Here is a 71,708-nt window from a genome sequence, read left to right on the forward strand (position 1 = left end):
AAACTCCAAGGAAAAGGGGCATAGCTCCATTGCCCATTTGACGATGCGCGCGTTCGCATCCTTGCTGCTAATGATGTCTCGCAGAGGGTACTCAGTCATGACCACCACACGATATCCGTCAAAGTAGTGTTTCAACTTTCGGGATGTTATCAGTATGGCATAGATCAACTTATGAATCTGTGGCTACCTGGTCTTGGACTCATTGAGTACCTCATTGAGTACTTCTAGGGTGAAAGCTACAGCGGTATCCATACGCTTGCGGATTTATCTATGTGCGTTAAATATACCAACATTGAGCATAGCATGTCATACTCTAAGCGAACATCATTCCTTTCTGCACTTATACAAATGCCCGATAATTACCCTATGCATCCACCAAATATTATATGTTGGAATTAAGTCCTGCGAGTACGAAATGTACTCATGGTGCAGCCGTTAAGTTGTTTTGTAGGTATGCGTAGTAGGCCGTGTCGAGCCATCACTTGACCACCGATGCATAGTAGCACCTAGAATGGGCGTAACTCCAAGCATGCTACAAGTTAACTCCGTATTCCTTGATGGAGAGACTTTGAGTATGAGCATCAATTGGGTAGAGTGACCGGGTCCACTAGGTGGACCAACATATAGAACTTGTGTAAGGAAGTTTGATTAATTTGTATATAACCGTATCAACTGAGTTCTAATTACTGGTTCGATGTTGGGTTAATAAATGGAATACTATGTGCCACTCAACCTGATCCTGAAGAGGAGTTCCTCGGTGCGCTCCTGGGGGCCTCAAAGTTGTTAATTCGACAACCCCTGTCGGCTTTGATATCGGTTCCTGATAGGATGGATATTGGTGGCGTGACAAAATCTACGCCGTTGTTTTAAGTCGGTTTGATCTGAGGGTCCAGAATTGATGTTGCCCTTATATATAGCAGCCCCTACCCCCCTCCCTAAAGCCATCCTAAAACCCTAATTCATATCCTCCTCATTAGGATCAGAGCTAGCTATCAAGAGAAGATTAGTCCTCCATAGGATCTAGTCTTGTAACTAGAAATAGTGAGATAGAGAGTGAAGGAAGGGTTTGGAGGAAGTTCTGACCTATCGGTGCTCTCTCTATGGCCTGTACCTTGGCAGATCCAAGTTCTACTTGAGCTTGCTTATGAGACATCTCTAGTAATCAACTTTTGATTCAAGTAAGCATCGTGTTTATATTGTTCTTTAGGTTCATGACTCTTTTGAGTACTTTAATCTATTGATCATAGGTTAAAGTAGTATTCATAGTGTAAGCATAGTGCTTAGACTCAGTTGCCCATGGATGTACCCTATATTTTGGATCAGTGGTAGCTCGTGAGGGTGACTCTTATATCCTCATTGAATCCTTTCTAGTCCACCTCCTGTTTGTAGGCTGAGCAGGACCTCATTACTATAGGAAACATACTCTGCCTGTGTTTTCCTTAGTAATATCCTCAGAATTGAACAATATAAGACATAGCTTACCGAAGTCAGAACTAGAGGGCCTTAGTAGTCCTCTTTACGCTCTTGTTTAGCTTAAGTCTTATTGCTACTCCTGGTTAAGTTAGATTGTAGTTAATCTCACATGTTTCCCTATGGATATGATACTTGGAATACTTTCAGGTGAAAGCTACAGCGGTATCCGTGCGCTTGTAGATTTATCTATGTGCGTTAATAAATACCAACAGCTAAGTACAAGCCGGTCATGCCACGTGTGACCATCGATGGTGTTCGGGCTGCATTTGAGCAACTTAAGGTTGTGCCGCCTAAAGAGAAGAAGAAGAAGAAGAGAGCGCCACCAGCATCCCATGAGAATAATGAGAAGCACCAACGGATGACTGTTGCAATCCTCCACAACAAGATCCAAGACCTTACCTTGGCCAACCATGCTTTGCAGCATAGGATTGACCAAGAGCACATCTATCGCAAAGATCTAGAATATGAGCTCGTTATTCTCCATCGTTATATTGTCAATAAGGACAAATATAAGAAGTGAGAGTTAGATGATTGATTGATAAGGCACGCTTAGGTAGATTGTTAGATCATTTGATTAGGTTAGATTGTTTTAGCTAGTTAGAGTTTGCTTAGGTTGAGATTGTAATAAAGTGCCTTATATGATATCAATGGAATTGTGCTGCTATTATCTGCTCTCTATTTTTAGATATGTGTTTGTCTCCACATGTTGTGTATAAAGGTAACAAGAAACTAAGTGTGGGGGAAGGACACCGCGACAACAAAATGAGACCCGATCATGAAAATTACGAATTTCAGAAAGCAATAACACAAGGACCACGTATGACAAAGCAAGACTCGAGCGAGCCCATAGTAGGCCGCCCAACTACCTACATGGGCTGGCCAGCCCAGCCCAGCCTAGCACCACCTCATGTCGTGCTTTGTCCATGGGCAGGTTTGTGTCCCGTATGCTTTATTTTCACCTATCTTGCTTTCTGTCTCAAACCGAATAAAAAATCCTTTGATAAATAACTTTTAAAATAGGAGGAAAGATTATTCCAGTCATGACTTGAAGGATAGATTCACATAACACTTTTACTAGAAGTCTTGCTACTGTTGGTAACTTATTATTAGGGACCCCATGTTACTTAAGTTGTTGTGGAACGAGATATAGTAGAATAATGAGAACCTGATTCTTGATGTGTCGTTATTGGAGAATTTTCTTTTAAAAAATTAAAAGAATAGCTACACCTCTCCTTTGTGGTAAAGCAATGTACCACTAGAGTTATATATGATAGACTAGGAAAACCTTCTACATTTACTTGTATTGAGTTTGGTCAAACCTTGTGACCCTTGTTGAGAAACTTATCATGCTCTCAAGATCAAGATCACATACACTACACATATATCTGCTGCTTCTACACTGGGAGTATGCAAAAGCATGTTTTCCATCCACCCAAAAATGTTCTACTCGTACACTAGGATTAGACACAAAATATGTTTTTTAGGATTTCACCGAATAAATGCTCTAAGTTCTTGTAAATGTCTCTCTCAAAAATTTTGCTACAGAAAAGAAGCATGGGCTATGTAAAAGTTATTTACAAAAAGAAAAAAAAAGAGTTGAGAAAAAATGGAGAAGTGTCCGAGATATTAAAAACAATGGGTACTTAGATGTCCGCCTGAAAAAAAAAGAGAAATGAATAAGATAGCCCATGATTTCATGCAAAAGTATTTTCAAATTTTAACAAGACAGATATGTTTCAATGAGCATAGTAGAATTAGGTTAGCCACCATATATTCATCCATGCACATGCACATCTTGATCTAAGAGTATGATATTTTTCTCATTAGATCCTTGTTTTGACTTTATAATATATGCAATGCAAGTATGTTCTCATATTTATTCCTATCTGAGCTCCACATAGACTTTTAGAAGTAGGTAAAAAGAAGGCAAAGTTATCTATGCCTTGGTGAGGATCAAAAAATACCACATATATTGAGTGATTTGAGAGTGCCACAAAAAGAAGAAGGTAAGCTATGTTTTGTTTTCAAAAATTCTAAAATGTTTCTCCAGCTGACTTGACTGAAGGAAGAAGGTGATATGTTTCAAGCTGTTTCATTCTTCAACCATCCAAAGTTTCATGGTAGACACTTTGAATCCTGCAGTGCATGCATGATGAGGAATAGTTTATGTTGATGTCTTGCCCCAAGGTTATGTCTAAAGTGATTCATCCTTTATCAAGGACGAGTAAAAGCCTAAGTGTGAGGAGCTTGTTGACGGTAGTTAATGTCAACTATAAACCGTCAATATACCCTGCATAAATAGTTAAAATGGATCACCAATATAGTTATAGTATTTAAAACTAATGAGTTCCATGAGTTTTGGTGGTTTCATGACTGCAGCAGGATTTAATCAGAAAACCATCAAGGAGGTCCTATTCATCAGAGCAAATCACGTTATTTTGCGACAAAACCGACTTGGGAAGACTCTAGAACAATCTAGAAGACAACTCACCGAGACCCATGCCTATGTATTAGAGTGTGGGACCGGACGGCCCCACCTGTAGGACGACTGGCCTGTGGGGCCCACCTGGCAGCTTCTCCTTCATATGTTAGTTTTCCACTGTCTTAAAGATCAAATCTACACTATTGTTTAAGGTTGGTTCAATTCGACATTCTAGATTTGACGTTGCCATGGATTTATGGGCCCACATGGTGCCTGGTGTCCCCTATAAATACCCATACCTCGTCCAGCAGGGCATCCTGAAATCCAAAACCCTAATTCATATCCTCATCATGAGGATTAGAGCCTGCAATCAAGAGAAGATTAGTCCTCCCAAGATAGGATCTAGTCTTTGGAATTAGAAATAGAGAGATAGAGAGTGAGGGAAGAGTTTGGAGGAAGTGTTGGCCTGTTGGTGCTCTCTCTACGGCTTGTACCCTAGCGGATTCAAGCTCTATTTGAGCTTGCTTCTAAGATTTCTCTGTTAATCAACTTCTAATTCAAGTAAGTATGTTGTTTATATTGTTCTTTAGGTTTATGGCTCTTTTCAAGTACTTTAATCCTTATCGCTCTTGGGTTAGAGTAGTATTCGTAGTGTAAGCGTGGTGCTTAGACTTAGTTACTCCATGGATGTTACCCTACATTCTGAATCGATGGTAGATCGCAAGGGTGACTATATAGCCTTGTTGAGTCCTTTGTAGACCATCTCCCATTTCTAGGCGAGCAGGACCTGGTTACTAGGAAAACATACTTTGCTTGTGTTTCTCCTTAGTAATATCCCCAGTTAAATAGTAGAAGACATAACTTACCAAAGTTAGAACTAGAAAACCCTAGTGATCCTCTCTACGCTCCTATTTATCTTAAGCTTTGTTGATACTCTGGGTTAAGTTAGACTTAGTTAAATTCACACATGTTTCCTTGAGTTCAGTATTTTGGAATACTTTCTGGTGAAGTGCTACATCGGTATCCATGCGCTTGCGGATTTTTCTGTGTGCGTTTAAATATACCAACAGCAACTCTCCAACACATAGAGCATGTCTACCTTGAGCATATGACTTGAAATAATTCTCTACGTATGAATTCAACCTTAGCTTCAAGTACTTCAACAATTGATTCAAAAACGATTGATCTGCCTTATGACTTCCCATAGCTTTAGTTGTTCAAGATTCAATGTAAGTATTCTCTTTTTCACCTTAGCCAAATGATCATTGTGGGTTCTGTGTGATGCATTACATGTGCACTTTCATTGGAGATGGCGCTACTCTGCCACGCATGACTAGGTTCGTATATTTGGTCAATTGATGACCTAGCTACTTAATTTGAGTATATTGCAATATGTGTTCCATACTCTGTGCTTCTCTCACTTTGTGTTGTAGGAAACAGAGCCATATACTTTGGACTTTACTTAGTGAAATATCGGCACTTCAAGAATAGCCTGATGGTTTCATTACCGAACAAATCGTGAATCCAAAAAGAGAGCATTGTGTTATCTAATAGAGAGGCAGCTCGGAATCATCTTTTAAAAATGGCAATAGTACTTGCCACATACTTTGTTGTAGTGCTTGATAAGATTTTTTTATTTTTTTCAAACAATCTCCGGTAGAGACACATCCTATATCAAAGTTGTAGTGTTTGACAAGATATAAAACATTGTGGTTGAAACTTTTTTTTCATCTGAATTCATTTAGTAGCCAAAATATTCAATATATAAGATTACAAAATGTTGATATAAAAATATTGCATCCAATATATTTTCACAAATGTGTGTGTGGTGTAGTTGTAGAGAGGTGTTATGGCTGAGTACTTGGTCGCAGGACTGATTCCTCAAAAATGCAAAATTTTTGGTTGACCAACTATGGAAATTGACCATTTGCTAAAGGAAAGCACGGCTACCCTATCCTAGATTTCACTTCAAACTCTAACACTGATTTTTTACAGAAACTAAGGAGGGGAGAGCTTCTCCGCCTGGATATATTGATTTATCATTAATAGCCTCATTTTTAGGGAAACAGGCAAAAACCCTGGTCGTGCGGTTAATTTTGGAAAACAGGACTAAAACTAATACAACAGCCCAAGCATAAGGGCTAGATTGTGGCATGTCCACAAAAACACCAAAAACGAGAGAAAGAAAATTACAACACCAAAGCACAGGAACTCTTCGACGATGCATCCAGGGAGGTGGATGACACCGCAATGTAATCATCATCTGCGAAGCAACAAGAGACAGACGTCGCAGATAGCAATGAAAACAGAGGGAAAAACCTCATTCCTACTTCCATTTCTATATTTTTGGTGGAAACGGGATCGGGTTTGAAAAATGCGGGTTCGAAAACGGAATCAGAATATGCGGGTGTACAGAAACGAACCAATAGAGTAAAAAATTCAATGGAAACGGTGAGAGCTGGGAACTTAAGTCAAAATACCACACATCTTTATACTCACGAATGGTTCACAGATGACAAATTTCTCTCTCTAGTTAGTAGAAAAGAATACTATTGGATTTTTATCCGCAATTTTATATTTTTTAAAAGAAGGAAAAGAATATACTAGTACTACTTTTTGCAAACAAGAATACTAGTAACATTGCTGCCTTATCCGTTCATATAATCGTATCCATCCCCTTTGGCCGTTCCTTCCTCTCTCTCTCTCCCCCCACCGTTTCTCTCTCTTCCTTCGCATCTCGTACGGCGGAGGCGGAGCACGTGCACGTCCAAGCGGAGAGCTCCGAGCACCGACGACCTGCCGGCACAGCTCGACGATCCACCCACGCACGCCTCCCTCCGACCCTCCATGCGGCCCGGCGAACCAAGCACTGGCGACCTGCCCGCGCGCGCCTCCCTCCGCGTTGGGGGCCGGCAGGGACTGGCGATGGCCTGCAGGGCAGCGGCTGTGGGCCTGCGGTGTGGATCCGTGGTCGCCAGGCTACGGACCTGGAGGCAAGGTCACCGGTCGGCGTGGATCGGCGGCGGGCGGCGGCCTGGAATGCATGCGGGAGGGCGGCGGGCGGTCGGCGTGCGACAGGGAGAGTGAGCGAGTGACTAAAGGGCTATCGTTGGGCCTTCGGATGGATGGATTGTTTATGGGCCCAAAATCTGGTAAAACTCCAGAAAAATCCTGTAAAATTCGGATCAAATACGGATGGAAAAACACCTTTTCTGTTTCCGTTCCAGTTCCAACAACCTCCATCCCGAATTCCGAACCATTTTTGGATTTTTCTAAAAAAACAGAAACGGGCAGGTTAAATGTGGAAAAACGGATGGTTCGTGTGGGGTATTAACCCATATACCCTTACAGCTAGGCTTAGGCCAGCCCGGACCAGGAGGTCTGGCCCACTAGAAGACGACGCACAGCCCGGCCAATCTACTCGGAGTCCCGCGCAAGGAATCAAGGCAGACTTGGAGATCAAGCAAGATCCTGGTCGGTTAGAATAGGAATCTTTATCCGGACACCTATGGCAATTGTAACTGGTTAGGAAAGTTTCCAGATCTGTAACCCTGCCCCCCAGACTATATAAGGCGGGCAGGGGACCCCTCTCAAAAAAACATCTCTCATTGACATACAGCAATACAATCAGACATGGGACGTAGGTATTACGCCTTCACGGCGGCCGAACCTGGATAAAACCTCGTGTCTATCTTGTGTCACCATCTCGTTCGTAGCTTGCGCACCTGTCTGCCGATAATCTACTACCTTAGTCATACCCCTAGGTAGACTGCCGACCATATTTCGTCGATAGTGGCGCGCCAGGTAGAGGGTGTGCGTACTGCTCCTCAGACGAACAAGATGGTCATCATCTCCGGTTCCATGGCTAAGCCGAACGGCCTCACGTTCACCATTGGCCAGATCACCTGGACCACTCGCTCCAATAACTTCATCGCCATGACCATGGAGGAGGCACGGATCCAATCTGTGTCGACCACTGCTTCACCAGCATCAGCTATGGCTCTGACCACGTTGGATCTGGCTCTGGCCACACCAGCGTTGTCTTCAGCCACGCTGACAACCCACCATTCGCTTCCTTGCTACAAAGGGAAGCAGATCGACAACACCGACCTGCTCAACTCTATCGATTGGGTCGGCACCAAGCTTGCTGAAACCCTAGCTCTGGTAGATTCGATTCAAAATCAACCTACCGAGCAGGTAACTACTACCCACAATAGATCTACCCGACCAGTTTGGGCCAGTCATCCTGCATGACTCGGTACGGATCTCGTGGTCACGTCTACTCCTGAAGGGCGCTCCGTTCGTCGCCAGCCAGCCCCTGCAACGGGTCTCTGGCTCTCCGAGTGCGAAGCCTTGATGGAGAATTACCAGGCTCAGCCCTACGGCCTATAAAACACTGTTTCCAACAATGCGTACAATATACAACGCTGCTCGGATCTGTGTTTTATACATCGACCTCGGCCAAAGCCACGCAACTTTATCAACATGGTTTGGATTGAGGAGTATCAAGAAGGATCAGTCCACACAGTTCAAGAGGGAGGCTCAAGCTCCCCGTCCAGCATCACATCTATTGGCTCCGTCCACACCGAGCTTCAGCATCGTGATAATTAAGAAGTTGAATATGATTTGGATATCCTAGACCACTCCTCGGGTTTCCCACGATTCCCATCCTTCCCACCAAGGCGAGGAGACTTGATCAATGTCGTCAGTAATGACGAGCCACCGGCAGTTGGCGAAATAGAACAAGAAAGGCTAGCACGCGAAGCACGCAACATTGACCGGTTTAATCGTAGACAAGCTAAAGCCAAGGCAGAAGAGGAGGCACGACGCATAAGGGTCCAGCCACGTGATCTCAACAATGCCTTTGATAGGATAGGGGAAAAGCAGGTCTTTAGGACTCCAAGTGCCAACGTGGCTGTTGCTATGACGATAATGCAACGACTACCCAATACCCTAGAAATCCAGGCAGTTCGTGATGATGTACAAGCTTACCTGACGGCTGCTATAGCCCAGACCATGGAGATTGCAAACCAAGCCTAAGCTCCATCCGTCTCAGTCGAATCAAGCCACAGCCGCCAGTACTCAAGTCGCTCACAGCCACCCAACCAACATGGCTCGCGCAACAATGACCCATCAGACAACCGTCAAGGTGGAAACGGTGGTCATGATGGTGGTCAGGACGACAACCGCCGTGACTACCAGGACGACAACTGCCTCGACTACCAGGACGACAACCGCTGAGTCAACCATGACAATCACCGTGATAACCGCGGTCGTAGGGCCAACCAAGGGGGCAATCGAGATCGTTGTGATGGCAATAACGATCTCCGCTATTACCTCGGAGAACATGATCTGCGCGATCGCATTAACCAAAGAGCTAACGATCATGCATCCCATGAAAGCTATCACCGTATGGAATATGATACCACCCGTGGCCCTTTAGGTTTGAAGTAGTTTACTCCTCACCTTTGCCAAGTCATATAGCCCAAAAACTTCAAGCTCAAAAAACTCCAGAAGTACGACGGCAAGGAGAACCCTGAGTTATGGGTCATGCTCTACGAAACCGCATGCAGATCAGCCATGGCTGACGAGCACGTCATGTCTAATTACTTCCCAGTCGTCGTTGGCCATGCAGGTCACCAATGGCTGGTCTGCTTGCTGGCGAACTACTTTGATTCTTGGCAAGAGCTCAAGCAAGCATTCATCGACAACTTCATTGCTACTTGCGAACAACCCGGCAACAAATATGATCTATAGCGGATTCGAGATCGCAAAGATGAGCCACTACGCGAGTACGTCTGACGCTTCTCGGAGATGCGCATCAAGGTCCTGTCAATCTCTGACAATGAGGCAATCGAAGCTTTCATCACTGGTCTCCATTTCCATGATTCCCTAAGGGACAAGCTCCTCCACAAAAGACCTGAATCGGTCACAGCAGCGCCTAGCCACTGCTAAAAAATATGCGGACGCCGATAATGCTAAAAAGATAATCATCAAAGAAGTAGCAAGGGTTCCACGCTCCGACCACCGCCCACACCACAACGACTACCGCGGCAACCGTGGTCGGAATGACAATTTTGATCGCCGCAACCAGCGCAACGATTCCCGTGACCACCATGACCAGTGTAATCAGCAGCGTAATCGTCGTGACGATTATAGGGGCAAGCATGCTCGGGAAGATGACGGCGAGGTCAACACCGTTAAAAAAGGTGGCAGATGTCGCAACTATGAAGAAGACTATGCCAAAGCATTGAAAGGACCCTGCCAGCTCCATCCCAAGTCAAACCATACCATGGAGAATTGTCGTGTTCTCAAATCCATCTACACGCGTCAACAGGCTCCGGATACATCCGACAAGCCTAACGATGATGAAGACGTGGATCCCCGTCACAAGTACATCAAGCCAACCGACCGCATCCACACCATCATTGGGGGCAGAGTGTCCATCGAGACTAAACGAGAACGCAAGCTGCTCACCCGCGCTTGCTTGAACGTGGCCAATGCCGACAACCTCATCGCCGATCCGTGACTCCCTCCTTGGTCTCACCACGAGATCTCCTTCAGCAGAAATGACCAATGGGCTGCAATACCTGAGCTAGGGCGTTTTCCTCTAGTTCTCGATCCTTGTATCAACAAGGTTCAGTTTGATAGAGTGCTGATTGACGGTGGCAGTTCCATTGATATACTATTCAAGAACAGTTTGCCAGCCCTGAAGATAACCCAGGCTGATCTCAAGACATACGAGGCACAGTTCTAGGGTGTTCTCCTTGGACAGAGCTCCACACCTCTCATGCAGATCACGCTACCTATGCAATTTGGTACCCCAGACCACTTCCGCACCGACTACGTCAACTTCGTGGTTGCCGACTTCGAAGGCACCTACCATGCTATCCTTGGCCGACCAGCACTCACCAAGTTCATGGCCATACCTCACTATAGGTATTTGGTGCTCAAGATGCCTACTGAGAAGGGGATTCTAACTCTCAGGGGCAACATATACGTAGCTTACACCTGTGAGGATGACAGCTTCAAAATAGCAGAGGCTCACGACCTCTCTATTCGCATGGTTGAGACCACGCTCGATGCCAAGAAGACCCCAGCCGATCACCTAGAGATCCCAGAGCTCGAGGCCCCATGCAAGAACATCAAGTCCAAAGAGCACAAAGAGATCCAGCTGGTCGACGGTGATTCCAACAAAACAGCCCTTATCGGGGCCAACCTGGATCCTAAATAGGAAGACGTGCTCGTCAGGTTCTTGAGAAGCAATGTGAGTGTGTTCGCATGGAAACCTGCTGACATGCTCGGTGTACCTCGGAACTTGACTGAGCACTCCTTAAATGTCGATGGCAAGGCCAAACCCATCAAGCAGAAGCTATGACGGTTCACTCACGACAAAAAGGAGGCTATTAGGGTAGAAGTTACATGGCTTTTAGCAGCCGGATTTATCAAAGAAGTGTATCATCCGGAGTGGTTAGCCAACCCGGTTCTTGTACGCAAAAAGAATAAGGAATGGAGAATGTGCGTTGATTACACTGATCTCAACAAACACTGCCCTAAAGACCCCTTTGGCTTACCTCGCATAGACGAGGTCGTAGATTCAACTGCCGGTTGTGAGCTACTTTCCTTTATTGATTGCTACTCTGGTTATCACCAGATCGCTCTCAAAAAGGATGACCAGATCAAGACATCCTTCATCATGCCCTTCGATGCCTACTGCTACATGACCATGTCGTTTGGGCTCAAGAACGCTGGGGCTACCTACCAATGCGCCATACAGGCCTGCCTCAAAGATGAGATAAAGGACGACCTCGTCGAGGCTTATGTTGACAATGTAGTTGTTAAAACCAAGGAAGCATACACCCTTGTCAACAATCTAGAATATACCTTTGTAGCCCTTAACACATTCCAATGGAAATTAAACCCAAAGAAGTGCATCTTTGGTGTTCCATCTGGTATACTGCTCGGCAACATCGTTAGTCATGACAGGCATACTGCCCTAACCCAAGAGAAAGTAAAAGCTATCTTGGACATGAAGCCGCCCAAAAAGGTGAAGGATGTTCAGAAGCTTACCGGATGCATGGTTGCCCTCAGTCAGTTTCATATCCAGATTAGGCGAAAAAGGACTACCATTTTTCCTAGCTGCTCAAAGCATCTGAGAAGTTTGAGTGGTCGGAGGAAGCAGACGCTGCCTTTACACAGCTAAAACAATTCCTTACATCACCTCTGGTCCTCACTGCTCCTAGAGAAGATGAAACCCTCCTGCTTTACATTGTGGCAACTAATTGAGTGGTCTCCACTACCATGGTGGTCGAGCGCGACGAGCCTGGCCACATCTACAAGGTACAGCGACCAATTTATTTCGTCAGTGAGGTGCTCAATGAATCCAAGACTAGGTACCCACATATTCAGAAACTGATCTATGCCATACTAATTATATCTCGAAAGTTGAAACACTACTTCGACAGATATCGTGTGGTGGTCATGATCGAGTACCCTTTGGGAGACATCATTCACAACAAGGATGCAAACATGGTGCACATCATCAAATGGGCAATGGAGCTATGCCCTTTCTCCTTGGAATTTGCAAGTCGTACTACAATCAAGTCTCAGGCACTTGTTGATTTCATCGTCGAGTGGACAGACTTAAGCACACCTACCACTCAGGGGCCCGTCGAGTATTGGAAGATGTACTTCGACTGGCTCTCTCAACATCGACTGGCGCAGGAGTAGGAGTCCTTTTCGTATCACCATCCAGGGAGCAGCTCCAATATGTCCTCAGGATCTATTTCCCGGCGTCTATTAACAGTCGCCGAGTATGAAGCATGCCTACATGGTCTGCGCATTGTGGTCGAGCTCGGTGTCAAGCGTCTCTATGTTTATGGAGACTCAGCTTTGGTCATCAACCAACTCAACAAGGACTGGGATATGACCAGTGAAAAGATGGACGCATACTGCAAAGCGATCAGAAAGTTGGAAGGCAAGTTCTATGGCATCGAGTACACACATGTGGTTCAAGACAAAAATCAAGCAGCAGATGCGCTAGTCAAAGTTAGGATCATCCTGAGCCAAAGTCCCACATGGTGTATTTGTTCAAGACCTGCTCACAGCCCTCCATCAAAGAAGAAGATCCCGCGGTCGACAAGCCTCCAGACCAGCCATTGGTGGCTACGGTTCCTGGTGTTGAACACAACCAAACCATCTCCGACCACTAAGAAGCCCGACTGGAGAGTACCTTTCATCAAGTACCTGACTAGATGGTAGTGGTTACACCGATCGGATAGAAAACGAATGCCTGATGCAGTCGTAGTAAGCAGTATCTGCTCGTCGATGGCAATTTGTGGCGCAAGAACATGAAGGAGGAAATCTTGATGAAGTGTATAACCTAGGAGGATGGTGAACATCTCCTAGACAAAATCCACTCTAGCTCCTACGGACAACCACGTGGCCTCAAGAATGCTGGTAGGCAAGGCTTTTCGAGTAGGGTTCTATTGGCCGTCAGCCAGTAGCCGATCCAGAGAAGCTAGTCCGCCATTGTGAAGGTTGTCGGTTTTTTGCCAAGAGAATCCACGTACCAGCACACGAGATTCAGACTACACTAGCCTCTTGGCCCTTCGCATGCTGGGGACTAGATATGATCGGGCCTTTCAATCCGGGCCCTAGAAAATTTACATGCGTCTTTATACTGATCGATAAGTTCTCCAAGTGCATAGAGTACATGCCCCTGGTCAAGGCATCTTCAGAAAAGGCTATCACGTTCCTCGACTAGGTCATCCACCGCTTCGGCATACCCAACAGCATCATCACTGATCTAGGGTACTACAGTTCACCAGGAATGTTTTTGGGACTTCTACTGATGAAAGGAGCATAGTAGTAAAATACGTCTCGGTGGCACACCCTAGAGCTAATGGACAGGTCGAGCGAGCAAATGGTATGATTCTGGACGCACTTAAGAAGAGGATGTACAGAGAGAATGACAAAGCTCCTGGAAGAAGGCTCAAAGAGTTACCAGTCATGGTCTGGGGTCTCAGAACCTAGCCCAGTCACAATACCGGCGTATCACCATACTTTATGGTTTATGGCACTGAGGTAGTGCTCCCAGCAGATATAGTCTTCAGATCGACATGGGTAGAGAACTTTGATGAAGACAAGGCCAATGAAGTGAGGGAGCTAGAAGTCAATAGTGTAGAAGAGAAGCGGCTCGATTCTTGTGTACGTATAGCCAAATACCTTGCTGTTTTGCGCAGGTACTACAACAAGAACGTCAAGGAGCGGTTCTTCATGGTCAGGGACCTGGTCCTAAAGTGGAAGACGAATCAGGCTGGTGTCCACAAACTCGCAACCCCATGGGAAGGACCCTTCATGATCAAGGAGGTTACATGCCCTACATCTTACAGGTTAGCTCACCTAGATGGCATAGGCATACCCAATTCCTGACACATCGACAAGCTTAGGCGTTTCTATGCTTAGCTACTAAGATATGTACTCCTCTTGTACTTTTAATTTATTTCAATAAAGCTATTATGATTTCTCTGACCACTCTAATGTGTCACTTCGAAGTCTATTGTTTTTCTAATTCTACCAGTTAAAACCAACCACCATTCCTTCTTGGGTTCTTGGAGCAGGCCCTATCTCTGGTTCCTCCCAATGCATGCATGGGATCCACTCTCTACGCTACTGGTCATCGGCAGGTGCTCTCTGGTTTAACTTGTTTGTTTCTACATGTGCACAAGCTACGCACCTCACACTCCGACCGCAAGGCAAACCTAGGGCCATACAAACCTTTCAGGATGACATGTCGACTAAACTGGTACAACTAAATAGAACGCCAACATGTTCTAACTTAGTTACATCAACACGATATCCGAGCTTCAAACACGTTTTCTACAAAACAAACAAGCTTATGTTAAAATATAGTTACGTTATTATAAGCTTGCCTGAAGAGGTCCAAGTTTACAATAACCCAACTACATCTTCTTCTACTGCTATAGCCTACACTATTGGCTAGGTCAGGGCACGCGGCACCTGCTGCTCGCTGAGCCTGACATCGTGCAAGGGTCTCGGGGACTTTAGCATTGATCGAGCTGAAGAAGATGGCCCCGCCGATGCCTGGCTGGTCAAGACCTGCAGGCTTCGCCGGTTGGCTTGAAAATGATGGCACTCCTAGCTGACTTGTTGACAGGTGTTCCTTGTACGGGTGGTGTCGCACCTCCACACAGGTTAATATCGCCAATTATTTTCACCGACAAGTCCATCTGGGTCATCCGTAGCTCCTCGGCCTTGTCTGGACTACCTCCTTCGGGTATCCAGCCTCTAGGCGCTTGAGATCGATTAGGGGGTAGTGAGCACGTACCATGCTTAGCACATGTGTGCCTGCATACTCCCCCGCCTCCTTCATGAACTCCTAGAACCACCCCCATGCCCTTTGGCATCTCTTGATCAACCCCAGCTACTGCGTCCTTGGCACATCTTCTGCTAGTGCTAGATCGATGAGGTTAAGGACTGGCAAAATGCCCTTTGCCACCTCCTAGGACCGGCTTTTCTAGGTGTCATGTTCCTTGGTGATCTCTTGGCATTACGCCTTCCAGCCGTCTCGGTCTTTCATCATGGCCTCCAGATGCTTTGTTGCATTGATTTTCATAACTGCAAACCGCACAAGCTGTTAAGATGTTATACAACGACAAACTACGGTAGGCAACAGAAATGAGCAAAGGTGGTTGGACAACTTACCTTTCAGCTCCTCTATCATCTTGGTAGTGTGGTCCTAGAGCTGCGACTGGTCTTGTGCTAGTTTTCTGTTGTCCTCGTTTAGGTGATCACACTCCCCGACCACACGACTGTTCTCCTCTCGAAGACAGATCACTTCAGCTTCTAAGTCTGCACTACAGTTGTTACTACCAACAACGCAACAGCACTTGTCAGTAGTCGGTATGATAAAATGGCTACTTACTTGTTCTTTCTCGCTCTTTATTACTGAGCTGGATGACCAGGTTCTAGTTCTAGGACTCTTGCACCGTCTTTTCATGATTGGTGGCTTCAAGTCACTGGCGCAAGCGGTCCACCTCCGCCGTCAGCTCCTTGTTGCTTGTAGCGATCCCCTCGATTTGGTCAAAGCATTTCTTGCGGTACCTTGCGGTCTCCATTAAGTCCTGTGTGCAGATAGCTAAGTAAGACAACTACGACTAGACAAGCAAGACCAATAGGTGAAGCAAAGCTTACCTACACTTCCGTAACAAGCCGCTTCGCCGCTCGTTCAACTTTCTTAGTTTCTTCGACCTCTGGGACTTCCTCATGGATAACCCATTGGTCGTTCTGCCAATGCGACACATAAACATGTTGTTGATTGTCTTGTGGATGGCCCAGGACCTCCTCCACCTTGTCCTCTTCGGGTTCTTCTTCGGGTCCTAGTGCTGGCCTGACGTCAGCAGCATCTGTGATCACTACAGCCTTCCCATGAGCTGCAGCATCAGTAAATGTGGTCTGTGCTCTCACCTTCAGCCACTGCTCCTCGGTCTGCTCTGTTACCCTCGACGCTGAGGTGTTGCCCTTAGTAGGTTTAGCACTTAGCTTGCTAAGGCCCTCGACCACCTGCTCAGGGACTGTTGTCTGACTACTCGCTTGCTGAGGCCCCGACGGATCTTCTACTATGGGTTCCTTGGTGGTCGGCTACTGGGCAGTCTGCTCTATACCTATTGGCGGTGCCACGCCACGTCTGGCTAGCTGGTCTGGACTTTCTGTGGATGCCGAGCTAGTACATCTGAGATAAGTTCAGAAGGCAATCATATTCAACGCAAATTGCTAACTTAATAGGGTTACAAATACTTACATGTTGGAAGCACGGAATGATGTGGAGAAGGCACGTCTCTTCAGCCGTACTTGCTCCACGTGCTGTGCGGGTGACTCCTGGTCTCCCTATACATCCAGCACTATTGCTGGGCCTTGGTGCTCGACCCCTTCGCCGCTTGTCCTTCACGCTGCAGTGGTCGGTGGCATGCTCGGTTGAGTTGTCGCTCCCATCGCCAGTCGCAGTTCCATTGCCTAGGTACTCCCGAGGTCGACCCTGGCTTCATCCTTCACCGCCATCGATGATGTAGGTCCCACAGGCGCGGAGGAGCCACCTTGCTCCATCGACTCCAGTTGCTTCCTCCTTTTTTGAGGGACAAGTCGAAAGGTGTCTGCATCCTCTCCCTCCTCCGCGTCATCGTCCGACCAAGCAAAAATCACCTACCTGACGCTTGCTGGTCGGGTTCTCCTCTGGGCCCCCTCGGGCTCATTGATATTTAGCTGCTCCCTCAGTGAGTAGGGTGGTTACTAATCTCTTCTTCGACTGTTTAGGGGCAGCCGGCCGCTTACCAGCAGCTTTGGCCGATGCCACCTCTCCAGCTTCGAGCACCGCCTAGTCGACGTCCTCATCCTCGATCCTGACGCTGGTCTGGGTGGTGAGATCAGCTTCTTGTGGCCAATCTACTCCAGGGGGTGGCGACACAAACACTGTCGCTCTATCACTACAATTAAACTAGGTAAAAAAAGAGGGGGAGTGAACATAGTAAGTTTCCACTTACCCTACTACAATATAAGACTACGGGTACGCAGCACGACGAGTTACCTTTGGGGGAGGTCGGGCAAGCTTTGAAAGCATGCTCGATGTCGCTCAATCTGGCATAATTTGGATCGGCTAAGTTAAATAGCTCGCCAATTCTAGCTTTGACTTCGATTTTGTCAAGCGCCCTCTGCCTCGTCCTCAGTCGGGTCTGCACTCCCTTGATACTCATAGCCAGGATGTACCCTCCTCTGGCATGGCTGGATCCGTTGGCTGATGAAGCTCCCGACCACGCTCGGACCGTCCTAGTTTTTTCCACGAGGTCATTCCAAATATTTCTGGGATTTGTCCAAGATGCTTAGGTTTCTCCGACCAGCTTGTCTTCTTCTCCAGAATGTAGCCCGCATCGCATAGCGTGATCGTGTTCGGCTCTTCTCGGATGTAGAACCATTTTTTGTACCAGTCGTCGAGCGACGTGTTCCATGGGTAGTGCAGGTACTGGGCTTTCATGCTATCACAGAGGTTGAGGTACACACCCTCGGCTATCTTCGAACCATCGCTTCCTTTCTTCCGTAGACAGAAAAGATGGTGCAAAAAATCGAAATGGAGCTAGAAGCCGCCATACGCTTCGCAGAGATGAATAAAAGTGGAGACAAGGAGGATCGAGTTGGGATGCAGATTGCAAATCCCAATCTCATAGTAAAGATAGAGCCCCTGAAGAAACAGATGTACCGGAACCCCAAATCCCCGTTTAAAGAAATCCTCGAACACCACGATCGCACCTGGTTGTGGATCGGAGTACCCCTCGCCCTCCGATGCACGCCATCCTACGAGCTCCTTGTTGTGGAGTACCCCCATGGTGACGAGGTCTTCAATGGTCTGCTCGTTGCTTTTCGACTTCCACCATTCCTTCGCCATGACCCCTGCTTTCTTCTGCGCATCACTTTTCGCCATGACTACGGTCTTGCTGGTGAACGAGGAGTGTTCTGATCTTCAACAGCAGCGGGGGATTAGCAGAGGCGGTAGTCGAAATGGCGGCGGATTGATTGGTGGCGATTTTGGATGTGTTAGGGTTGGTTGGCAAGAGGAAGACGAAAGCTGCGGTTGCAAATGGCAATGGGGTTCAGTAAATAGTAACTAACCTATCATATACCGTATTTAACCCAAGAGTTATGCCATTTTGTCTGCCCAAGATTCTTGGGGGACTGTGCGCACGCGCCGTAGATAGTTGTTTTCACAGCCTCGAGATCTACTGCCAATATATGCGCCTCTTTGTTGCTAGTGTGGGAGGACCCACGCTGATGCACCTACTGACAGGTGCCATGCAACTATTTGCTTGACAAGACAAAAAGGCAGTATGACGTGCTATACCCGTCTACTTTTTTGACAAGACGCGTCAGACTGGACTTGACAGAACAAGTAAATAAATAAATACATAAAATAATAGTACAAGTGGCATATGGTTTTTTGCCACACTTTTTGTGCTCGGGGACTGTCTAGACCACCATCGTGCTCGGGGACTGTCCAGACCACCATCGTGCCTGGAGACTTTTCCGACCACTCTCGTGCTTGGGATTATCTAGATCACCCTCAGTGCTCGGGGACTAAACTGACTACGGTTATTCTCGAGGATTCGTCGTTTTCCCCATGCTGCGCTCGGGGACTGCCCCGACCACTCTTCAACCATTGCTCGGAGACCGCTTCTCCTCAGCTACATGTGATTTGTACTCACATACAGTTGAGAGGTATTTATTTTTTCTCACTTAGACCTTGCTACAAGGCTGATACCTCGCCTTCTAGCAAGCTCAGGGGACTACATCGGTACGATGCACCTACCGGTGCATCTTGTATCGCTTGTATGACGATTGAATTCTTAACTTAATTGGGAATTCTTTTTAGACCCTGGCACCATATGTCCTGTGTCACCTACTACCTAGGCTCGGGGACTAAGTGGGCATACTTCACCTTACGGTGAATGTGCTTATTTTGTCGACCCCTACGCTCTGACTGTTGGCCATAACTACTATTGTACAAGGGTCACTTACATTTCTTTTCAGAAATACAAGTGGGCACACTTGATCAGGAAAGAAATCTTTTTCTTTTTTCTTTAGAGCACCATGCATTCTTCAGACAACCGGAATCTTTGGCTATAATTGTGGTCTACCGCTCTCTGTGCTGACCAGAATATTGGCTTGGTCAATGTTTCAACCAGTTGGAGATGACATGAAGACAGATCGCATTAGCCGAAGAGGATCGAACGGCGTGTCGCAACATAATACATGGTGCTCAGGGACTAGCTGTGGGGGTATTAACCCCTATACCCTTACGGCTAGGCTTGGGCCGACCCGGACCAGGGGGTCTGGCCCACTAGAAGACGACGCGTGGCCCGACCAATCTGCACGGAGTCCCGCGCAAGGAATCAAGGCAGACTTAGAGATCAAGCAAGATCCTGGTCGGTTAGAATAGTAATCTTTATCCTGGCCACCTATGGCAATTAGTAACTGGTTAGGATTAGTTTCCAGATCTGTAACCCTGCCCCCCCAGACTATATAAGGCAGGCAAGGGACCCCTCTCAAAAAACATCTCTCATTGACATACAGCAATACAATCAGACGCAGGACGTAGGTATTATGCCTTCACGGCGGCCGAACCTAGGATAAAACCTCATGTCTGTCTTGCGTCACCATCTCGTTCAGTAGCTTGCGCACCTGTCTACCGATAATCTACTACCTTGGGAATACCCCTAGGTAGACTGCCGACCATATTTCGTCGAACAGTTCGGTACTGGGAAAAATTCCTGTCTATTTTCAACCCTAGCCGTAGAAGCTTGGCAAGGCTATCGCTCGAGCCTTGTGCCGAGTGGTAGAATGGGTCGACCATGCGGAAGCGGCACAAGAGGTTCTTTAGTGACACCTTCAAGAAGGAGATCCTCGTCACTAGCCAGGACTAATCTGAGCTGAGCTTTCGCTCAGAACCTTTGTCAATGCTCCCTTTGAGCCCACGTCCGGACGAAGGGTGGTGCTGGCCGCCGCCACACCTCGCGGGGCCGTTTCCTGACTCACCCGCAACGGTGGGAGGTGAGCACCGGCAAATGTCCGCGCCTATAAGGAAGAGGGTGTCGGCCGCCGTCACACCGCGTGGAGCCATTGTCGAACACCTCGTGGAGCCGTTCGGACTCAGCCCGCGACGATGGGAGGCGCACTTGGCAGTGCTAGTCGGCGCTACACCTCGCGAAGCCATTCAGACTCACCCGTGACGATGGGAGCCACGCTCCGGCAGTGTCAGTCACTGCCACACCTTGTGGAGCCGTTCGGACTTGCCCGTGACGATGGGAGGCGCTGCACTGGTAGTGCCAGTCGCTGCCACACCTCACGGAACCGTTTCGGACTCACCTGCGTAGATGGGAAGCATGCACTAGCATTGCCGGTCGCCGCCATAGTTGGCGGAGCCATTCAGAACTCGCCCACAACGATGGGGGCAGTGCTAGTCGCTACCACACCTTGTAGAGCCGTTTAGACTCGCTCGCGATGATGGGAGGCACACACCGGTAGTGCGAGTCGCCGTCGCACCTTGTGGAGCCATTTTGACTAGCCCACGACGATGGGAGGCGTGCGCCGGTAGTGCCAATCGCCGCCACACCTCGCGGAGCCATTTGGGCTCAGCCCGTGACTGATAGGGTTGTGGCGTTGCGCCCTACGCCTAGCTCCTCCGCCACTTCCGTCGCCGAGCAGACGATGTCTAGCCGAGAGCTGGAGAAGCTGTGGGGCAAATTCACCAGCGCAGCGTGCCTGCGACGATGGAGCTCACCGCTGGATCCCCGGTGCCTGCTACCGCTGCAACTTCCCGGCAGTAGCCTAGCACGGGTGCCTCGGCCAGCAGCTCCATTATGCGCAGGGAAGGACTGGTTGCGGGGCGCGCGCCGCCTAGTCGACCGCCCTCGAGCCCGACCTACCGCCGGACATTGAGGAAGCTGAAGCGCACCAGACTCGCTGAGCGCACCGTCGGCGTCATCCTCGCTCGGCGGGCGCTATTCGGGTCGCCAAGGGCAGCCGCTGCGTCGTAGGAAGTCGAAGCCGGGTCCGCTACAGCGTCCCGCGCCGGGTCCGTCAGCAGCCAAACTCGCACACGGCTCCGCCAGCATGTCGCTGGCCGCCTGTGTCTCGCCCGCCACGTGCCAGATCCAGGACTGGGGGCACCGGATCCGGGCCCAGGGGATCCGGATCTAACATATGGAGCCCGCCGCCAGCCGTCCTTGCACCATGAAAATCCGAGGTCGAGAGAGGAAGAGGATGGTCTCCGACACTAGCCACCGGGCGGATCCATACGCTTAGCACCGGATCTGGCCATGGCAGCCCTGGAACCACCGCAGGCCGAAGCCCACGTGCGGGGACTAGCTAATGGATGGAGCCTGGAAATGGAGGTGGGGAAAAAACGAGGTGGCGAGGAAGAAGATGAAGATGCCTCGCCGTCACCTTCCTCACGGATGCCGAGATTCCGACAGGCCGCTCCGGTGATGGCGAGGGGAGGAGGCGGGGTGGCCCGCTGGGACTGGCCTAGACGGCGGCGGTGCCACCCTTGTCGCCCAGAAAGGACGACGCGGGGGCTGCTCTCCCCTCATTTGACATTGTCCTCTAACACTAATTTGAGCAACATGGTGACGACTTAAATGATCATTCTTCCTATAGCATTACTTAAAAGCACAGTCTACAACATGAAAGAGAGTTAATAAAGATACAATAAGCACAAGAGTTTTAAATTTAATATAATTTTTTTGTACCAACTGGTAAAATCAAAATTAAATTTGAAAATCAAAATCTATGATGATGCTATGGGATTATGCCCTCCTAAGATTCTAGTCCGTCCGGCGAGTATGGGTTGATGGACTAATGCAATTAATTCCCTGGTAGGGAAGAAACGAACTTGACAAACACCAAGTAACAATGAAATAGTGTCAAACCAATCTTTTTCTTGAATGTATGTCCAAGATGAATCTCTCATGTGGGTTTACAAGAGTGCTCAAATACACCACAGATAGCTTGTGACGCAAACAACCAATACATAGAGACTGTCATCTTCCAACCGAGATGCCCGGTGTCATCGTACCGATGCTGGTCCCCGACCACGGATACTGCAGAGGAGACTGGTCGAACGACGTCTGGTTCTGCATGAGGCTCAGCAAGCTCATGTCCGCCGGCGTGAGCTCCGGCAGCGGCGCATCGCCGTCGAGGTACTGCATGACCTGCCTCATGGTAGGCCTCTGGCCAGGGAATGGATGGGAGCACATGAGCCCAAGCGTCAGCACCATCCTCGCCTCGTCAACGTTGTAGTTTCCCTGCAGCCTGGAGTCCACGGTCTCCTCGAGCGAGCCCCTGCGCCAGTACTCCAGCACCCGGTCAAACAGCAACTTCCGGCCGTGGTGCACGGTGTCGACGACCGGGCGCCGGCCGCAGGTGACCTCGAGCAGGAACGTGCCGAAGGCGAACACGTCGGTGAGAGGGGACGCCTTGCCGGTCCTCGCGAGCTCCGGCGCGATGTATCCCATGGTGCCGACCACGTGCGTGGTCTGCAGGTCGGCGCCGTGGTCGTACAGCCTGGCGAGGCCGAAGTCGCCGAGGTGCGCGACCATGCCGCCGTCGAGGAGCACGTTGCTGGCCTTGACGTCGCGGTGCACGACCACCTGCTGCCACTTCTCGTGGAGGTAGAAGAGGCCCGACGCCACGTCCTTGACGATCTGGAACCGCTGCGCCCACTCCAGCAGCGGCTTGTCGTCCTCGCCGTAGAGGTACTTGTCGAGGCTGCCGCTGGGCATGTAGTCGTAGACGAGGATCAGCTCGCCCTTCCGCCGGCAGTAGCCGAGCAGCTGCACGAGGTTGCGGTGGCGGAGGTGGCCGATGCTCACCACCTCGGAGATGAACTCCTTCAGCCCCTGGGTGGAGTCGTGGGAGACCCTCTTCACGGCCACCTCCGTGCCGGACTTCGGGAGCACGCCCTTGTACACCTTGCCGAACCCGCCGGCGCCCAGCAGGTGCTTGCTCTTGAACCCTTCCGTCGCCTTGAACAGCTCCTTGTACGAGAACCGGTGCGGCCCGAACTCGACCTCCCAGTCTTCTCGCAGCTCCGCGTATATCAGGTGCCTCCGGACCAGGAGAGTGACTGTGATGCAAGTGGCCAGGATCAAGACGAAGGCTGCTATCGGCAGTCCGATCTTCATGTCTTTCACCACAGCCTCGTGGTGGCCGGAGTTGGGAAGCTTGGGGATCTTCTTGAAATCAATCGGTGGAGCAGGCCCGTTCACGGCGAAGCTCCAGGCGAGCACGCAGTGCTGCGAAGAGATCGGCCCGGTCGCGGCGGAGAACCCAACGTAAGCCTTGTCGTCAATGATCACAGCTGAGAGGTCGGTGGTGTTTGAGAGCAACGGTTTCGACGGCTTCGCCACTCCCATGGGAGCCAGAGTGACATTGAGCTGTTTGCTCTGGCCATCATAGTCTACCCACGCTAGCATGGCCTTCCCATCGCTGGTAATGAGACTCAAGCTCCTGAGCGTACCGTCCGTATCGTCGTAGAAGGCGGCGGTGTCAGACTGCACGGAGGTGAGCGCGTTGATGTCGACGCCGACATGGTTGCCGTCGATGTCGTGGAACTCGTCGTTCTTGATGGTGTCGAGCTCCACGGCGAAGAAGAGGTCGCTGGGGCCGTTATTGCTCGTGCTGTTGAGCAAGCCCAAGTACTGAGCCCCCGACGCGTTGGAGAAATCCTTGCCCGGAGCGATGACGAAGGCCATACCATCAGTACTCATACTCAAATCGGAGTAGGCAGACATGATGGCGAAGACGAAGGCGACAGAGAAGGACTGCACCGTGCCATTAGGGGAGTCCTTGAACTGAACCGGGTTCCGGTGGAACGCGTGGCCTTTGGCATAACGCTCGTTGTTCGTCAGCTCGAGGAGTCCTTCCCCGGTGACTGTGGCGTTGCCGTCGAGGGTGAGGTCGGCACCGGAGAAGCTCGAGAAGACAAAGGACTCCTCGTTGCCGGCGTCACCGAACCCCGGAAGGTTGAGGCCAAGGCAGAGGAGGACGAAGGCTACAAGGAAGGAGGACATGGGAAGAAGAAGATTCATGTCTGGACTGTGTGAGAACTCAACCAAGACCAAATTCACAAGGTTATATTAGTACTCGTAGCCACTGTGATTTAGGGGGTGTTTGGTTTGATCTACTAAACTTTAGTAGCTACTAAACGGTTTAGTCACTTTTACTAACTCCAGAGTTATTAGAGAGGACTAAAGCTCTTTTAGTAGCTTTTAGTCATAGCGTTTGTTTAAAAAATTACTAAAGTGACTAAAAACTATTAAATTTAGTAGCTACTAGACGAAAAAAAAAACCTTTACTAGTTTGTTGACGAATTACAGCGATTGCTGGCGGCTACAGCAACTTGTAAGCTACCAGTAGACGACCGAAGACTACTCGGTGGATGCCGGAGTCGTCTCGTCGTGACTTGTCTCGTGTTGCACATGTGGCGGACATCGTCTGAATTTAATTTTCCTGAATATAATGTGGTAGTTACAAGACGAGCTTGTCCTTTTGTTCTGTATATGTACTTTTGCCGTGCTGTGCTGTTTTGGATGCTTTGGCCATTGCATATCCTTGGAAGGATCTCCTAGTTTAACCTAGTGTTCCAAGTTGCCAGTACGAGATTTATATATATACTTGCATTGGTTAGGTGGAATAAAGCTTATACAGAAAGAAGTGACGCTAGGAAGATAAAGCCGATCGAGCCTAAAATTTCAGAATATGTCAAATGGACACATGATATTCTATTATTCTAAGGTGTTTTAGGTTTGACTGGTCCAGGTTTTGTTGGTATGTCGTGGCTTAGTTATAGCCTACCACTGAAAAAAAAAAGAAATCTTAATATTATTACTACTATTAGTTAGAGATCTCAATGGAGCTTTTATGATAATTCATAAGACCCTGTTTGGTATAGTTTCCATAGTTGATTCTCTGTTGAATCCAGTAGGAGCTCTGTCAAACGGTTTTTCAGAGACTGATTGAAGTGATTCTCTAAAATGGACTAATAGGCTGAGAGCTAGAAAAAAGTAGCTTCTCCTGGTTCTGTGAAGTGATTCTCCATCGTAATTTTGAGAATTTATACTAAAGAATCAAAGAGAATCATTTTCAACCACAAAATCACTTCTCATAGAGAATCAATGTCCATAGACAATCAGAATCAGATTGAGCTCTACCAAACAGGGGCCCAGAAAAAAAATATTAGAAATTTTCATGCTAATTAAAAACATTCGCGTTTTAATTTAGTAAACTCTAATCATCATCGCTTACAATAGCCATTGGACCTAGTTATTTTAAAAAGGCAAATATTATTGTGGGACATCGAAGAAATGTGGTATTATCCAGTTCGCACTACGAAGCCGAAGTTTGTTGACTACCATTATCAAAACATAGTTATTTGACGTTAGACACCACACCACACTGATTATTTTATTTATTTATTTGATTTTGAGGAGAGAGAAAGCGAGGGAATCGTCTTTTTCCATTGTCTTCAATTTAGTGTACTCTGATCATCATGGCTAAAAATAACCATTGAATCTATGCAATTTTTTTTAAAAGTTATCTAGCTCTATCATTGTAAAAAATAAATAAAGTAACCCTTATATTTGCATCTAAACTATCTGTCTCTCCTACTCCAACTCTACCCTTATAAAATATAATTTAAAATAACCTCCTAAATTTGTATCCAAATCACCCAACTCCATTATTGTGAAAGATAATTTAAAATAATCCATAATTTTTATATAAATTATCCATTTGTGCCATTATAAAAGATAATGAAAAAATAATCACTCAATTTACAACCAAATTACCTAGAGACTTTTACCTACACGCCATTATAAAAGTTTCTAATTCCTTCTCTGCCATAGAAATTTTGGTTGTCCCTTCTCAATCCCTCGCGCAAACTTTCCTGGTCATGTGTGCCACTTCCGTCACTTTAGAACGAGACGACCGGTAACGGAGGTTAGAACGACCCTGCCCCTGTGTCCAGCGTCAGGTTTGGCCGGTAAATGAGGTTTGGCCCCACAAGTCAGCTCTATATCTCATCTCTCACCTCTCTCACGGCTCTCTCTTATCTCTCACCTCTCTCAAGGCCATGGTTAGCTTGCCGGTGCGCCACTGTTCTCCCCGTGCAGCTGCGGCATGCCCGCGCGCCGGTGGCAGTGGCTGCTCGCCTATGCGGCCGCGGCGGTTGCTCACTCGCGCACCTATGCGGCGGCCGCGACTACTGCTCGCCTGCATTGAGCTCGGCACCGGCGAGCCCGCACCGATGAGCTCCGCCCTACGCAGCTCCTCGAATCGGTGCAGTCACTCCGGGGAAGACACAACATAAAGCTCTGCAACGGCGAGACTGTGGCAGCGAGCTGCTCCCCACGCCGGCTCAGCTGCTCCTCGCGCCGAGGAAGCTAACACGCTAAGCTCAGCACCGGCGAGCCCGCGCCGACGAGGTCCACCCCGTGCTGCTCTGGCGCCGCCGGCATGTGAGCTTGCCAAGCGAGCACGCGCCGCCGCTGCTCTGCCACGCCGCGCAGGCGAGCGCGCGGGCCGCGCCGTTGCGTCAGGGGCAGCGAGCACGTGCCGCCGCCGCTGGCCGCTGCCACGTCCCACGCCACGAGCGCGCGCTTCCGGGCCGTCGCGTCGTGCAGCGAGCGATGCTCCGCCGCCGCTGCCACGCCTTTCAGCTAGCTCGTGCCCGCTTTCTCTGTCAGCCCTTCTAGTCACCGTCTCCGCTCCTTCTGTCGCTGCCACGCCACGCAGGCGAGCGCGCGGGCCACGAGGCACGGGCCACGTTGCCGCACCGTGGCCAGGTGAGCGCACGGTCCACGGGCCACGCCACCGCACAGGGGTAGGCAAGCGCGTGCTGCCGGTCGCGCCGCCGCCGCCACGCCCGGCCACAGGCCGCACCACCGCTGTTGACGCCTGGACACAGGGGAAAAGTCCGTCCGTTACTGGCCGTTACGCTCTAAAGTGACGGAAGTGGCACACAGGATCACAGAAGTTTGCGCGAGGGACTAAAGAGGGACAGCCAAAATTTCTATGGCAGAGAAGAAATTAGGAACTTTTATAATGGCTTGTAGGTAAAAGTCTCAATTACCTACCTGTCTTTTTATAAAGTAACATTTTTAGTTTGTACCTAAATTATCCAAATCTGTTGTTATAAAAATAAACAAAAATATCTCCTAAATCTATGTTCAAATGCTAATATAAGCTATTATATAAAATAATGTAACAGCCATATAATATATATATATATATATATATATATGTTACGGGAACGCCTTCAGCGTGCCGCGCCACCTCGCCTCAGATTGTGTGTTGGACCCTCGTCTGTGTCGGTTTTCACAACACCTCCGAGTTTAGACCCGTCTAGTAACCAGCAAAAACCCTCGTCCGGGCCTTGTTGGCTAGCGTTACTTCGGTGGATGCATGCAATATAGGTCGCCTTTGTCGTTTGGCCCGTACGCTAGCTTATGACCCTCGTTGTGGGGCGCCTTCACCCCCTATTTTGCAAGGCCACGGAATGCGCGTGAGGCCTAGCTAGTCAGGAAGGACGCTCACGGAGCTACTCACTCGCCATTTGCGGGAAGACGGAGGATGGTGGTCCCCTCAAGCAGAGCTCCAGACGACATATCTAGAGGGCAGTTGTGGGCAAGGAGTCAAATGATCGTAGCGCCCCCGTGTGCTTGTAAGAAGACCCCCGGCTGCAACTGTAAATTCCCCTTAGGTATGGCCTATAAATACTCGGGGGACACGATCATAATGAATGATGAATTAATAAGTAATTGTCATTTACTACAGAATTTATTTTGCTTCTTTCTGTTTGTGTCAGAACCATCGCACCGCCTTGTCTCTCCCTCTCCTGTAGGACACCCTCGGCCTCCACCATGTTACCCAGTGACAAGACTTTGGAGGTGAAGCTAAGCCCCCACAGTTGGCACCATCCGTGGGACCTACTGGGACACCTACAAAGCACCTTGTCGGAGATATGGGACCGGGATACTTCACCCTGTATTCTAGCCCAGGGCTATCGAGTGGGGCGAAGACAAGAGTACGAGGCCCACGTATGCCAAGGTGCAGCGCCAGACGTGACAAGTAAGCAACCCGGCATAGATAGTTTGTGCTCCAATCCTTACGGGATACGATAGAAGATTCTGTTATAATTTCCATATAACTGACTTAGAAACATATCTGTAAGCCTAAACGGATCTCTTGTAACCCTATCCGCGGATCTATATAAGGAGGGATAAGGAGCCCCCGATCGGTACCTTGACATCCCATACTAGCTCACAGCTACAACCGGCAACACCTGTAAACTCGAGCATACGAACAAGGAGATCTACTCTAATCTGGACGTAGGGTACCATGTATCTGAACCAGTATAAATCTTGTATCTCATGTGCTACCCTTCTGATATTCCTCGTGCGTAATACACTGATCTAGTATGTCGGAGTAAATACTTCCAACAGTTGGCACGCCTGGTAGGGGACTTGTGCACACATTCATTGCGTTTCAGATGGGGCTCACATCTTCAGGTTCGACGATGTTGATAAGGCGCAGCCGGGCGCCAAGATCATTGTCGCACCCGATTTCCCAAATAATACCAAGCGCTAATAACTATATGTGTGTCCATAATGTCCACACGACGCATATAGTGACAAATACATGGCACATATACCAAGCACTAACGGAAAAGGGAGAATACCCGAGGCGGAGATCTAAACAGCTTCTAGTGGGTGGTTGAGATTAGGATGAAAAAGACCAGGGCGCCCCTGTTCCATGTAAGAGGCCCCCTAGTTGACGTAGTGTAATTATAATTTCTACAGGCCCATGAATACACGGCGAGCACTACAGTGATAGATGATGAGTTAATGACCACTTACTCCTAAATTATTTGGCCCTTGTTTGTGCTACCCGTCTCCCTTTTTGTTCTTACCTTCGACTTGCTTCAGTGCTTTTCTGTGGGTCACCCTCGGCCTCCGCCAGCTATCCCATAGAGCGAAGGTCCAGAGGCAGAGCCAAGCCCCGCATGTGTTTTAAGATTCTAGCCCGTTTGGTGCAAGAACTGATGGACCAGTGGACAAAAATGTGAATATAAAAACTGACCGTATATATCTTGATTTCGGTCTACACCAGTGATGGCTCCTTACAAACGCTTTGCAGTAGTCTCGGTAAAAGACTTGCATTGAAAAGTTTGACTTGGGACTAGTAATAACGCGGGAATCTCAATTTGGAGAGCAGACTTGAGAGTTGAGACTGGTAGTAATAATACGAGCAACATGTTTGTTTGTTTTAAATACGAGCAACATGCTTGTTAGAGGCGACAAACTACGAGATTTGACAATTTACCAATTGACATGATCTTGGGACTTTCTGCACCCAGTCGGTCTCATCTGTGAGCAGCGAGTAATACCTCGCGAATTGTGTTAAATTTATACTACTGTACACGCTTTTTAGAAGAGAAAAGTGCACGCAAGCGCGTCGATTTTTGACTAGCACTAGTCCATGAATTCCTGGTAAAAAAAAGCTGACATTCTAGCTCTATTCTAAATCAACCATTTTTTTATCTTTAACCACCATTTCTTAGAAATTTATATATGAACGGTTTCTATCGTAAACAGAAAAAACATAAATCTTATAATGTTAAACTATATATGGATTTCTAGATATTAATGGTAAAACATACAAATGTTTAACATAAGGAAAAGTTAGAACAATAACCTTTTCTTAATCAAATCAAACACTAGTTTACCAATCAGTGCTCATACAACTTTAAAAGAAGCATAAAGTTTGTAGATAAATTTAAGGCCTACAAATATTGAAAATTGCCTACGAAAGATACCTTCCATTATCTAGGATCGATGCTGCAGAAGGATAGAAATGTTGATGCTAGATGTTTTCCATAGGATTAAGCAAGGTGGATGAAGTGGCGCCAAGTATTTGGCATTCTCTGTGACAAGAGGGTACCACAAAACCTGAAAGGCAAGTTTTATAGAACGGTGATTAGACCCGCTATATTGTATGGAGCAAAATGTTGCCCTAAAAAAAGATGACATGTCCAACAACTGAGTGTCACGGAAATGCATATGTTGCGTTGAATTTATGGTCACATAAGGATGGATTGAGTTCGGAACGATGATATACGTGATCGTCTAGGGGTAGCACCAATTGAAGAAAAGCTTGTCCAACATCGGTTGAGGTGGTTTGGGCATGTCCAAATGAGACCTTCAGAAGTACCAAGTGCGTTGTGGAGTCCTAAGTCGAGATATCAATGTGAGAAGATGTAAAGGAAGACCGAAGCTGACATGGGAGCTGGCAATTAAAAAGAGATTTATAGGGTTGTGATATATCTAGAGATATTTGTTTGGATAGGAGTGCTTGGAAAACAGCTATTGACGTGCCTCGAACCGTTACTAGGGGCTCATGTTGGGTTTAAACTCTAGCATATCCCAACTTGTTTGGGACTAAAAGGCTTTGTTGTTGTTGTAGAAATACTGAAAATTCTTATCTACTTTTATTTTGTAACACAATTGTCATATCGAAATTTTTGTAGTACTTTACACTGCTATAGGATTTCCAATCCCCATTCAGTCTTTCCCTTTTGCATTATATTTTTGTGTTGAACATGTATTTAGTTGAGAACGTAATGCTTGAGCTATGCCAGCCTGTAATATATTGTAGACCATTTGTCACGATTTTATTAATCTACATTTTGGTTTTACCAGTTTTGATCTCATGTACCGCGATACAGAAAAAAGATTGTTTCCTGCACATGTCAACAATGGATGGATTTTCCGAAGGCCGCCATGGAGCATTCATAGAAAAGCAAATCAAGTCGCTCATGAACTAGCTCGACAAGGTTTTGTTTCTAAAGTTTTTTGTACGTGGGTAGATTCACCCCCTAGTTTTATTTTTCCAATTTTATCAAACGATGTAACAATGTTTTCAGATGAATAAAAGCTTGCCTGAAGGCTGTTTCAAAAAATAAAACTAGTGCTGGTGGTATCTCTTTGATTTTTCTCAAGAATCTAGATCTTATATTCCAGATAGAACCACAGTAAAGACAACGGAAAAAAATAGTCCACTACTACAACACCTACCGTTCCTAGACAACACCCCGGCCCCTACCTTTCCACACATGAGTTAACTTTTTGGCCACCTTTGTAGTTGGTTGAAGTGTTCTGTAACTTTGAACCACTTGTGGAAACACATTTTCATAGATGGATCTTACATGAACTTCCTATGAAAATCTCTAGAAATTTGCTTTCTTATATGTTTTTAATTAAGTTTAATGCGACTTATGAATTGTTTGCAAGTTTTTTTGGTATAAACATTTGGAATGTATACCATTATGACATCATAAATTATTTCAAACTTATTTGAAAATTTACAAATTATTCTTTTTTTTAGTTCAAAAAAGTTTTTAAATAGTTTGTAAAGTTACTAGAGATGGAATTGACATGGTTATCAAACCACTGAAATTTCAATTCATTTCAAACTCAACTTGATTACAAGGACAAAAAGGAAAGAAAATTTCTTAGATATAATGGAACCATTTCATGTTTATTTCTCTTTTACATTTCCTCAAGTATTACTATTTGGTTTAGGAGGGGTCATTTGAAAAACTAAAAAAGATCAAATTTTGAAAATAAAAAAACTTAAAATATAATTTCAATGACCTGAATTATTTCAAATGAAAAAATAGTCAACTACAAAGTTGCAGATCTCTTCGAATACTACAACTTTTGTTTATGTCGTTTCTCCATTGGAGGTCATTTGAAAAATTCAAAAGAAAGATGAGTTTCAAAATCTAGAGCTCAAAACATGATTTCCAGGCTCTAAATGATTTCAAATGAAAACGTAGTCATCTACGAAGTTGCGGATCTCCACGAGCTCTATAGCATTGATATAAAGTTTTTTCTTAATCCGACTTGATCTAGAAAATTGTGAATTTTATTTTGTTGTACCAATTTTAGAGGTTGGCCAAATTGCCAACTGCATCTAGAAAACCATTTCTAGAAACGGGTGCAATTACCGGCCACAACTAGAAATGCCTCCATCTTTAGAGGCGGCTAGAAACGATATTTCTAGACATGGTTGGGCTTTCTAGGCCGCTGGACCTTTTAACCACTTCTACAAATCGATTCTTAAAGACGGACTAACTCAGAATCCATTTGTAGTGATGGTTCTCGATAGAGCCTTCTCTAGGGAGACATCTCTAAAAATATTTTTAAACTTATGAGGTTATTATTTTTAAAATATTTCTTGGAGCTATATATTTTTTTCCGACAAAACAAAATAGATCTAATTAATAGTTTACTGAATTGATAGCTAGATGTCTCTGCATTTTCTAAGACTTTACGATATATCCTTTTTTCCATGTCTCGTGTGAGAATTAACCGGCTGGTATGCTTGAACATACATAATATATTCCTAAGATCGCGGAGGGAATATTCTTGCATCGGTAGTTTTCATAAGACACAGCAGTCAAACATACTAGCAGCTCTGTCGCTTGGCTTATAAGCCGTACTTTTTCAGCCAATGAATAATATTTTTTCTCTCACATTAAATCGGCCAACAGTACTTTCAGTCCATGACTTATCAGCCAAGAGAACGGGGCAAGCTACACTGAAGTTTCACAATCATACCTCGAGTGTGATGCCTACTAGAGGCGCCAGAACAAATTCAGCATATCGCTTTGGAAGCTCGGGACGTGCATGACTGGCTGCGAGGTCCCTTTTGCATCGACCTAGTATATTTCACTGACCGTGAAAGAGGGGGCCGGGCCGTCTCTTTCTCCAGCTCTGCAGTAAGAGCAGATATATATATATGCAGTCAAATCACAATGTTCTGGAGATGCCGCCGTCGATGCCGTGCTTACATTGGCTTACCTAAGAGGATTGATGGTTGCCCGTTGACGCCGCCGTCCTGCTGTCGATTTCGCTTGGGGCCCAGGGAGACAGTGACTAATCCTGATGATATGCTTTCCTGATGGACTGATACGCTTAATTTTTTGGGGTTTGGTCAACTAACTAGATGGGTCTGTTCGATCGGCTGGCTTTTTGGCAGCGGTGCGACTGCTTTTTGTGTCTTGCGCTGACGGCTGCCTTCAAGCGCAAACGAGGAGGCCCAATAATTATTTGTCGAGTAATGTCCGCCTTCTCTTTTCTTTTGTGTCATCATCATCAAGAACTACGGAGTATTATACTTCCTTTCCCAAATTATAAGATATTTTATCATTTCTAGATTCGTAGTTTTACTATGTATCTGCATAGCAAATTGCTATGAATCTAGAAATGTTAAAACGTCTTATAATTTTGAACGGAGAGAGTACTATTTTTATTGGCTGGTGCCTTTCACAACTTGGTTCTATGGCCCCCTTTATTTCAATTATTTTGATTGGTGCAGCTTTTATATATCGAACATGACTGTAATTCAACTAATTGTCGGTCAATTGTAAAGTTTGGTTAAATAAATAAGACACGCCTTCATTTCATTTGTGTACAGAGAGGTACTGCTATGGTCAAGTGCTGCTTCTAAGCTGGGCCATTGTAAGCCGAAGAGAACATGCGCTACTAGGCCCATCTGGCCTGCTCTAAAAGTTCCTCAAAAAGAAAATGGGCTGCCTTAAAAAAAACATTTCATATGGGCTTCCAGCGCTCGCCGCCGACCGCATACTCTGCATCGCGCCGTCGCTGGCAACGCTGGCCGGTCACCGCCTCACGGCTCAATGCAAGGTGGCTCCTCCGGCTCTGAAATGCACCCTACGAGGGCCCTAGGAGGCGGCGCCGGGGCCGGCGTTGAGCCGAGCAGTTGCTGCGGCTAAGCCATTCGACTCGGCGGCGGCGGCGGCGACGACCCCGACTCCTCCGTCGTCTGCTTGGTCTCGATTCCAGTTGCTTCCTCCCGGTCACTAGATCTTTGCCTAACTAGCTGTCTAGTTCGTTTTTCTCTCTACTGGAGTTTCTGATTATAGATAGGATTGAGCCTTCTAGTTCTAGTTTGCAGTAGTATTTGGTTGTACGGATCCAGTTAATCGCTGTTGTAAACCTTGGGATTTCGCAACACAGAGATTGCATGTAAACTTGTGAAGTGCAGGAGGGTGCTTCTGCATGATAATATCAAATCATTGCTAAGTCCTGATTTAAGGCGTTTGCACAAACTACATGTCACACTTTATATGGAAATGGAGGTTTCTGTTCTTTAGATGCTGTCTAGTAAAGATTGGATAAAATGGTTCTGTACCTTTGTATCACACTGCTCAATGCTAGCCAGAAGGCCTGAAACAACTATATGTTGGGCTGTTGGTTCATGAAACTTCCCTCACTGGCTAACTTTAATTTTGAGCTGCACATTTTCAGGAACCAGATCAATTGGTGTTTTCAGAAAATTATGCTTTGTTGATAGTGTTAATTTCACTTCATCGGTTGCTGTTGGATTCAGTTTTCCTCTATTCTCTGGTGCAGGGTGGTGGATACTGTGTTTACATGAAGCGAGGGATGGGCGCCTGTGTTGGGGCTATTTCCAGCTACATGATGACAATGTAAGAACCTCCACCGCTGCTAATGTATTATATTACTTTTGTAATAAGCCTTATAATGAATGTATAGCTGTGTTTTGTCTTTTGTGTTCTACTGTGGATTAGTTGTTTCTGTTAGTAAGTTACTAGCTTGGAGTGGATTATGTAGCTTTGCTTCACAGTTCTCATTGCTAACTAGGAGGCATGCAACAGCTTTGTATTGGCTACATCTGTGGTGAATTTGTATGAAGCATGATGACATTGCCAATTTTTTATTTCTCCAATCAGTCGCTGTCCCTGAGTATTTACTTGTTATGAACTTATGGTGTTCGAAAGTGTCATTAATTGCCTTGGATCTTTTACCAAAAGCCCTAACCCATGGATAATTTAAATCGTGGAATTAAGTTAAGCGTTGGGATGGCAATGAAGAATGATAGATTATGTTGTGTGTATGTAATGAACATGTTTGGGCCCAAAGGACTGTGCTTCTAGGCTGGATTACAGTAGATGTAGAGTCACAGCTGCAGTAGGGCATCAACGAACTGAACAAAGGCATCAGCCTGGGTTCTCTATTCTCTTCTCCCACGTTGCGGCCTCCCCACAAGCTCTGATTCTTTCTATCTCAATCCCCAGCTCCCACCATTCCAGTCCTCTACAATTGTATCCCTAGTGCTTGTATTTTTTTGTGAAAAGTGTTGATTTGGTTTTTGAGCAATAACACCTATGCAACAGTGCGTCTTGTAATGGTACAGCTACCTGAACATAATGCTGGAGTGTACTCTAGCAGTTTAACCACACTGGTAGCTGAAAGAAGGGAGGAATCATTGACATTGACATTCATAAAGACAGTACAGAGTACAAGTATATATGAAGCAAGCCTAGTTCTACACTCTTCCAAATAACTTATCCTAATCCATGACAAGCACATCATACATTATTCTATCGACGATTTCACCTCCCGCCTGAGAGACTGCTTATACTGGTCTGGACTGAGGTATACTGGACATCATATTCACCAGAGGCAATTTCATTGTCATGCAGCTCACTGATGCTCCTGATGTTCAGATAAGCATCTGGCATCTCCGGAAATGGAGTGTCACCACTTAGATACTGCATGACAAGCCTCATGCTCGGCCTGCTGACTGGAGATGGGTGTGAGCAAAGAAGCCCAAGCTTCAGCACCAGCTCTGCCTCCTCCATCACATATTCATCTCCCAACCTAGGATCCATCATGCATACAACCAAACCACGCTGCCAAAACCTGAGCACAAAATCCACCAGGACTTGAGGTTCACCGCAGGAATTCACCCCGATCGGCCGCCTGCCACAGGCGACCTCCAGGATGAATGCGCCAAATGCAAACACATCTGTTGCTTTCGTGGCCTTTCCAAGCCTTGCTAATTCTGGGGAGATGTAGCCTCTAGTTCCTGCAACACAGGTTATATGTGCTTCAACTCCATGGTCATGCAACCTTGCTAGGCCAAAGTCACCTAGTCGCCTGTTCATCTCACCATCAAGAAGCACATTGCTTGCCTTGACATCTGGGTGTAAAACTACCTGCTCCCATTCCTCGTGCAGATAAAAGAGACCTGACGCCACACGCTTGATGATCTCAAACCTAAAAGGCCAACCCAAGGAAGGCTTCTCTAGGTCATACAAGTGCTTATCAAGGCTGCCATTTGACATGTACTCGTAAACCAGGAGCAGTTGACCTTTGCGACGACAGTACCCAAGTAACTGCACCAGGTTACGATGGCGAAGGCGGCCCATGCTTACGACCTCTGCAATGAACTCTTTCATCCCTTGCTTTGAGTCATGGGACATGACCTTCACTGCTACCTCCAACTTAGATGATGGAAGGACTCCTTTATATACCTTGCCAAATCCTCCTGCTCCAAGCAAATGCTTGTGTTTGAAGCCATTGGTAGCATGGAACAGATCCTTGTGCGAGAACCGATGGGGACCAAACTCGAGCTCCCAGTCCTCCCGGATCTCCCGGTACCTCAAGCATCTTCGCACGCTTAGGAAGACCACCACAAATAGCATGAACAACCCAACACTAATACTGATCCAAATAACGAATTGCACGATAACGTATGCGTTGTACTTGTACGTCCGAACGTCTCTGGAAGAACCAATTTGAGTTGTGTTTATTTCGGGTAGCTTGGAATAGTCAAGTTCTGCTAGTTTTCCATTCACTCTGAAGCTGCAGCCGAGAATGAAACATCCAAGATTGCCCCATGATGATGATGAGAAGGCAACATACATGTGATCCAATAACACTTCAGCAAGGTTGATGTTGTGAGATAACAAAGGATGCTTGGGCTTGGGCATGGGGATTGCAGCTAGACTGACGTTAAGCTGCATGAGTATGTGGTCGTAGTCTATCCATACTTGCATCTCCTTGCCACTGGATAGCCGCAGCGGGTGCAAATCAGAGTATGGATCATCCACGTAGTAGCCTGCCGGAGAGGATCGTGAGGAGTTCAAGCTGTTGATGTTGATGCCGACATGGTTGTCATCTATGTCATTGAATATCGAGTTGTATGAGGTGTCTAGCTCAATGCAGAGGAGATGGTTTGATTGTTTGGCATTGTCGTTGGTGTCAAGAAGACCAAAGGAACCAGAACTAATTGTTGCAGAGGTGAAGCTGGTGTTTGGGGCGAGGACAAAGGCAATTCCATCGCCCGTAGTGGATGGAAATTGATCAAAAGGAAGCATGGCAAAGGCAAAGGTAGCAGAGAAGGAGAAGATGGAGCCGTTGGTGAGGTTATGAATCTGGAACGGCGAAGGATAGAAGGCAAGACCTCGGGAGTACTCCATACCAGCGTTGTTGGTGGCAGCGAGGCTGAGGATGCCATTTGGTAGTATGGCAGCCGTACCATCGACGGCCCATCCTGCAGTGTCGTGGAATCCGTTGAACAGGAACCCGTCATCGGCGGCGAAAACGAGCGGGAGTAGGAAGAGAATAGCACTGGCCATGCCCATCTTGGAGGACATGATCATTGGACGGTAGTAGCTGCAGTTAGGGATGAAAACGGTACGGATATTTTTCGAATGTATTCGAAACTGAATCCGTTTAGAGAGGTTGAGATCTGTCCGTATCTGAGTCCGGATATCCAACATCCGATACCGTATCCGTATCCGAATACTCAAATCGCATATTTATGATGTCGATATCCAATCGTATCCTATCCGACATTGTTGACACTATTCATATTCGAATCCGAATCCGAACAGAAATATGAAAATAAATGTAATATCGGTGATATCCGTCCGTATCCGATCAATTTTCATCCCTAGCTGCAGTATAGGCACTAGGCAGTAGCAGCAGTGCACACACTACTGGAAAATGACACAACCACATGTGGTTTATATATGTTTTAACTTAGCTTAATCCTAGCGAGCCTTTTATCTATTGATCGGATGCGCGTTGTGACTTTGGCTTCATGTGGGCTGTCTGTTTCATTTAGTGAACCACAACATCTTGGAACGGATATTCTTTGGTGCCAGCGGTATATCACACCGGTATAGTCCACTACTGGAGACCGGCTCTTTGCCGAGTGCCAGGTGGTTTGCCGAGTGTTATTTTTCGGGCACTCGGCAAAGACGTTTTTGCTGAGTGTTTTTTTTTTGACACTCGGTAAAGAGGCTCTTTGCCGAGTGTTTTTTTTAACACAAACACTCGGCAAAGAGACTCTTTGCCGAGTGTTTTTTTTTTTGACACTCGGCAAAGAGCTTCTTTGCCGAGTATTATTTTTTATTACACTCGGCAAAGAAAATTTCAAAGCACATTTTGAAGCAGTAAATTAATTCAAATGAAAAAGTTTTCAACCACAAAGTTGTATAACTCATCAAGATGTACAATGTTTGTTTTGGTCTTTTCTTCATACGACAAAGTGAAAATAAATTTGTTCACAAATCTAACATATCTCTCTTGTAGTTTATGAAATTACAAGAGAGAGATATAAGATTTGTGAACAATGTTAGAACGACCATGTCGGATGAACAGATGACCAAACAACCAAAATAAACTTTGTAGATCTCTAAAAGTTACGAAACTTTGTAATTGGCAACTTTTTGATTTGAAAACATCTTGTCATGCAAAACTGCGTTTGAATTTTAAAATTTTAAAATTCGAACTTTTCAAACGACCTCGGATGAAAAAACAACCAAAATAAACTCTGTAGATCTCGAAAAGTTATGAAATATTGTAGTTGAACTTTTTGATTTGAAAACATCTTGTCATACAAAACTGTGTTTGAAATTTTAAAATTTTAAAATTCAAATTTTGTAAACGACCTCGGATGGAAAAACTTCCTAAACTAAAAGTGTAGATCTCGAAAAGTTATGAAACTTTGTAGTTTACAACTTTTTGATTTGAAAACATCTTGTCATGCAAAACTGTGTTTGAATTTCAAAATTTTAAAATTTAAATTTTGTAAACGAGCTCGGATGGAAAAACTTCCTAAACTAAAAGTGTAGATCTCAAAAAGTTATGAAACTTTGTAGTTTACAACTTTTTTATTTGAATTCATTTAGGGCTTCAAACATGCAATTTACACTCGGTTTAGTATAATATATTGGGAACTAAAACAGAATCCAGACACAAGTGAGAGTGTGGTGTAGTGGTAGAGAAGATACGTGCACAGCGGGAGGTTTCGGGATCGAATCGCGTCGGCCGCGTAGTCATGAAATTCACGCGAAAAATGTCGTAGATGGATGGACGCTGGCCGGTGGAGGCCTCCATTGATAAAAAAAATTCCGGTAAAAATTCCTATTTTTTCGGGGGTTTTTCGGTTTTAACTTTGTCGAGTGTCGGGCACTCGGCAAAGTTGGCTTTACCATCACTGTTTTTGACAAATGCTGTTCGCCAAATGTTACACTCGGCAAACCATTTGCCGAGTATTTTGGGCACTCGGTAAACTCAAGAAATCCGATAGTGGTCTATTAAGGTCTTCGTTGGCAGCGTCAACACGGCGGGAGAGCAAGACGTTAGTTTTCTGTAAGACTGTAACCTTGTCATTGACCAGCAATATATCTGCAGCACACTACCCAAAAACTAGCAATAACTGCTGGATCGATACCAGCTTTCACTACCCAACACTAGCAATCACTTACAGTATGGCCCTGCTGACCAGCTTCATAAACTGTTCTGAGCTATTTTATTTGTCAAACACTTATTTTCAAAACAACATTACCTATAAATTTGTTTTTCTCTCCCTCTCGTAAAGATATGAGTTAGGATAAAGCTGAAAAAGTAGCTTATCCTAGTTCTATCCCTCGTTTCTCTCTCTCATCCATGTACGAAGTTGTTGGTGATGCTATTTTACCAAACAGTTTTTTCAAAACAACTTAGTTTCATCTAAAAAGTTACTCATGAAGTTGTTTTTCAAAAAAAAATAGCTTTATTAGTGAAGTTGAGCTTACCCCGCATTTCATTATGGGCTTCTCACCCGGTGGTGATTCCCATTTCACAAAACAAAAAGAAAAGAAAAAACACCGTGCCCACTCCTGCACCTGTGGGTATTTAGGAAATTTAGAAGTAGATTTTGGGGTTACTTTATATTAATTTGAACAATGAGACAGGCTAGATACAAATTTTTTGAGTTTCTTACTTCAGATTATCGTGGGTATTTAGGGGAAATTTAGATTATTTTTTATAATGGCATAAACTTGCAATTTAGATGAGAATTTAGAGGAGCTTTTTACCTGTATGGCCCCGGAAAAAATACATCTTCCATGTACAGTTCTTTTTTTTAACTTACCTGTATGGTCCTAAAACGGAATTTTCTTCCTTCTATAGCCTTCCGTCCGTTTTGGACACTTGACGGTGTTAAGTCCACAATAAAATGACCATTATACCCTGGCGAAAAAAATAAAATATAGAGTTTTTTTTTGTTTGTTGTACATTTGGAGAAATATTATGCAAATAAATTTACATATAACAGTACGCAATAAGACACATAATCAAATAAACAAATACATTGCAACAAAGTGAGCTTATCAAATGCATAAAAATTGCACAAATGCATTGCAATTAACCATAGGTTGACACACAAATTGTTTACAAATCCACCATAGTTTCAGTCTCATATAAATAATGTCTCACATAAATAAGGCCACACAAAAGTACAATTTTAAACATACATTGGTCTGACATACAACGAGCGAATTCAATATGCATATCATAAAATCAAAGGTTGAGCCTTCTTTTGCTTCCTATGCGATTTTTTTTATTTTAACACTTTTTGTAAACTAATTTTAAATCTAACACTGTTTTTTTTCTTCAAAACTAACACTTTTGGCCGCGTCTATTGCCATGGCGTGGTGAAATGCTTGTGCCGCGCCATGCATGGTGACGCGGCAGGAGGCTGACGTGGCGAAGACCGGGGCCGCTGACCGGTGATGTGGCAGGCAGTGACGCGCCACGGCTCATGGCGCGGCAGTGACGCGCCACGGCTCATGGCGCGGCAGGATAAGATAAATATCGTCCGCGAGCCGCCCCTGCCCCCGACCCGCCCGCCCAGCCACCTACCTGCCGCCCCTGCCCGAAGCGCTGCCGCCGTCGCGCCCGCAGCGCCTGTCGTCGTCGTGCCTGCAGTGCCTGCCGTCGTCGTGCCTGCACACTGACCACCGCGCCTGCCCCCCGCCCCACGCCGCACAGAGCCCCGCCGGCCGCCCGCACGCGCCCACCGCGCCCGCCCACTCCGGCCATGCCACGAACGCCGGCGCGTCACGGCCGTCGATCGCCTGCTCATATCAAGGTAGGCTCTCTCGATTTCATGTTATTATGATTGTTATTTTAGTTAGGGTTAGTGATTTAGGATAGTTAGGTTAGTGAATTTGTTAAGATTTGTTAGTGATTTAGAATTTGTTAGGATGGTGATTTAGAATTTGTTAGTGATTTAGGATAGTTAAGGTTTGGTTAGGTAGTTAGGGTTTAGGTTACTGTTAGTTAGGATTTTGGGTTTAGGGATTGATTTTGGGTTTAGGTTAGGTAGTTGGGGTTTAGGTTACTGTTAGTTAGGATTTTGGGTTTAGGGATTGATTGTCGGTACTTAGTAGTGCGCGATACGGCGATTTGGATGACTTGATGAAGTTTCGTCAAATGTTTATTTTTCTAGTGAAGTTGTTTAATATGTCTGTTAATGTTACTTTGAATATATACATGTGCTTTCATATTGTGTTCATATTGCATAACAAGTAGTTCAAATTTTGCAATGCTACATAATTTTAATTTGAATATTGTTAATTTGAATACTCTAACTCTTTGTTTATCAATTTGTAACAGGATGGCCCCTCCCACGCAGCACCTGTTGTACCACATTCTTGAGGTGGAGTACGACGACCAGCACCGAGCACATATCTTGAGTGACACCGACGCACAGGTAGTCTTGCCTACTTTAAGGCCCCGCATGCACACCAGGGTGCACTAGTGGGACAAGCGTTACGCGCCGTATATATGGCGTGCCGGCTTCCTTGAGCTTGTCCGTGTTGTCAACTATGGTCTTCCGCCCCTTAACCCAGCACTACTTACTGCAGTTATAGACAGGTGTGAGTGCCTTCTTTGTACATAAATATTCTTATAACAAATTTGAGTCAACTAACAGTCGTTCTATTCTTATAATAGGTGGAGGCCTGAGACCCACACGTTCCACCTACCTTGCGGCGAGATAACCTTGACCATGCAGGACGTGAAGTCTATCTTTGGCCTTTAGTTGGGAGGACTTCTAGTGATGGGTATAGTTGACAACGACATTGGAGGAAGCTGGTGGCTCAGTTCACTGGCTTTCTTCCACCGAACGATGATGTTTCAAAGAAAAATAAGTGAGCAATTCAAGCCTATTTAATACTTGCATTACTTTCCTACAGTCATCGGGTCTCATTTTCTTTGATAAATTTCAGGAAAAGTTTTGGAGTTTCGTCGTCCTGGATCACATAGCGCTTTGATTACTTGGACCCATAGGTTGAGGAGGCTCAGATCGACAGGTTCGCTAGAGTATGGCTCTGGCACTTCCTTGGTGCTTTCCTCTTTCTAGACGCCTCTGGCAACACCATCAGATGGATCTTCCTTGACACACTACGCCAGATGTGGGAGAACATAGCGGCGTACAGTTGGGACAGCGCTGTCCTGGCATGGACATAACGACAGCTATGCATTGCCTGCCGTCGCACCTCAGGGTATGCGAGCCTTGGGGGTGCTCCTACCTACTCCAAGTTTGGTGTTGGGAATGATGGCCCGTTGGGAGGCCACTTAATACTGGTTTACCGGTAAGTACTTCGGTTTACTATATTCTTCGAGGCAGTGACATATGATGAGATTATTAATGGCTAATTCATTATCGTGTTCAATGTAGCAATGGAATGGGCAGGATACACTCCCTACAGCTCTATATATCTGGATGAAAGCAGAGTTAGTTAGAGGGAATGTGAGGCGCAAGTACAGGGAGTACACGGACGGTCTCGATGTCCTGATACAGCACCAGGTTACGCTCTCTTTACTATCATACATGTGTCTTGTTCGATGCACACTATATCACAACCTAACTCAATTACAAAATGTTCAGGTGCATTGGTGTCCTTGGGATGCTCCGGAGCTCTAGTACTATCTTAGTCCTGTCACTAGGGACGAGTCAGACGAGTATCGTTGCAACGTCCCTCTTATTTTCTTCCACGTGGCCGAGATTCACTTGCCCATCAGGGTCTGCAGATAGTTTGGAATAATGACAGGCTGCCCACCATCGTTTTACTCCACCAACCAAGGATTGCACAGGTGCGTTATCGATTAATAACAAAGCTACAATTCAAAGGTGTGTGTGGTACAACTAACATCGTTTTGTTGCAAGTATGACCGCAGAAAGAGGTACAAGACCAAGGATTAGCGCGTGACACAAAATGCGCACATCCACTTATGGGAGACCAGGGAACGGTAGCCGGTCCATGTGGGTCCTCCACATGACCAGCACATCTTCGATGAGTACCTATGGTGGCTTTGTAGGTCTACGAAGACACATATCAAGCCCCCGTACACTGAGGAGGCGATTGACGAGGACTCGAAGGAAGATGTGATCGAAGATGTGTACGACATTGCCACTAGGGAGGACACACAGCTATAGAGAGCCTTGCTTCAAAGATACGTGGTAAGATACTTGAATGGTATAATTTGTTATCCTTTTGGTATTAAGTATGTGTACTAAAATTGTTCAACCGTGTTTCTGTACCCAGGCGACACAATTGTCAAGGATGTCCAACGAAGCAGCGTTCTAGCTTCACGAGTCTAGAGGGTAGGGGCCAAGCGTTCTCGAGGCTTTTGTGGAGATAAACATAAACTTGTCTGTTCCAAAAATGTTTCTTTAGTGTATATGCGTTTGTGAAATGCACTAACTTTAATGTCTATTTATGCAGAAGGTGAAGAAGAGATGCAGAAAGCTAGCTCAGAAGCTGAGCTGCATGGACACTCCTTATATGGAACCGCCACTCCCAGTGCGGTCCAGCCGGCTCTTCTCAGCCGGTGATAGGTGCCACTTCCGCAGTGCGTACACCACCACATCATAGCGCTGGGAAGGACCCTACAACTGAGGACGATGAGGACAACGATGGCGATGACGACGACCCCCTAGGCTTCCGTAGACAGCACAGCCAATGGGATGATTGGCCGCAGGACGAGATCAGCATGTCTTAGCTAGGTGGTGCCCTGCTTGGTACCCAAGGAACCTCACAGGTACTAACAAAGGTAGTTTGTTTAAATACATAGGCTCCATGAAATAACGATCATAAAGATTATAAGTAATCGTGCATATCATATACTTGCAGGGTACGAGCCGTACGCACCGGTGACGCGACCACACCGACGTTGGCTACACTCCTAATGTGTTGCCAACAAATCTGAAGAGACAGAAGCGTCCGGAGATCCTTACACTCCTAGGTCTTAGTTTGTTAGGTCTAACGAATATTGGCATTCGAAACTTGCAGGCTTAGTTGGTTATGTTATGTCGAACTTATGTCAGACCAATGAAAATTTTATGTGGCAGCTTGTCAATTTGCGCACGGACTACATTTTTGCTTTATATTCGTTTCAATGAGTCGCGACAGCACTACTGGCGAGATTAAGTAGCAACTAGTTCGGGAACCGGCAGTCCTAGCGTATCTCAACGCTGGTGGCTGGCGTCTTGCACGAGGGGTCGAGGAAGCCGGGGTCCATGGTCGTGTCGCTGCTGATGGGGCCAAAAAGCCAAAAAAATAAGTGATTCGTTTTTAGCCCTTATAAAAAAATGGATTCTTGAACCTCTTTCACGCTATGTCATGTCGAGGTACTGTAGAAAAAAGAACCACAAAATCCGATCCAATTTTTCATAATCGATTAGTTAACATGGTGGTTAACCGTATTATGAAAGATGAAAAAACCATTGGCTTATCAAATTCTCTATCGAGCCATGAAAAAGATTCAACAAAAGACAGAAACAAATCACTATTGGTTTTACGTCAAGCAATATGTAGAGTAACTCCCACTATCGACGCGGAAAGTTCTGATTAAACCGTCCAGGTACTGCCGCACCATGCGCTGTGGCGCGTCACTGCCGCACCAAGATCGGTGGCGTGGCTGAAAGCTCTAGTTTGGTTTTAGTGAATTGATGAAACCCTAAGTGCTAACCTAGTTTATCAAGTGATCATGAGATAGGTAGCACATTCTAAGTGGTGAAGCAAATGAAGATCATGACATAATGATGGTGATGCCATGGTGATGATCAAGTGCTTGGACTTGAAAAGAAGAAAGAGAAAAATAAAAGGCTCAAGATAGAGGTACAAATGGTAGGAGCCATTTTATTTTGGTGATCGAGACACTTAGTGAGTGTGATCATATTTAGGATCGATAGTCGTACTATTAAGAGGGGTGAAACTCGTATCGAAATACGGTTATCAAAGTGCCACTAGATGCTCTAACTCATTGCATATGCATTTAGGATCTAGTGGAGTGCTAATACCCTTAAAATGTTTGTGAAAATATGCTAACACATGTGTCCAAGGTGATACACTTGGTGGTTGGCACATTTGAGCAAGGGTTAGGAACTTCACCGGCGGAGTGTCCACCCGTAGAGTGCGGACAGTCCGACAGTGACACTGGTGCTCTATACAGAAAAGACCGTGGTCACTGTAAGTGACCGGACGCTGGTCTTGGTAGGACCGGCACGTCCGGTTAGTGGTAGCATTGAGCGTGCGGTTTCGGTCGTATGACTGGACACTTGCGCGAGAAACGACCGGACACTTAGGGCCTGAGTCCGATCAGTATGACGTATAATGACATATGCAGTGCACAGGGAGATGTTGAGTGACTGGACGCTGGGTGAGTCTGGTTGAGCATGACCGGACGCGTCCGGTAGTGATTTTTCGCTTTTGGTACCTTACTGGAAACGACTGGACGCTGGTGTTGGTGTGTTTGGTCACTTTGAGCAGCGCGTCCGATCACTACTTAAGTGTACTGATGACCGTTGAGATCAGGCAATCAGTGTTTGAAGCAGGGGCCACGTGGCGTGCATCGCATGACCGGACGTTGAGGTCCAGTGTCCGGTCGATCTGACCAGTGCGTCCGGTGACCCCGAGTTGTACCCAGTGAAGGGGTACAATGGCTCTATTTCGTGGGGGCTTTTATTTAAGCTCCATGATCGGCTCAAGCTCACTCTCTTGGCCATTTGCATTGACATAGCAACTTTGTGAGCTTAGCTAAAGCCCTCTCACTCATCTCCATCATCGATTCATCATCTTTGTGAGATTGGGAGAGAATCCAAGTGCATTGCTTGAGTGTTTACATTTAGAGGCACTTGGTGTTCGTGTTTTGCTGCAGGATTCGCTTGTTGCTGTTGGTGGTTGCTGCCACCTAGATGGCTTGGAGCAGCGAGGATCGTTGAGTGGAGATTGATGATTGTCTCCGGCTCCGATCGTGTTGATTATGAGAGGTTCTTGACCTCTCTCCGATGGAGAGCCAAAATGTACTTTAGTAAATTGCTCTTGGCTTGTGTGATCCTCATCTTGTGTTGGTTGTGCGGCACCCTATTGAGGGTTTAGCGTGTGATGCCAATTAGTATGTGAACCTCCAAGTGAGTGAATCGCCACAACGAGGACTAGCTTGCCGGCAAGCAAGTGAACCTCGATAAAAAATCATATTGTGTCATCATTTGATTTCGAGATGATTGGTCTTCATTGGTATTCATCCTTGTAATTGATTAGTTCATTCCTCAACACAGCGGTATAACTATCTTGCTTTCTCTCTTTACGTTATCACAAACTAGTCATCAAGCTCTTTAGTGTAGCTAGTTGTGAGAGCTTGTTAGTATAGTTAGTGTGGCTCTTTAGTTAGTCTTTGAGAGCACACTAACTTAGTGTAGTGACATAGCCATTATGTGGATAGAAACTATATAAACTACAATTATGGTAGGTGGCTTGCAATTTTAGTAGGCTAGCGCAACACTCGCTTCTCCTCATAATTGTCTAACCGGTTTGCTAAGTGTTGTTGTAGAAATTTTTAATAGGCTATTCACCCCCCTCTAGCCATTAGGACCTTTCAGCGGCAGACCCTGCCACGTCACTGGTCAGCGGCCCCGGTCTTCGCCACGTCAGCCTCCTGTCGCGCCACCATGCATAGCGCGGCACAAACATTTCGCCGCGCCATGGCAATAGGCGCGACCAAAAGTGTTAGTTTTGAAAAAAAAAAAAGCAAACAGTGTTAGATTTAAAATTAGTTTACAAAAAGTGTTAAAAATAAAAAAATCTCGCGTGCTCATGGCAGGGCTGCTAGGAAGTTCTGTCTTGCTTCTTGTACCCATTGATGGGCTGTCAAGTGGCACCTTTATAATGTTTATGTCTTTTTTTCTTTGGAAGGCCTAGCTTCTTCTTGATGGGTTTCAGCTTCCTTTTACTTTGAGCAGGTCAATCTTCATGTGAACCAATAGAAAGTGTGTCTGGCTGATTTGACCCACTTCTTGACCTACAAATGTTATACATTGACAATGGTTTAAATTAGAGGAAAAAAATTGAATGAATGAATAAAATTCAGAATTAAGAAATGTATAATTTTGAACGTACAGAGTTGGAGTTAGTGTGGTTTTCCTTTTTCTTACTTGAAATTCTCAGGCTTTGGCTGTCATGATAGTCAAATAATTTAGTTTTGAAAGCAAGATGTGATGATAGAGAGATTCCATCAATATTTCAATTACCTTTAAGAGCCTTTAGGTGTATAATCATCACTTTTCCTCTTTTTAGTAGACGTTGTTTTCAAGTTTTGACTACGGTGACAAAGTTGGTACTTAGAATCCATCAGAAATGCGAAATAACCATGTGAGAAAGGAAGAAATAGCAAACCTTGGGGGAAAAGACATGGATGCCGCTGGTGCATCTTCCTTCAAAGGCACAATGAAACTTTGGATAGATTTGGTGTTCCTTGCCCTCTTCTTTGGTTCCCCTGTAATAAGAATAGAATCAATAGCACGTACTTTATGAAGGAAAAACATAAATGGTAGAGAAGACTAGACACGTTATTACCTGATTGCTTTCGTAGCTTCAATGTGTTCTGGTCTGCCCCTCTTGCAATTATGCAAATTATGTCCATAGTCCATACAAACAGGGCACTGGTGCTGTCCTTTTCTCTTTTTCTTGTCACCAGTTGTAACATCCCGAAAATTCAATTCTTAAAAATCACTCGCTCAAAAATATTTTCAAAATCTATTTTGAAAACTAATGTCAGTTGAGCTATATTTAAATCTCCTTCCTACTCAAAACCACCTCATAATATATATATATATATATATATATATATATATATATATATATATATATATATATATATATATATATATATATATATATATATATATACCTTTGTCCACCGTCCAAATTATATCCCGCGCACCATAGCACCAGCATCACTCGCCCATCCCCCACCTCTCTCTCGCTTCGCTCGCCCCTGCCCGATGCCCGACAACCGACAACAGCCCATGTGCCGACCCCACCAAACTCACTGTTAATGCCAGACATGGTTGTCATCTATGTCATCAAACTCACTGTTGTAAGTTGTAATCGGTATCTATCTCAATGTACACGAGGTGATTTGATGAGTTGCCGTTGTGGTTGGGGTCAAGAAGACCAAAGGATCCACAACCAGTTGTTACATTGGTGAAGCTGATGTTTGGGGCCAAGGACAAAGGTAATTCCGTCACCCGTACTACTGTATCTGTATCTATGGCCATGTTCGCTTCTCTTTAACCCGTCTTTTTTAGTTTTTTTTTTGTCGGAACAGTATTTTTCTCTCACAACAAATCGGTCGGAACAGTATTTTGGCTTGTTTTTTCAGCGAAGCGAACGGGGCCTATATAGGCTTTATGAAGAATTCATCGGAAGGAAGGCCAAGGTGGCAGAGAAGGAGAGCTAGTGAAATAGTTGATCTAATAGTTAGCTAGCTAATAGTTCATAGCTAATAAATAATAGTTATTATTGGCTAGTTTGATCCAATACGATTAGCTTAAACATTGGTATAGCTCTTCTCTTCTGAGCAGATACGCGTGGTGACTGTGGCTTCATTTGGGCTGTCAGTTTAATTAAGCGAAGCACTACGTCATTGAGCGGAAATTCTTTGGTGCCACCTGGAAGTCAAACGTGTAATGTTGACTAATTAGCGTTGTGATTACTTTGGAACGAGTCTAGATTGCAACTTCAACCTTATCTTTGACAGCCAGTCGGCCACTTTTTTTTTTTTTGAGAAATCACCACACTCTTTATTGATGCATTTGGTTATAAAATCTTGTATCTTTGACCAGCAATATATCTGACACATTCGAGATATAGCCGTGGACTGACCAGACGATAGAATGACTGGCTGAGGGCCCAGTGAGAGATGAGACTATGCGCCCAAGCAAGAACTGATAAATTCTTATCATCAAAGAAAGAAAAAGTCCAATTTACCTCTATAAAACATCGATTGAGTCCGGATTCCTACCTTAACTGGAAAACTAAGGCATTAATCCTTCCTAAGTAGCAAAATTGTGCTTGAATTGTCGGCTTCCGGGGAGAATCCACCACGCCCAGCAGGTTTGGCCAGGCCCGGCTCAGCCTGGCCAGAGCCTGAGCCTGCTGGGCTATGCTCGGCCGACAGTGCAAAGTGGCTTCCGGGAAGAAGAGTATTTCAATTCAATCTGGTGGCAGGGGTGGATCATGGTTCACCAATTGGTGGACAAATCCCTTTTGTAAGTAGTAGTGTTTTGTACTAAGCGACGATCCTAAGATTTGTTAGACTGTTGCATGATGACATCAATAATGGCCTGATTTTGTAGATCCACCCTGTTGTCAATGTCAGGCATGCAAACACGCCCATTATGACTGCCGGACGAAAAAGAGGTTCGATCGATCCGGGCAGACAGACAGGGTAGAGCCACTCCAGATCAGTGCACATGCAAGCGAATAGGAAAATTTGTCGATGGATTCCACGGCCACGCTGATGATAATTATTGGAGTTGTGATACCACCTACTTGTTCAGCTGATCATGGATGCACTCGATCAATTAGCTCTAACAATGCAAGCACTTCACCTGATTGATTACCTGACGAGGATAGGATAGCACACAATGCAAGCAGGCGGTCTCCTGCTACAAGGTGGGGTACTCCTACTACGAGCGAATTGCTCACTCTCACCGGCCACTGACTGACCAGCAGTCTGCAGTCAGCAGGCGGAGGCAGTCACTGGCTCACTGCACATGATTACTGTGTAAATGCAGCCAACATCTGGAAAGAGCCTGTTCGACTGGCTGGAAGGATACTGATTTGTTAGGAGAGAAAAATATTGTTATTTCACTGAAACAATACGGCTGATAAGTTGAAGTGAACAGGGCCAGAGCCTCACGTAGCCAACCCACACCCACAGTTGCAGCTTGCAGAGGGCCGGCCGGGGCAGCTTATCCCACCACCCATCTCCGTTTGCTCCGGCGTTCCCATCCCAATAGCAAGTATCCTATCCTATCTATCCCTCACTTTCTTCCTCCCTCCCTCCCTCCCTCCTCTCTCTCTTCTAGCTGCTAGCTCGACCACCCAACCAATGTAGAAACTGGATTAAGATCAATTCTCGTTGGAACGCTCGCTTTCCCTCTCTCTCTCCTTCGATGAACTCACGACGTACGCGACGAACAGATGGAACTCAGGGATTTTTGCGCAACGCGCAGAACTGCTGCTTTTCTGTTTTCTTTCTCCTTTTATTGAGTCACACGATTACACGGTTGGCAAGGCCATGAGCACATCCGCCCACGCCCCGTTTTAGCTGCGCCATCCCACAGCCACGGAACATGGGCGCCATTGCCGGGCCAAGCTTCGCCACACACACACGCTCTGCATGAAAGGGAACGAGCACGATGCGGACGACGCCGTGCTCACCGCTAGACAAACTAAGAATAGAAATATGCAACGCAACAGGTTATTTTTCAACAACCCCCCCTAATCATGTTGCGCTGCACCAACGTTGATGATGCCGCTCCGAATGCGTAGCTCCTCGAGACGTTCACGTGGAAGCGGCTTCGTGAGCAAGTCCGCCAGTGGATCACCGGTCCTGACATAGTCCGTCTCCAACGATCCATTGTTGATGCAATCTCGAATGAAGTGGAAACGAACATCAATGTGCTTACTTCGATCGTGAAGCACAGGATTCTTGGCGAGAGCAAGCGCGGACTTGTTGTCGATGTAGAGCAATGGCACAACGACCTTCGCGTTCACCAGATCGGCTAGTAGACACGAAAGCCAGAGTCCTTGGCACGCCGCGGTGGCGCCGGCGATGTACTCCGCTTTGCACAACGATAACGCCACCACACGCTGCTTCTGCAATTGCCAGCTCACTGGGCTCTGGCCGAGGAAGAAGAAGGCACCTGAAGTGCTCTTTTGGTCGTCGCAGTCCCTGGCCAAATCGGCGTCGCTGTAGCTGATCAACTCTAGAGCACCCTCACCGCGTCTATAGACACAACCATGAGAGCGCGTACTAGCTATGTACGTGAGGAGGTGTTTGACGGCACTCCAGTGTTCCGTCGTAGGCGCCTTCATGAACCGGCTCACCATACCCACCACAAACGTAATGTCTGGTCAGGTGTGAACCAGATACCGCAGGTTCCCCACGACGTTGCGGTACAACATTGCATCAATGGGCGGATTGGAGCTCACCTTGCTCAGCTTGAGCCTCGGCTCCATCGGTGTGCTGCAAGGGTTGCAGCCCGTGAGCCCGGCCTTGGCAATGATCTTATCAGCATAGGAGCTTTTGGCATAGCGTGATCTCCTTCTCACCCTGGTGTACCTCTATGCCGAGGTAGTAGTGGAGTGGGCCGAGGTCGCTCATCTTGAAGAGCCTCGCCATCTCCTCCTTGAAGCGGGTGACCTTCGTCTGGTTTGCTCCAACCACGATGAGATCATCGACGTAGACACCAATGAGCAACAGGTTGTCGCCAGTGCCATGCACATACACGACGTATTCCGTCATGCTGCATCTAAACCCAAGGGACAACAATGAGCTGTCTAGCTTGGCGTTCCATGCTCTGGGCGCTTGTCGAAGACCATACATCGCCTTGTGGAGCCTGTACACCTTGTGCTCCTTGCCTCGGATTGTGAAACCCAGTGGCTGCTCGACGTAGACCTCCTCCACCAGGTCACCGTTCAAGAACGCAGACTTGACGTCGAGATGGTGCACCATCCACCCATGGTGCGCGGCGATGGTGAGGAGAAAGCGCACCGACTCTAGTCGTGCCACTAGCGTGAAAACCTCCTCAAAGTCGATGCAGGCGCGTTGCACGTACCCCTTCGCCACTAGATAGGCCTTGTGCCTAGTGATGTTGCCGTCGGCGTCGCGCTTGATCTTGAACACCCATTTGAGCCCAATGGGTTTCTTGTCGGGCGGTGCATCGGTGAGCATCCAAGTCTTGTTGTCTGTGATGGACTTGAGCTCTTCCACCATCGCCTGATTCCACTCCTTGTGGTTCACAGCATCGTCGTAGGTAGTGGGTTCTTCATCGACGACGAGGAGCAGATCGCCATCTGCCACGAGCTCGTCGTTGTCGTACAGCAGGCTGTCAACGACCCTGAAGCGGTGAGGGAGGCCATTGTCGTTGGCGGCGTCCAGTGTCTCTAGCGCGCCTGACGTTGGGGAAACAAACTCAATGGGGATCGCGCCCTTCAGTGGCAGGTTACCTTGCCACGGTACGGGTCTTCCTTGGACATGGGGAGTTCATGGTGATGAGGTTGCAGTGGACGCCGTTGATGTTGCTGAGCCTGGCACCGACGTCGGTTGTGCCGGTTGTGATGAAAGCCGAGAGGGCGATGCTGGTGCTGTAGACGATGGAGACGCGCCCCTTGGTGTCGACGTTGCGGACCCGTGTCCAGCTGACGAAGTGGTGTTTGGCTCACCTGCGTCTAGTTAAACCTAGGACTCCTCAATGACAAACGAGTCCTGGCCACCATTGTAGTCGTTCTCTTCCACGCCGCTGTTGTCGGACGCGCTCCAGTCCCAGGCAGCACCCTCCTCAAACAACGCATCACGCGTGACGTGCACGTGGTTCGCGACGGGATCAAACACCCGGTAGGCTTTTGAGCCTGCTTCGTAGCCGATCATCACCATCTTCTTACTCCGGTCATCTAGCTTCCCGGTGTTTGGCTTCATGACCTTGACATGAGCCACGTAGCCAAACATGCACAGAAAGTGGATGGCCGGGCTGTCGCCGTACCAGGCTTCGTATGGAGTCTGCCCCACTAGGCTCTGTGTTGGCGCGTGATTCAACAGGAAGACGGCCATCATCACAGCCTGCCCCCAAAGCCAGGCCGGAATGTTCTTGGCCTTCATCATGCTCTGTGCCATGACGAGCACAGACTGATTCCGGTGTTCCACCACGTCGTTTTGCTGAGGACTGTATGGCGCAGTGAGATGCCACTTGATGCCATGGTCGAAGCAGTACTCGAGGAAGCTCGCCGACATGAACTCCCGCCACGGTCAGTGCGGAACGCCTTGATCTGCCTCCCCGCTTCGTTCTTGACACCGGCGCGTAGCTTCTTGAATGCGTCCTCGGTGTCGGACTTGTTGGCGAGAAGTACCGCTCACATGTACCTGGACATGTCATCGATGACGAGCAATATATAACGCTTGCTGCTGGGTGTTGGTGGAGTCACCGCGCTGCAAAGGTCACCGTGAAGAAGCTCGAGTGGTTTGGAGGCACGGTACTTGGCTACCTGCGAGAAAGGTGCTCGACATTGTTTCCCCGCTAGGCACGCATCGCAGACATGTTCGACATGCTCAATCGAAGGCAGTCCGCGAACCATGCCGCCGTGGCTCATCTTCTGCAGGGCCTAGAACCCGAGATGGCCAAACCGAGCATGCCATCTCCACTCGTCGTCGTCGTAGCTGGCTGCCAGGAACACGAGCCTCGCTGGCTTGAGTAGGAGGATGTAGAGGTGGTTCATCGAGCACTTTACCTTGGCGAGCAGTTCCTGGCTACCACGATCCCACATCCAGAGAACGCCATCGTCGATGTCGATCTTGCAACCGTTCTTGTTGAGTTGACCGATGCTCAGGATGCTGCTCCAGAGTCGTGGGATGTGGTACACATCATGGAAACGCACGGTGGCCGACGTCCTTCGACTCGAACAGGATGGTGCCATGCCCTGTGATCTCCACCAACGATCCATCGCCAAACCATACTGAGCCGATGACGCCACGGTTCAGCTCGGAGAAGATGGACGCATCGCCGGTCATGTGGTTCGATGCTCCTATGTCGAGGTACCACTTCAACTCTCCCTAGTCGTTGCCATCATCGATGTCTGCCATGACCTTGCGTTCGTTGAGGAAGACCTGTTCGACGTTGTGCACACCGTGGACGGTTTCCTCAGCAGGTGCCACCACTGCCATGAACAGCGACGGTGACTCTTCCTCCGCCTGGGCGAGGTTCGCCTGTGCTTGCGCCGCCTCATCACGCTTCTTCTTACGGCACTCTTGGATCCAATGTCCAGTCTTCCCGTAGTAGCGGCAGGCGTCATCGTCGACTTAGCCGCCGTGGCCCCCCTTGGGAGGTCCTGAGCGTGTCTCCTTACCACGCTCCTTGCCGCGGCCACATTTGCCACGACGCTTGCCAGAGCCGACCCATCAGCATTAATGTTGAGGCAGGACGCAAGATGGGCGATCACTGCTCTTCGGTGAAGTACAGCTTGCCGTCGATCTCCTTGCCGATGCCACTGCTGGCTGATCCGCCACCACCTTTGCCTTTCCCACGATCGAATCGCTCCTCCGTCGCCTTCAGATGCCCAACCAGTTCCTCCAGAGAAACCGCCTCGAGATCGAGGAGGGTCTCGATGGCCACCGCAATCTTATGAAAGCGATCCGGTAGGGCGTGAAGAAACTTATGAACGATCGCTTCCTCTTCGTAGACATCACCCAAAATCGTGAGCTGGTGAAAGCTCTAGTTTGGTTTTGGTGAATTGATGAAACCCTAAGTGCTAACCTAGTTTATCAAGTGATCATGAGATAGGTAGCACATTCCAAGTGGTGAAGCAAATGAAGATCATGACATGATGATGGTGATGCCATGGTGATGATCAAGTGCTTGGACTTGAAAAGAAGAAAGAGAAAAACAAAAGGCTCAAGGCAAAGGTATAAATGGTAGGAGCTATTTTGTTTTGGTGATCAAGACACTTAGAGAGTGTGATCACATTTAGGTTCGATAGCCGTACTATTAAGAAGGGTAAAACTCGTATCGAAATGTGGTTATTAAAGTGCCACTAGATGCTCTAACTCATTGCATATGCATTTAGGATCTAGTGGAGTGCTAGTCTGACGGTGCCACCGGCACCCTAGATAGAAAAGACGGAGGTCACTGTAAGTGTCCAGACGTTGGTCTCGGTTGGACCGGCGCGTCTGGTCAGTGGGAGCAGAGGGCGCGCAGCGTCGGTCATTGACCGGACGCTAGGTCACTCAGTGACCGGATGCTAACAGGGTGTGTCTGGTCCTGCTGATGTGGCAGTGGATAGAGGAGTTGCCGAGTGACCGGACGCTGGGTGTCGGTCGAGCTTGATCGGACACGTCCGGTCATGAAAAGTCGTCTCTGGATACTTACTGAAAACGACCGGATGCTGGGGTTCAGCGTCCGGTCACTTTGCAGCAGCGCGTCCGGTCATCACTTGACCGTTGAGATTGGGTGATCAACATTTGAAGAGAGGGGACACGTGGCACGCATCGTGTGACCGGGCGCTGAGGTCCAGCGTCTGGTCGATATGACCGGAGCATCCGATCACCCCGTGTTGTGCCCAAAGAAGGGGTACAACGGCTCTATTTTGTGGGGGCTTCTATTTAAGCCCCATAGCCGGCTCAAGCTCACTCTCTTGGCCATTTATATTGACATAGCAACCTTGTGAGCTTAGTCAAAGCCCTCCCACTCATCTCCATTATTGATTCATCATCTTTGTGAGATTGGGAGAGAATCCAAGTGCATTGTTTGAGTGTTTACATCTAGAGGCACTTGGTGTTCGTGTTTCGCTGCGGGATTCACTTGTTACTCTTGGTGGTTGCCGTCACCTAGACGGCTTGGAGCAGCAAGGATCGTCGAGCGGAGGGTGGTGATTATCTTCGGCTCCGATCGTGGTGATTGTGAGGGGTTCTTGACCTTTCCCCGGCGCAGAGCCAAAAGGTACTCTAGTGAATTGCTCGTGGCTTGTGTGATCCTCATCTTGTGTTGGTTGTGCGGCACCATATTGAGGGTTTGGCGTGTGATGCCAACTAGCGCGTGAACCTCTAAGTGAGTGAATCGCCACAACGAGGAGCAGCTTGCCGGCAAGCAAGTGAACCTCGGTAAAAAAATCATTGTGTTCATCATTTGATTCTGAGGTGATTGATCTTCATTGGTATTCATTCTTGTGATTGTTTGGCTCCTTCCTCGACACGGCGGTATAACCTTCTTGCTCACTCTCTTTACTTTACCGTAAACTAGTTGTCAAGCTCTTTAGTGTAGCTAGTTGTGAGAGCTTGTTTGTTTGGTTAGTGTGGCTCTTTAGTTAGCCTTTGAGAACAAACTAACTTAGTGTAGTGTCATAGCTATTGTGTGGATAAAAACTATATAAACTAGAATTATGGTAGGTGGCTTGCTTTTTAGTAGGCTAGCGCAACACTTGCTTTGCCTCATAATTGTCTAACCGGTTTGTTAAGTGTTGTTGTAGAAATTTTTAGTAGGCTATTCACCCCCTCTAGCCATTAGGACCTTTCAGCTGGTCGGTGATCTTGGTGATGCGGAACGAGAAATCCTCGACGGACTCCCCTTCCTTGAAGGTGAGCGCGTCGAACTCCTGGCGCAGTGTCTGCGCCCTGGCCTTCCGCACGCGATCAATGCCGATGTGGCGCGTCTTCAGTGCGTCCCACGCCGCCTTTTCCGTGGTCTTGTTGGCCATGCTCCCCTAGAGCTCCGTCGGCACCGACTTGCACAGCGCCTCGAGGGCGTTGCGGTCGTCGGTGAAGTTGGTGGTGCCGACATTGACAGCGTCCCACAGGTACCTGCCCTGCAGCATGACACGCATCAACGTCGCCCAGTCGATGTAGTTCGTCCTTGTCAGCATCGGCCACCCAGCATTGTCGACCTCCTTGATCGTGCGGTGAAGCACCAACCCACGGTCACCCCCGCCGCTGCCTCCTGCGTGGCCGCCGGTTGGAGACCAAGACCGCCGCCGCCCCGGCGATCTCGAATTTCTCGGCATGAATGCTACGGTAATCGCTCGGTGACGATCCCAGCGATGGAAATGGGCTCTGATACCACTTGTAGAAACTGGATCAAGATCAATTCTCGCTGGAACGCCCGCTTTCCCTCTCTCTCTCATTCGATGAACTCGCGACGAACGCGACGAACAGATGGAACTCAGGGATTTTTGCGCAGCGCACAGAACTGCTGCTTTTCTGTTTTCTTTCTCCTTTTATTGAGTCACACGATTACACGGTTGGCAAGACCATGAGCACATCTGCCCACGCCCCGTTTTAGCTGCGCCATCCCACAGCCACGGAACGTGGGCGTCATTGCCGGGCCAAGCTTCGCCACACACACGCTCTGCATGAAAGGAAACGCGCACGACGTGGACGACACCGTGCTCACCGCTAGACAAACTTAGAATAGAAATATGCAACGCTACAGGTTATTTTTCAACAACCAATCTGCAATGCAAACCTGATAATGGAGCAGCAGCAGCAGCAGCAGAGGGTGAGTGGGTGACAGTGACGACACAAATGCCGTGCTAGCTAGCTACGTACAAGATTCAGATCAGCACCTTGCATTTGCGCAGAGATCAAGCTAGCTAGCTACCTACCTCATTAGCTTTTCCTCTGATCCATCCATATGCACCTTGCTCCATAGTTCCATATCCACTCTCAGATCTCTTCAAAGCCAGAGCAGTGAGCACGCGCCCACGCCAGATGGTCCATCTGTTGCAATGCAGCAGCGTTCACATACTCTTCCTCTTCTATATCCTCCTCGTCGCATCTTCCATGGAGGAGGTAACCTTCTCAGATGCCAGTAAGATCTATTTCCCTTTCTTTCGTCTTTTTTCCCCCTATCCTTTGCTTGCTTCTGACATTACATTGGAGATTTGGAGGCTCTGATGCATTGCTTTGCTTCTCACTCCCAGACACCGGCGGCACCGATAAGGTAATGGCCGCTAACAAGCAGGAGGCAGCAAGAATCAAATGGGAGAGGGAGACGGAAGGGCGGCGGTCTCTGATCGGATCGAGGCCCCCGAGATGCGAGCGGGTGTGCACGTCCTGCGGCCACTGCGAGGCGGTGCAGGTGCCCATCGTGCCACAGGAGGAGAAGGCGAGAGCTGCCACGGCTGTCACCCTCGCCGCCGCCGTGTTCACCTACAGGGTGGACGGCATTACCAGCTACAAGCCGCTCAGCTGGAAGTGCAGGTGCGGAGGCACCATCCTGGATCCATGAATGAAGATTAGTGTTGAAGAGTACATCATCCCCAGCTCAGAGCGCTCGCTCGCCATTCATTGCTGCTGTGCAGGCTGTAAACACGACCGCTCTCCTTCTCGTTTCTCCCTGCTGTCCATCAGCCTGTCGTCGCCTTGCTTCTTCTTTTGGGTTTGGTTGGTTGGTATTGGTATTGGTTTTGGTTCGTCATCCTCCTCCTCCCAGTCCAGTCCGTCCCAGATGGAATTGCTCCCTACATTTTGTTGCAAGTGAAGTTGCGGATGGGTGGGGGTAGAATTCCGATTTGGTTTATGATGCGCGGGCTGCCAATGAATGAATTGAAACCTCCTGGCGTACTAGTGTATAGTTAAGCTAAGCTAAGGTCTAGATCACCTTTGAATTCCAAGTTTTTTCACTCTCTCTCCGTTATATCAATTTTTAGCCGCTTGCATAGAGCATTAAATGTAGGTAAAAAAAATAACTAATTACACAGTTTAGTTCGAAATCACGAGATGAATCTTTTGAGCTTAGTTGGTCCACGATTGGACAATATTTACTAAATAAGACGAAAATGCTACTATTTATCAGGTTGAAATTTTTTACGATCTAAATATGGCCTAAGCTAAGCATAATTTTGTCAGTATGACATGCATTGAATGCGATCCATCTGATTTGGTCCTTGCTGACTCCGAGGTGGCCGGAAGCGATGCATTTATAGTCTATACGTACCTGCTCTCTGCATCGTGTTCGTTTGCTAGTTTGGCTTATATAGCCTGGACCTGAAAGGATCATGAATTATTATTGCTAGTCGGTTTGATATGAGAGAAAAATATTATTTTAGCTGGAAATTTATGATCGTTTACGACTAAGTGAACAGGCCGTATAAGCCATGACTAAAAATACTATTGGCTGGTTTAGTTTGAAAAAAAATACTATTTATTAGCTGATAAATCATGACTTATAAACCAAATACGACCCAGCAAACATGCTATAGGAGTAGTAGCCGAGCTGACAGGAAATGAGCGAGCGTCCACGTGTAGTACATGTATCTATGCTATGGTAGCTGGTGTATGCACCAGCGGCCTATTTGCTTGGTCGTAAGTGATCGTAAATTTTCAGCCAGAACAATATTTTTCTTTCATATCAAATCAGCCAGCAGTAATAATCTATGATCGTATATGATCGTTTCAGCCCCAGTTGAATAGGCCGTAGATTGTTAGTTGGCTGCCATTGCTACAGAGCAAGTGAGCAACCACATACACACATCGATGCCTTTCTTGTTTTTTATTCTCTTCATTCATTCAGGTAGCAATACAACTGAATAAATACCATGTTTCAACTTGTAATGGAAAGTAATAATCTTTCGATCGGCCTCTAGTCACTGACAAATTAATGATGCACATGTGTAGCCAAATGTCTGAATAAACCTAGCTACTACCTAGTACTACTAGTCCTTTTTTGATGAAAGAAAGACCAAGAGGCATGCATAGCTTGTCGCAATGCTATAAGGCAGATTGGTAGTCCCAACTGCCATGGACCCAGCAGTAGTGTTGTGTTGGGGCCTTGCCTTGCCGCCTTGCAGGCGTGTGCACGGAGAAAGAAACACATGTTAGCAATTGCTGCTGGAAAAGAATCCACACCGACACGGTGAGACCGTGAGAGATGATGCATGCTTGCGTTGGCAATTGGCACTGGCACTGAAAACTCTCTCCGTTGGATCCCTTTTTCATTTAATTTTGGGCTGCAAAAGTAGATACGCAAAGAGAGGGATAAGTAAAAAGAGTGGAAAGGTTGTGATGAGTGATGACTGGGAGCTTTTCTGTTGGGAGGGAGATGGACGGCGACGATCGAGCGCGCGAGGGAGGCTGCTGGCGGAGCGATGGAAAAGGTGGCTGGCTGGCTGCTGGCTGGGGCTTGACCGGCGCCATGGACGGTAGCCCGGTGGATCATGCCTGCGTGCGATGCGAGATGCAGACAAAGCCGTGACCAGTGACCAGTGACGCACTGATGCATGCATGCCGCCTGCTCGATCGTCTGCGCCTGTCTACATGCATGTGAGCATCAGAGCATCAGCTAGCTAACCCAGCATTCGCATCTTCAGCCTGTTCGCTTAGAATAGCCAACAATACTTTTAGCTTATAATCAGTTAATAGTACTTTTAGCTATGTCTTATAAGCCAAACCAGCTCAAATCTTGTTTGTGGACGGTGGTGCTGCTGTGTGTGTGGTGTGCTCTCACTTTCATGCACCGGCTGGACTCGTACTGCGTGGGCATAGAGGCCATGGCTGCAGCTGCCGCACTGTGTGCTGCTGTGCTGCCGCCTGCCAGGACGATGGCCCTGGACCCTGGCTCGCCAATGGCGACCACATCTCAGCAGGCTGGGCCGCTGGGGCGGAACGGAATCAAGCGGGACCAAAAGGATACAGGATTATTGGAGCCTTTGAAACAAAATTATTAGTACTCTTCTGACTCAAAGTAATACTACTACTAGTAGCCCAAAATGACACAGGACCAATGCCGCAAGCTCTCTTGCCCACAGACAATAATAATTAATTACTACTGAAGAGCAGCTGGGAGTGCGTCCGATAGGACGACAGGACATGGCAGATTATATATTCCCCTTTCAATTTCATTTTCAAGGCACACATATATACCCATACACACACACGTGACGGAGTGACAGAACCTGCGTCGACAGTACCAGAAATTAATCAACCCTTGGATCAATTGACATAATGACATCGCATCGGAATGTTGGTATCCAGAGCTGTCTCCAAAATTTGGAAGGTGGTTACCAAATAATAGTAATATACTTTGTGTCTACTCTTCTCAAATACCCAGTTCTACTCCATGATTGAAACAATCCCATATTTACTAATAATTGCACTTGTGAGCATTTTTCCTTGTACGAAAATGAAAGTCACCTTCAAGAATTACCTCTCCTGTTTTGGCAGTAACCATACCTTCTGTAAGCAATCCATGATATATAGCATCGTTGGTGACTAACTGACTACATGTAAATGGCTAGGGGGTTTTTCATATTGCATCCTTAGTTTAGTATAGCCCTAATTTTAGATAAAACGACTCTAATTCCAGCTTCTTTGGTAGAATAATTTTTTTTTTGGATTTTAGCTTCACCTGGTAGAGAAATGTTTGGTGTAACAAATTATTATTAGTCTACTTTATACATGGACGTTTTCATTGGCTAACTCTTTAATTCCCTTCTCTCTCGCCTCCTCCAGGACCTCTTTCACCTCTCCGAGCCCTCTTGCTCGTCATCTCCCCCCTATCTCTCTATCGGCTATCCCACCGTCGCTGCCCCAATCCCCCCAAAAGTCAGGCCGGGGCACCGGCTCCTCCTCCACTGTGTTGAACTCCCTTGTCCGCGCCGTCCTCCACTGATGCTAAAATCCTACATCAGTTCCCCTCCACTGGCATTGACCCTCCATCCTAGCGTCGGTTGTCCTCACCCGCTAGTGGAGCGCGAACGTTAATTAGCATCGGGGCGGCGCACAAGAAAGGCGGGGCCCTGGTGGTCACCTTCAGTGTGCAGGGATGGGTAAGCCACGGGAGCAAAATGGAGACGGGCGAAGCTAGATTTTTTGGCTCCTTACCGTGTTCTAGCTCGGATTCTGTAGGACTTTAGGTATAGAGCTATTTCTTTAGAAGCCGTTTGTTTGTGCGCGGGGTGGTTGAAGCGGCTCCTGGAGCGGGTGGAGAAGCATTACCAAACACGTCCTATCCTTCATATGCCATCTAGGTACGGAGATTATGCAGCATGTGTATGTGGGTTCCATAATGCAACACATGTAGGACAACGGAAAATTAGCATTATAGGAAATTAATAAGTATACTAAAAAAAAGGATTAACAGGCGCGACACTGGACATGATGGTTTCAAGAAAAAACAAGTAAAGCCGACTTTAGCTAAGCACCTTCCTATTTTTGCGTGTGCATCTTCTAAGATTTGAATGCGTTAAGCTTGTTTGGATCAAGACCTGGGAAATATGCCTGGGCCAGGAAACTACTCCAGGCCATCGATTTTCTAAGCCTAGGGCTGGATTGATGTGCCTGGGCAGCAGCCCCCAGGCGAGGCTCCAATCCAAACAGCCTAGCGTCATCCGTGGCCTCCTTATCACTACATCACACAATTATTTGTTAGTATATGGCCACAGGGGATCGAACTCACACCCTCGGATTTGCGCATTACTTCAGTACCACTCCACCTCGAAGGTGACTCCTCACCAAGTGGCTGATGCAATCATTTTGTATTCACTTTAACAAATATTGTAATACACATTTGAGGCCCTAAATGATTTCAATTGAAAAACTTTTAACTAAAAAGTTTTAGATTTCCTCATGCAGTACAGCTTTGGTGTAAGTTGTTTCTCCATCCGATGTCATTTAAAAAAAAACAGTTTTCCAAATTTGTGCATTTCAAAATAAGAAAACTTAAAATAGATTTTTTGAGCCATAATGATTTCAAATAAAAAAAAAGATCAAATGCCGCAGATATCAAATGTGTTGTATGGGATGCCAACCACGGTGAATATCAAATGTGTCATTGCTGCAGAGTTTCTTTGACCATAGTTGCTCTCTCATGGACAATATTGGTATCAATGCCCCATGCCCCATGGCAAGGTCACTGAGAACCGAGGACTGCCACTATATGTGAAAAGGAGTAAAACAGAATGATTTTCTCAGCTCCATATGGGCTGTCAAATTTGGGTGTGACCGTGGAATCAAAATTATTTGGCAACAGTACAAAAGTCTCTGCGTGCTCGTCCCCTTGCCGTATCTTTGATGTCATATACTGGACTTGGGAGTCCTGGAGAATTACAACAACACTGCAAAAGACTTGAACGGCAATGTCTCTGGTTTGTTAACCTTTTTCACTCTGACGCATGACTTTGTCAAATTTTTATTTCTCCAACCGGCAACTCTCCCTGAGCATTGCCTTGTTATGAACTCATCATGGTGTATTTCTAGAACTCTAAATCAAAAGTGACATTGCCGCAAAACTTTTCTTGGACTGATAATGCTTTCCCATGGCCCATCAAACCTTAAATATAAGTTGTAGATTGGTGTTGTTTGTATGTCATGAACATATATGGGCCCTGCGAACTGGGCTTCCTTGCTGGACCAGTGGGCTAGCTCTAGAGTCTAGGCCCATGACAAAATGTGAAGCGCAAGTTTTCTATGTCGAGTGGCCCTTCACATGTAGTCACCTAAATCTGCCGAGTGGCCCTTCACATGAGTAGTGTCGGACAGATTCATTATCATAAGGTGTTTTTGTCCGTAGCACTTAGCTACATTGTACAGTTGAAGAATACACAGCACCATATCAACCAACAGTTAAAAGGACATGCGAATTTCTCAAGAATCGAAAGAGAGAAAACTGTGATCTCAGTGTCTTCGTCGTACAACTTTGGCTTTGCCTAGCTCATGCTTATCCTGTGAAACTAGAAGATCGTCTTCGTAGTTCGGAGCCAGCAAGCCCCGGCTCATGAAGTCAGTGTGACCCTGACAACTGAACGCTTCTCAGAAACTGAAGGCAGACGTCGTCAGTTCAGTAGTTATGAATTAGAAGCTTCTTCAGTTTTTTTTTTTTGAAAACTTCTGAAAGCCTGTCTCGGTACCATGCTTTGGCCTGTCAGAGAGTAACAAACAACTTGTTATTTTTCACAGTTTAGCAGACTAGCTCGTATGAAACTGGTGTGCTGTAATATACTCTAAGTCTGCAACTTACTGTTACCAGGTTTGGTTGATCTTTAGTAGGGAAATATCGACTTGTCAAGTAAATGATCTCTCTCTCCACCTGCTAATTTGGAACATGGACATAAATAAATTGAATGGTCTGGTTATTTTAGAGTGCAGGAGGGGGTGTTACACATCATACCTCTTCGAAAACTCTCCACCTTACTGTGGGGTACTTGCTCAGAATATCCACCTCTGTTTCGAGGAAAAGCAAAACTCCATCATTCTGCAGTAACCAGTAGCAGGCCGTAAGTACAACATGATACAATTTATAGTTAGAAGAAGTATTAGAGGTTCATAACTGGATCTAACAATATATTGCCATATAGTGAACAAACAAATGGGCAACATATGAAACCAATGGACATTCATACCTTGTGTATGACACTAAATTTGCTGTCCCAGAAAACAACAGGCAAAGTCTCCATCCCGCAGCGCTTTGCACAAAGAAACATACCTATATATATAATCGAGAAGAAGGTTATAATCTACCAACATTAATAAAGCCCCTAGTTTCCTACAGGCTACAGAAAAAAACCAAACAAACCCATGAGTAGTAGATTGTTTCTTTGCAGCATGTAATAAATCTTGAATCAGCGCATCTGCACACAAGTTAATAGAATATAATTCAGGAAATCCCACATAGTTTTCATATGAGCATACAGAGTTTGAAAATAATTCTCACATTTCTGTGCCACAGCACCGCTTGCAGCTTCTGAGTGTTCTTCCAGACCTTTGACAGAGTTACAGTACTTCAACAGCCCTTCATATGAGTATTGTCAGAAGGATTCATAAGTGCTTTTGTCCGCAGGATTTACCAACCAGCCGTGTAACAAAGGTACCCCCAGATAGTTGAATAACCCAAAGAGATTAGATGGCTCGAATGCGGAAATGCTACAATGAACACACAACAAGATATCCATCAAAACAGTTAAAGAGGCCACACAAACTGAATAAATTAAATAAAAGAGTCAGAGGCTGCACAAACTGAATTAATCTAAACAGTTGAAGGACATGCTTATATATATATAGAGTATATTCAGTAGCTAGCTACAAAATAAGTTATTCTGTAGCCACCTCCATTTACGATAATTTTATATACTAATTTATGATAATGTCAATACATATTTACGATAGTTGTGTTACTATAACATATGAGGATATTTATCATAACGTTATAGTAAACCACTTAGTAAGGAGTTAGTATAATCTCGTAAATTAACATAGTAATTATCGTAACTCAAAGTGGCTACAAAATAAGTTATTTTGTAGCTACAGAGTAGTATATATATATATATATATATATATATATATATATATATATATATATAGGGAGAGGCTATTCAGTAGCCGGCTACAAAATAAGTTATTCTGTAGCCACCTCCATTTACTATAATTTTATATACTAATTTACCATAATATAAATACATATTTACGATAGTTAGGTTACTATAACACATGGGGATATTTACCATAACGTTATATTAAACCACTTAGTAAGGAGTTACTATAATCTCGTAAAATAACATAGTAATTATCGTAACTCAAAGTGGCTACAGAATAAGTTATTCTGTAGCCAGCTACAGGATAGTAGTTCTATATATATATATATATATATATATATATATATATATATATATATATATAAGTGGAGTCACATGGTGATGCGGTCCGAGAGATTCAATCAGCTTGAGAAGCAATTCCTCATCCGCCTTCAAGTCATCAGCATCATGGTTGCCAGACTGCACAAGCCTTTGAACGTTCAAGGCCAGCAGGTCTTTCAAGCCCTTTCTAATAGTTTGCTCTTCCACATATGGTGCAGGAGTCTGGTCGTCTTCTACTTAACCAACGCTGAGAAGGACATAGTTATATAGCGCCTTGAGGACAGAAGGTCCCTCGGGACCATCGCAAACCATGCGTTTGCGTTGCTCGCCGCAAAAGAACTCCACTTGCTTGTATTGTGCCATGGAGCCTAACAGAAGAGAAATTTGGCGTCAACTAGGTCACTACCTAAGTTCATATATAGTTCGTAAGGATGAATGATAAAATGTATTAATGAAGATACCTTTGTTCAACACTTACATGTATAACAAACTTGACAAAAAAAATGATCTGTACCTAATTCGAGACCCTTAATTGTACAACGAACTTGAATAAAACTACGTGATGCACTTGTGCAGAATAGAAATTTGGGTGGGTGAGGTTTATTGTATAGCCTGGGCATTACAAGCGCCCACATGTGCAGGCAACCGCTTTTCCACCCGCTCACCTTCCTCCTCCAACGTGAGCCGACGCGAGCTCATCCTCGCCCTCACCCCCGCCTCCTCCCCCACCGCCCCCGGCCAGCGGCTCCCTCTCTGCCCACCTCCCAGCCCGCCCCTCGACCCCACCTTTCTCCTCGTCCTTGCCCCGCCGATGCCCACCGCCCTCCGCACGTGCTAGGGTTTTTGCCGAAGCTCCGCGGCTGCGGCCACGGAGTTCCGGCGTAACCCTAGCGCGCCCGTTGCGGCCTCCTTCTCTCTCCCCCCCCCCCTTCCTGCATGCCATCGCGAGCTGCGGTCCATGATTTCCCTTCCGCGACGAGCTCCGGCCATGGCGCCCCCACCCCGACCTGGCCCTGCCGCCGTCCCCACCGCCTGGCTGGCCTGCCTCCCCCGGCCCGAACCCCTTCTCTTCTAAGCCCGCCGCAGTTGGGGAATATGGGGGTGACGCGGGCCGTCGGAACCCTAACCGCCGCCGGAATTGGGGAAGAACGGGGTGGCGCGGGCTGCTGGAACCCTAACCGCCACCGGAGTTGGGGAAGAAGAGGGCGGGTACAGGCATAGGCAACGGAGCGCCTGTGCGGCAGCCGGGGTGAATCAGATGGCCGGGGAGAATCGGTCGCGAATCGAACGGTGGGTGCGGGTGGGTGCACCGCAGGTCCAGCGCGTGCGCGCTCGAAAACTAGATCTTCCGTTATTGTATAATAGGGATAGGAGCAGACCAAAATTTCAGTGTCTTGGGGTCGTAAAACATGATTCCTAGCTGATACTTCAACAATCGGCATAAATCCAACGAGGCACGGCCAAATGAACAATATAATGGAACTATAAAAACGGAAGACAAAATATAAACCTGGAACAACCTCTGCTGACGGCCGTGCTATGCGGTGTGCGTCTTCCTGATTTGCGATGGCCCGCTGGGTGCTGCTCTATTGCCAGTGCAGGACAGCAGGATTGCACAGCGGCACAGGAGCGAGATGCCCGGCACTCGCCTCCTCCTTGGCTCCTTGCTCAATTTTCCCACGCCACGCTACCTTCGGGCACTGCCCAGTGATTTGGCTACGCATCCGCGCCAGTGCGCCACATGCTGCCGGAACGCTTCTGTTCGTGGGCCGTGGCACCGACCCGAACGGCTCAACAGGTGTGCTCCAATGTGCTTCGCCTTTCTCCCTGTTTCAGTCGTTGTTTACAAACGAAACCAACTCCCTCGCCAAGGTCTCCTCATCGCCGCGGTGGGCTCCACCGCGACCGCGCTCGGCCGCCCACCGGCTACATTCTCCACTTGCACTCGAGTGCCATCTCCAGCCTTCCTCCCCCTCCACCGTGCTTCCATTCTCTGTCATGCCCGTCCAGCCGCTTCCATTGCCGCGAGCTCTATGCCTCTATGCTGCTGATGAGCTTCGTAATGGCAACCTCCGCGCCACTCCATAGAATCAAGCTCTGCGCCGGCGTCGAGCGCTGCGTGCCGACAAGCCTCTATTCGTCCAAGCAACAAGTACATGTTGTGCTGAAAGCATATGTTGTTTTAAGTGTTTCATGGTGTTTCAGACGTATATTTCAAGAGTTTAATCTGGATGTTGCAAAGTAGATCCGGACTGCATAGGTTGCAGTGGCTATATACACATTTTGCAAATATATGTTTCAAGTATTTTATGTGTTTGGGATGTATTGTTAGTGTTTTAACTAGATGTTGCACAACCAAATCTGGATATTGCATTTGTTTCTATGGCTATAGATGCACGTTACACGCGTATATTTCAAATATTTCGGATGTTTGAGACGTGTGTTACTGATGTTTCATATGTTTCGGTCATTGCAAGTGTTTCATCTGAATATTGTAAAAGTAGATCAGTTTTTACACATGTTGCAGTGGCATTGGTGGCTGGCGGATGGATGCGCTACAGGACTTGGTGCGGACCTCGACGAAGGAACAGCTGTCCAGAGAGTAGCGCCGTGGGGATGGGACGCGGCAACGCACAGCACGAACGGGGCTTGCGGATGGGGACGTGCGGGCGCATGCGAGCGTTGTTTTCTGACGGTAGGTGCCGAATTGGTGATAGCATAGCACGTGGGCGCCGATTTTGAGCCTTCGGACGGTCCGGACGCTAGACGCGCCTAATGCGTATCGGGAAAAAACGAAGAACAGTGGGTGGGACGAGTGGTGAGCATGTAGCTGTAGGTGATTCGTTTGGGATGGGAAGGCTGGACGCTGGAACAGGCGGTGTGTGCGAGGATTCCTTATTAGGCCCAAATTCTCGTTGGGCTTTCCTGTGCTGAGAAAGAGAGAGCCCGTTGTGTTTTGGAGCGAGGGCGAGGGCCGAGGGTGCAAGGCCCAGGGTGGTTGGTGAATTGGGCTGGTCGTGCAAAAAGGGTGCTATTGAAGCAGCTGCATGCGGCGCTCGAGCCCCTCGGACATGAGAGGCCCGCAGCTGAGGCCTAGTTTAGTTCCAAATTTTTTGGTAAAATGGGCACCGTAGCATTTTCGTTGTTATTTGGTAAATAGTATCCAATCATAGTCTAATTAGGCTTAAAAGGTTCGTCTCGTGGATTTCGTCTAAACTGTGTAATTAGTTTTATTTTTTATTTATATTTAATGCTTCATGCGTGCGTCCAAAGATTCGATGTGACGGAGAATACAAAAAATTTTGCAAAATTTTTTGCAAACTAAACTGGACCTGACTTGTGGGAGAGTCTCCCACGGCGGCATTTAATTTGGTAGCAATGGTGGCAAGATGGCATCCGGCCGTGGACGCCCTCCTTGTGCACCACGAGCGTCTCCGGGCAGGGGCAGGTGCGTCTATGAGGGCACCCGACAATAAAGGTCGCCGTGGAAGCCCTCCGGATGTGGTCGTCTTGAGGCCGACGCGGCAACGCACAGTGCGGAGGATGTCAGGATGGTGTCTATGGGCTGCCCGTGGAAGATAAACGAGGAAAAACAAAGTATCCTGGATCTTATTTTTTTAATTTCTATAGAAGAGAATTATTACAAACATATAGAGAGGGACCATAAATTCCCTTCCAACTCTTTTTTAATTAGCAGTTGGCTAAGTTAGAGATCTCTCTTATGACATTCCCAATGCATTGGCGAGCGGACCAGCGGTGTGAGCGCGAGCCCACCACTAAGTGAAGGTAGTCGAGGATGAGCACTGGCCATGGCAGCTTCTCCACGTGTCTCGCCACCGCTCACGTACGGTCGGCCTCCACCTCGTCCCACTTCCGCTTGCACCGTGGGCCTTCCTCCTTGCTCTTCTTCTTAGAGGATGGCTCCGCAACCTTGGTGCAAGGGCTAGGTTGCTTGCGGAGGGATGTTGCGGCGAGGGCCGAGGCAGGGGTAGGAGTCGCGCCAGGGACCGGGGCAAGGGCAGGAGTTGCGACAGGCTCCTCTGCAGAGCTCCCCGAACGAGCTTCGTGGAGAGTGCGCACTGGAAAGGGTTGGGGCCACACGCAAAGAGGTCCCAAGAAGGGGTCGAAGTGGCGGCGATGGGGAGGGGGCATGGGATTTGAGAGCATGAGAATAGAAACAAAGGCGCTGTCCCAAAGCTGTTTCCTTCGTTTCTTCGACTTAGATCCTCATGAAGACATGTTTCTTCTTTAGAAACCGTTTCTCCAATTTTGTTCTCCCTCTCTTCAATAGCACCCTTGCTACATTAGCAAAACGCTGAGCTGGTAGGACAATAAATGCACTTAGATACTATGGTGATTTCTGCACTGTGAATGCCCTTATAAACCCAGAAGCAATAACCTTGTGGCTTCGAAAGCAAGGCGGGCAGGATAGAGTCCATGCAAACAACATGGGCTCTAGTTATGTCTATGCATGGGTCACACAGTCCACCTAATTCATCCATCTTAGCTCAATTCAAACCCTAAAACAAACTATATCTATGGGTATGGGTCTGTGTGATGACAACAAAGAACATATTCACCATGTGTGCCAGGAGCTAGAAGCGGCAGACAATTTCTTTACTTCCTTTGGATGGCCAATAGTGTTAGAATTAAGTTTTAAGTTAAACATGTTTTATGTTAGTTCAATTTTCTATAATAAGTGGTCTGATTCCCTTAGGTGTTGTTTGGTTGCACCTGCAGCAACGGTAACACTAAGGAAGTAACTGCCTTGCCGCAACGGGAAGGGGATTAACTATTGCACTTTTTGTTTGGTCCAGCGATGGAAATGGGAAAGCAGTCACAATACGAGTGCAATCGGCTCCCATCGTTGATTGAGCGTGAACGGCTCCCTAAAGGTCTGGATCTATTTTCGTGGCATCAGTTCGCATGGTACGTCAAACAAACAAAAACTAACGTAATCTAATGGCACCGTGATCGGATTACGTCAAAAAGGAAGCTACCAAACAACACCTTAGTTCTAAGGGATGAAGCCGAATTCAATTCCTTTATTAAAATATGGGTTGTATCCGTATGACAGTATATATCAGTTATAGATACTAGTACATACCCTCATGCCCTTGCAGTGGAAGGAACATCCTAGCAAGCCCAACCCCAATAAAAAAGACCATAAACTTACTTTTACAACGCATCATTGTTGGGCAATAACACTTGCAACATACTTCTGAAACATGTGCCCGCATAGTGACCCACGGTCGCGCCTAGCAGCTACAACATGCGTGAAAGCATCTAGGCCCCTAGTTGGATTTCGGTGATTAATGTCAATACAAGATTACTATGACTAACGTGTGTTTTGCAGAGGCAATTAAGTTAGGTCATGGTAATGGAGATCGATTG

The 71,708-nt window shown here is 46.9% G+C and overlaps 4 protein-coding genes across 4 annotated transcripts; 1 reads left to right on the plus strand and 3 right to left on the minus strand.

Annotated features, from left to right (window-relative positions):
- Nucleotides 1–22,376: 22,376 nt before the first annotated feature.
- LOC136550850 (L-type lectin-domain containing receptor kinase SIT2-like) lies at nucleotides 22,377–24,544 on the minus strand. Its single transcript, XM_066542438.1, has one exon. The coding sequence runs from the start codon at nucleotides 24,529–24,531 to the stop codon at nucleotides 22,501–22,503; it is 2,031 nt and encodes a 676-aa protein (XP_066398535.1). The 5' UTR covers nucleotides 24,532–24,544; the 3' UTR covers nucleotides 22,377–22,500.
- Nucleotides 24,545–35,963: 11,419 nt separating this feature from the next.
- Nucleotides 35,964–51,345, minus strand: LOC136547965 (L-type lectin-domain containing receptor kinase SIT2-like). The gene is made up of 3 exons (XM_066539637.1): nucleotides 51,265–51,345; nucleotides 41,551–41,765; nucleotides 35,964–38,031 (listed from the first exon to the last, which is right to left on the minus strand). The coding sequence occupies exons 1-3, from the start codon at nucleotides 51,343–51,345 to the stop codon at nucleotides 35,964–35,966; spliced, it is 2,364 nt and encodes a 787-aa protein (XP_066395734.1).
- Nucleotides 51,346–58,182: 6,837 nt separating this feature from the next.
- Nucleotides 58,183–59,386, plus strand: LOC136550851 (EPIDERMAL PATTERNING FACTOR-like protein 2). The gene is made up of 2 exons (XM_066542439.1): nucleotides 58,183–58,555; nucleotides 58,668–59,386. Exons 1-2 carry the CDS (start codon nucleotides 58,456–58,458, stop codon nucleotides 58,973–58,975), a joined length of 408 nt encoding a protein of 135 aa, XP_066398536.1. The 5' UTR covers nucleotides 58,183–58,455; the 3' UTR covers nucleotides 58,976–59,386.
- Nucleotides 59,387–64,375: 4,989 nt separating this feature from the next.
- Nucleotides 64,376–65,641, minus strand: LOC136550852 (uncharacterized). Its single transcript, XM_066542440.1, has 6 exons — nucleotides 65,396–65,641; nucleotides 65,258–65,312; nucleotides 65,085–65,167; nucleotides 64,853–64,936; nucleotides 64,703–64,771; nucleotides 64,376–64,603 (listed from the first exon to the last, which is right to left on the minus strand). Exons 2-6 carry the CDS (start codon nucleotides 65,286–65,288, stop codon nucleotides 64,523–64,525), a joined length of 348 nt encoding a protein of 115 aa, XP_066398537.1. The 5' UTR covers nucleotides 65,289–65,312; nucleotides 65,396–65,641; the 3' UTR covers nucleotides 64,376–64,522.
- Nucleotides 65,642–71,708: the final 6,067 nt, after the last annotated feature.

The sequence above is a fragment of the Miscanthus floridulus genome, chromosome 4, assembly GCF_019320115.1.
Source record: "Miscanthus floridulus cultivar M001 chromosome 4, ASM1932011v1, whole genome shotgun sequence".
NCBI lineage: Eukaryota > Viridiplantae > Streptophyta > Magnoliopsida > Poales > Poaceae > Miscanthus > Miscanthus floridulus.

Coding starts and splice junctions, on each gene's coding strand:
- LOC136550852 (XM_066542440.1), bottom strand. CDS start 65,288: ATGCTGCAAAGAAACAATCTACTACTCATGG. Junction 64,937..65,084: donor AATTTAGTGTCATACACAAG/GTATGAATGTCC, acceptor TGGTTACTGCAG/AATGATGGAGTTTTGCTTTT. Junction 64,604..64,702: donor ATCAACCAAACCTGGTAACA/GTAAGTTGCAGA, acceptor ACTCTCTGACAG/GCCAAAGCATGGTACCGAGA.
- LOC136547965 (XM_066539637.1), bottom strand. CDS start 51,345: ATGGCGCCCATGTTCCGTGGCTGTGGGATGGCGCAGCTAAAACGGGGC. Junction 41,766..51,264: donor CTCATGGCCTTGCCAACCGT/GTAATCGTGTGA, acceptor TGATATGAGCAG/GCGATCGACGGCCGTGACGC. Junction 38,032..41,550: donor GCTTCGGGCAGGGGCGGCAG/GTAGGTGGCTGG, acceptor CCCTAACTGCAG/CTACTACCGTCCAATGATCA.
- LOC136550851 (XM_066542439.1), top strand. CDS start 58,456: ATGGTCCATCTGTTGCAATGCAGCAGCGTTCACATACTCTTCCTCTTC. Junction 58,556..58,667: donor GGTAACCTTCTCAGATGCCA/GTAAGATCTATT, acceptor TCTCACTCCCAG/ACACCGGCGGCACCGATAAG.
- LOC136550850 (XM_066542438.1), bottom strand. CDS start 24,531: ATGTCCTCCTTCCTTGTAGCCTTCGTCCTCCTCTGCCTTGGCCTCAAC.